The 55,098-nt window shown below is 61.2% G+C and overlaps 3 protein-coding genes and 1 long non-coding RNA gene across 22 annotated transcripts; 2 read left to right on the top strand and 2 right to left on the bottom strand.

Annotated features, from left to right (window-relative positions):
* The first annotated feature begins 14,804 nt into the window (after window positions 1-14,804).
* On the top strand, window positions 14,805-20,969 carry PSMG3 (proteasome assembly chaperone 3). Of its 6 annotated transcripts, none has more exons than XM_070230655.1 (3): window positions 14,805-15,090; window positions 19,618-19,855; window positions 20,437-20,969. In XM_070230655.1, the coding sequence occupies exons 2-3, from the start codon at window positions 19,640-19,642 to the stop codon at window positions 20,587-20,589; spliced, it is 369 nt and encodes a 122-aa protein (XP_070086756.1). In that variant the 5' UTR covers window positions 14,805-15,090; window positions 19,618-19,639; the 3' UTR covers window positions 20,590-20,969. The 6 variants fall into 6 exon arrangements, with proteins under 6 accessions (XP_070086756.1, XP_070086755.1, XP_070086754.1 ...); XM_070230654.1 differs by lacking the exon at window positions 14,805-15,090 and adding an exon at window positions 18,243-19,032; XM_070230653.1 differs by lacking the exon at window positions 14,805-15,090 and adding an exon at window positions 19,015-19,086.
* A 2,119-nt stretch (window positions 20,970-23,088) lies between these two features.
* LOC138916963 (uncharacterized) lies at window positions 23,089-29,882 on the bottom strand. Its single transcript, XR_011424233.1, has 2 exons — window positions 29,745-29,882; window positions 23,089-24,853 (listed from the first exon to the last, which is right to left on the bottom strand). It is a non-coding gene; the product is annotated as an uncharacterized lncRNA (long non-coding RNA).
* TMEM184A (transmembrane protein 184A) lies at window positions 24,848-38,445 on the top strand. Of its 10 annotated transcripts, none has more exons than XM_070230650.1 (10): window positions 25,718-26,247; window positions 29,499-29,610; window positions 30,996-31,223; window positions 33,756-33,921; window positions 34,456-34,546; window positions 34,647-34,722; window positions 34,853-34,944; window positions 35,760-35,929; window positions 36,550-36,747; window positions 37,532-38,445. In XM_070230650.1, exons 3-10 carry the CDS (start codon window positions 30,996-30,998, stop codon window positions 37,789-37,791), a joined length of 1,281 nt encoding a protein of 426 aa, XP_070086751.1. In that variant the 5' UTR covers window positions 25,718-26,247; window positions 29,499-29,610; the 3' UTR covers window positions 37,792-38,445. The 10 variants fall into 10 exon arrangements, with proteins under 10 accessions (XP_070086753.1, XP_014585308.2, XP_070086751.1 ...); XM_070230649.1 differs by lacking the exon at window positions 25,718-26,247 and adding an exon at window positions 29,806-29,981 and having other exon boundaries at window positions 29,420-29,610; XM_070230652.1 differs by lacking the exon at window positions 29,499-29,610 and having other exon boundaries at window positions 24,848-26,247; window positions 35,853-35,929.
* Window positions 38,446-41,312: 2,867 nt separating this feature from the next.
* MAFK (MAF bZIP transcription factor K) lies at window positions 41,313-53,599 on the bottom strand. Of its 5 annotated transcripts, none has more exons than XM_023655108.2 (4): window positions 53,437-53,599; window positions 45,377-45,521; window positions 45,037-45,111; window positions 41,313-44,123 (listed from the first exon to the last, which is right to left on the bottom strand). In XM_023655108.2, exons 3-4 carry the CDS (start codon window positions 45,070-45,072, stop codon window positions 43,692-43,694), a joined length of 468 nt encoding a protein of 155 aa, XP_023510876.1. In that variant the 5' UTR covers window positions 45,073-45,111; window positions 45,377-45,521; window positions 53,437-53,599; the 3' UTR covers window positions 41,313-43,691. The 5 variants fall into 5 exon arrangements, with proteins under 5 accessions (XP_023510876.1, XP_023510878.1, XP_023510875.1 ...); XM_023655110.2 differs by lacking the exon at window positions 53,437-53,599 and adding an exon at window positions 52,205-52,849; XM_023655107.2 differs by lacking the exon at window positions 53,437-53,599 and adding an exon at window positions 48,519-49,315.
* Window positions 53,600-55,098: the final 1,499 nt, after the last annotated feature.

Below are 55,098 nucleotides of genomic sequence, written 5' to 3'. Positions count from 1 at the left end.
TTCACTAACAGAATAATCATCTGTATAATGGGCTGAAAATACTCAGATAAAGCCCAGATAAAGCCTCGGGGTCGGCCCGGGAAACCAGAGCAATGCCCCTCTCGAGTAATGGGGTGAAGTTGTCCAGGTGACAAAAATCACCTGAGGAGAGGCTGGTCTCTGTCTTTCCATCCTCCTGTCCCCGACGTGATGAGCCCTCTGGGACCCAGGCTGTTCCCCGTCCTGGATGAGGAGCTGGGGGGAGGGCCAGTGGCTGCTGGGGTGCTGGGCAAGGGCCGACACAGTGAGGGGCCCTCCACCTGCCCCCTCCACCTGCTGGCCCAGGACATTGGAGAATGGGGGCACTATTTCAACAGCAGCTCAGTGAATGGCCTGCTCTCTGTCGCCGGCCCTGGGTCACCCCCCGCTCCAGCCCTGCCCCACGTCATCCGACCTCGACCTTGGCACAAGCTGATGTGGCACGTCCTCCATTGCCACGGCCTGCTTCACTCCCACGTCAGCTCCCAGCCCAAACGTCTCTTCATCAGAGACTTCCCGGCCCCCCAATCCGGATTAGCCCCCCGTGATTCTCTCCCACGAGGCTCAGCCTTGTGATCTCGTTCGCTGCTGCACCCCCCAGTGCCCACCACAGCTCCCTGGCTGTCCTGACGGGCAAGGACTGCGTGGAGGGATGGGAGGATGGACGGGTGGAAGGAAGGAAGGAAGGTGGAGGGAGAGGGAGGGAGGAGGGGACAGCATCCTTGGCCTGGGGCTCTGGCCCTCTCCTTGGTGGGGTGGGCCTTGGGAGAGACCCATCTAGGAGAGACAGGGAACCTGGGGGTACCGGCAGAAGGGCTTGGGGTCTGCAGCCTATCAGGCCGCCTCTCCTGTGGGGCTTCCTGCCAGCCCTGCCCGGTGACAGCTTCCCGAGGTCCCCGAGCGCCTGGTGTGGGCTGGGCTCTGGCTTCGCTCCCAGGCTCACGACGGCTCCCTACTTCTTCTAAACAGCAGGTGCTCTGGCAGAGAGCCCGCCAGCCTCGGGACAACGTCTCTACGTTGCTGCTACCAGGCCAGCCGAGCCACGGCCCCGAGGCCAGGCTGGGTCCAGACGGGCTGCGCCGAGGCCTGGGACCCAGCGCTGGCCTCGCACTGGGCTCCCCTTGGTGCAGCCGCCGAGCGACTCAGACCTCCCGAGCCACCCCACCTCCTGCCTTTCTCTGTGCAGTGCCCCCAGGGCGCCAGGCCGATGGCACAGTCCACTCCACGCCACGGCGGTCTGTCCGCACAACTTCTCTTCCAAACCAAAGTGCAATCCAGGGGCCTGGCTTCTAACCCACCTCTGCTCATCACCGTCCCCGGGACGAGGGGCCAGTCACACGCACCCCCAAGGCTTTATCTTCTGGGGACACATGGGGACCACAGGCAGATGCAAATCCTCAGTGCTCAGAGATGATGACACTGTGGCCCATAGGGAGTGCCTGGGACATAGAAGATGCTGGAAGATGTGGTTGCCTTCTCTCTCCTGGAAAAAAGGCTCTGAGTCTGACTAGTCTTTCTACTCCATAGTTCCTGGAAAGGATGGACACACAGACAGACAGATCGCAGATCATGCTGCCTTCTTTCTAGCTGAGAATGTGGCCTGCGTCCCACCTTGTCCAGGTAAACAGTCCTACAGATGCCACCGGAGAGCCGCCAGCCTCTGTCCACCACACCATCAGGTTGTAGGGGGGCGTTGTTGGTGGGCAGGCACGTCCCGGGCTGCCCTCTCTCCACTCCCACCGGCTTCCTCCTGCAGAACCAAAGAGGCAGGCGGGGGACGAGGCATTTGAGAAGTTTAGCGAGTTGCAAGACGGCGAGCGGATTTCTGAGAAGCCAGGTGCAGCTGAACCTACAAATGAGAAATCACGGTGATGAGACAGAAGGCAGCTCTGATGAGGCGGTCTGCGGGGAATGGGATTCAGCGGACGTGCCGGGCAGAGGCAGGCTGGGAGGGGAGGCCGTGAGAGGAAGGAGGCTCTGCCGGGAGAGGAAATGCAAGGGTGGGAGTGACACCCCTGGAAGGCGCCCCCAACAGCCTCACGGCCTCACAGGGGCCACGGAAGGGCACCCACTGCCCTCCGGCTGGCCCTGGAGCGACAGCGGCGAGCCGAGACGGGAGAGCACTGAGCCAGGAGTCAGGACCTGCCTGGGATCCAGCCTGGCTGGTTCGCTCACTCTTTACACTTCATGTAACGTGTAGACATTAAGCGCCTACTGAATGCTCCCAGTACTCCCCATGGAAGCCCAGCACGTCACTCCAGCTCTGGGAACTTGTTTTCTCAGGCCCGGTGTCTGGATTTCTGTGCCCGCCCACCTTCCGCAGAGTCAGCGGCTCCTGCTGCCCCCATGCACCCCCGCCCCAGGGTCGTGTGGCCTCGTGCCCAGTGCTGTCGCACACTGGCTGGACACTGGGCGGCAGATTGCCTTCAGAGATGACCACAGCACTTCTTCCCCACTGAGAGATGGAGGCTCTCTCTGCTCCCTTAGGGCTGGGCCAGGCTGGGGCGCACTCGGACTAGTAGAATGCAGCTGGGGTGACGTGCCAGCCTTCCCAAGTTGGACCTCAAGAAGCTCTGCGGCTCTGTGTGCGCCCCCTGGAAGGCTGCCCTGAGCCGGCCCAGCACCAGCATCCAGCCTCGGCAGGGCGGCCACCGGGACAACCACAGGTTGCTGCCCCGAGTGGTGGGCGCTGGCTACACTAGCGGGAGTCAACTCACCAGCCTATAACTGTCTATGGAGCCCAGAGCTCCTGACTGCGGGGTCCAGAAGCCGCCGGCCTCCCCGATGGCTGTCCCTTGGACCCGCCCAGCCGCCAGCCCTGGCTCCCCCTGGATCCTTCTCTGCCGGGTCTTCCGGGAAGCCCCTCCTGACTGATCCACGCGGGCACAGCCTCGCGCTGCCTTGAGACCAAGAAAGCGGGTCTACAGCGGGCCCCTCTCCTCACCCACAACCTCCCAGGTGACGGCGAGCCAGGCAAGAGGGACGTGTGGATTTTCCCACTGAATTCCCGCAGCGTCCTGCAAGGATGCATTCTCATTGTCCCATCTCACGAGGAAGGACATTTGAGAGTTTAGGTCTCATAGCTCCCTGGTGGCGGAGCCCAGACTCACATCCTGGCCCTCGGCCTCCATGCCCACCTTTCACCTTTGCCCAGTGAAGTTCCCCCTGAAGCCACACCCCTGCTCCTCCAGGCCTGAGGACGACAGGCTCAGCCCTCTCCCAAAGGTTCCGCCCCTGCTTCTATTTCTCAAGCTCACTCCTGTCGGCCGCCTGCCTCCCATCCATCCTCCCAGGCCCAGCCTGGTTTCTCCTGCATCCCCAGACGCCGGGGCCCCCGTCTCTCCTCTCCTCCACCATCTGGATGTCTCTGCTGCTGCCTCCTGATTTGCTATGGGGCCCGAAGTTTCCAAGCAACCTCTCTGCACAGCACGCTGCGGCGGATTGAAGACGGCTGCAGATTCTTGACCGTCTTCCCGTTGACGCGGAGCCCACGCCCCCTCCCCTGGAATCTGTGGGCTCAGTGACTGCTTCCCGAGAGCGGATGGGGACTCAGATTCTCGTTCACCCCCCGTCACGGCAGCAGCGTCGCCCACAGGAGCCGAGAGGTGAAAGCAGCCCAAGTGTCCGTCGGCGGGTGAACGGGTAAACACAGTGTGGTCCATGCACACAATGGAGCATCGTTCAGCCTTAAAAAGGAAAGAGATTCTGACACCAGCTGCAACACGGAGGAAACTTGAGGAGGTTATGCTCAGTGAAATAAGCCAGGAACAGAAGGACAAATACTGTGTGACCCCTCTTCTGTGTGGTCCCTGGAGCTGTCAGGTTCATGGAGACAGATGGTGGCATGGTGGGCGCCAGGGGCTGGGGGAGGGGGAGGGGAGAATGGGACAGGGTTTTTTTGCCAGACGATGAAAACGTTTCATGTACATTACTGGAGATGGTTGCATAACATTGCAAATGTAGTTTGTGCCTCTGAATTGTACACTCACAAATGGCTAAAATGCTAAATATTGTATTCTGTGTGTTTTACTACAATGAAGAGAGAGAGGGAGGAGGGGAGAGATGCTGTGGCCCGGCCCTAAGAGACTGGCAGCTTCCCCTCCTGCCCTGTGGGACGCCAGCTCTGCGAGCCCTGATCTGTCACGTGAGAAGTCCAGCTCCCTGCAGAGGCCACAGGTAGGAACCTTAGTGGACAGTCCCGGCTGAGCCTACCCTCCAGCCATCCCTGCCAAGGTGCCAGGCACGCGAGTGAAGCCATCTCGGACCCCACAGAGCAGCCCACCCTCCAGCCGAGTGGCATCTGGTCAGTGCCACGTGGAGCAGAACCGCCCAGCTGAGCCCAGCCCCAATTCTTGACCCACGACACCACGAGCTGTGATAAACAGGTCGTCGGATCGTCTGTTAGGCAGCACGGAGGGCTGGACACGTGGTAAGACAGACCGTCAGGAGCTGACCCAGGACATGTCTGACCCTCTCTCTGCACCCAGAGCATTCTGGGGGCTGGGGATGCTCCGCTGAGTCAGAAACATGCCCTGCGCTCTGGGCTCTCAGCCTGGGGGACAGGTCAAAGGCCACCATCACGTAATGTCATTGGTAAATGCTAGCAGAAGCTCAGGGCAGCACGGGAGCCTGGTGAGGGGCCCTGACACCACTGGAGAAAACCAGGGAAGGCTTCCTGGCACAGACGCTTTGGGATCTGACCCGATCAAGACTTTCTGAGCCTCAGTTTCCCCATTTGTGAAATGAGGACCATGCGACACCACAAGGATAGGAGGAGATGACCCAGGAGCACATGTTTTCCCCCATGCGTGACAGACGGAGTTGGCGTATAAAGACCCCCAGTGCCCGGAGCGTTGGGGATGGCTCCGAGGCGGGCTCCACCATGGCTCCCGGCGTCCTTGAGCAGGAGCCAGCGCAGCCGTCCGTGCACACAGTGACATGCATGAGGACACGCCCCCGATGGCCGTCGCCCCGCCCCACCTCACTCCCACACTGCCCACCTGAGTTCCCACATATCACCTTCCAGAGACAGCACCCCTAGATCTTTCTCTCGGGGTCTGCTTGTGGGGGAACACCCGAGTCTTTTCCAGAAGGTCTGGCGCCTGCCTTGCATGGGGAGCACAGGGCGGGGAGTGGGAGCAGACAGACGGGTCAGGAGCAAGGAGTCGGGTTCTGCAGTCAGTTCTACAGCAGAGTAGCTGTGTGGCCCTGGACAAGCCATTTAACCTCTCTGAGCCTCCACGTCCTCACCCGTGAGAAGGGGCAATTGCAACCACCCCCGCCCCCACAGGGCTGTTTCGAGGTGTTAAGTTGATTCTCTAGATGGAAGCGTCGGCTCCCGGGTCCTCACCAGTGTCTTCCTCATGTGGCCCTTGATACTGGCCCCTGAGCTGCCCCTGAAGTACTGTGTGACCTTGGTGGCATTGCTTCCCCTCTCTGGGCCTCAGATCCCACTACCCTTCAGCTAAGGGATTGACCTAAACTGCCGAAACCCCTGAGCTCCCAGAACAGAGGGTTAGGAAACACGGCCCAAAGGGAGTCCTGCACCCCGATCTGGTTTCTCTCCGGAAGGGGAGGGAAGGACAAGCCCACCAGTCGTGGGGTGCTCCTGGGGTAGAGAAAGGTGGGTGGGGAGCTTTGCCTCTAAACCCTCTCCCCACACTGCCCTGCTCTAGCTGCCACCTCAGAGATGGTGAATAAGTACCAGCCTTTCTTCTGTCCCAACTCTCGGCACTCCCAGCCCTGTAGGCCAGCTCTGGGGGGCCCAGGGTGCACTTGCCACCCCTCGCTCATCTCCCTTGACCTCGGGGCTACAGCCTTGGGCCTGGGCCCACAAGCCCCACCCAGAACTCTCCTCTCCTTCCTCGGGAGACGGCCTGCATGCAGAGAGCCCGCGGGCTGGGCTGGGCGGACGGGACAGCGGCCCTGAGGATGACCCATCACACATCACCGGACTGGGGCTTCCCTCATGCCCATCCACCGCCCCAGGCGCGGCCCTGGGGCGATGCCACGGTGCTGGGAAAAGGAACCTACGAGCTGCAGGACCCGCTCGTCGTGGGCAGCTCCACAGCGCCATCCATCCCTCACAGCTGCCCAGAGAGATCCCAGCTCTGGGCAGAGCACCCTGTGGCCGCCACCCGGGCCACCCTCGCCGTGAGTGACCACGGCATCCACGGGGCCTACCTCACCTACACAGCCCACCCCGGGAGGTGGCAAGGGGAGGATCGTTGTCCCCAGTTTGTGGATGAGGAAACTGAGGCTCTGGGAGGCGGACGCCTTTAGGGTCCTCCCGAGGGGCACCTGCAGGACAGCGGGTCACCCAGACCCGTGTAGGATCGATCCTTCAAGGAGCGGCGGCCAGCATCAGAGCAGGGACTGGAGCCCGGATCTCTGGACCCTGGGCGCAGGGCCCACCCCAGGTCGAGCTCCGCCCCTGGTGCCCTGGCACCCACGGCCGCCAGCCCCGCTCGGGCTCAGAGGAGGAGGAGGGCGCGGCGGGAGTGGCCATCACCCTGATGAAGCCATCCCGCTGCCATAATGAAGACCTCATGTACCTCCAGTGACACTTAGCAAATCCGGGCACAAATAAATAACCCAAGTCCAATTGAATTAACCTTCAACTGATCAGCACAGCTAAACAAATTACGCAGAGGCCGGGACGAGACTGCAGGCCCGGCGCAGACGGCCTCATCGGGCGGAGGGTTCAGCGGGTCAAATGAGTTTATGCCAGATCCTCATGCTCCCTCCTCAGCTTTGGGGCCACTCGGAGCCCAGGGAGCAGCCTGTAGGGACCAGGCCCTGGGGGGCTGCAGAGGGACACCAGACATGGCCGGGGAGCAGGGGACACCCCTCTTTGGGCAGGAGAAAAGATGTCAGAGGCTGTTGCCAGACTGTTTCCCGATGTCCGAGGAGACAGGCAGGTGCTGGCCGCAGACACCACTCTCCCTGCCCACCTGCCACGCCCAGGCCACCGCCAAATCTCCAGGTGTCACCGCGTGCGTCTTTAGAAAGTACCCAGCAGCGCTGAGGGAGTGGGGTGGGGGCCACCTCTGCCCTTCGTGTGGGGGACACAGACACACGAGTGTATGTGCACACACGTGCACGCAGACACACGCACAGGCACGCGTGCACACACACACCACTCACCCTCCTCAAAAGCCCGCACACCACGGCGTTCCCTTCAGATAACTTTCTGGAAAAGGCAAGACTACAGGGACAGAGAACAGATTGGGGTCATGGGGGCCGGGCCGAGGAGGGGCTGACGACAAAGAGGGGATGGGGGGGCTCCGGGGGGTGGCGGCACTGTTCTGTGTCCTGGTTCTGCTTGTGGTTATACGACCATAGCTGTGGGTCCAGATTCACAGGACTGCACACGGTGTGCAGTTTACTGTACGTAAATTGTGCGTCCATGCTTTTTAGGTCCTAAAATGACACCCCAGCCTGGCCCAGGGCCCCGCTATTTCTTCAGAGAGTGACTCAGGCCCTCGGAGCTGCTCAGTGCTCAGCCCTGGGTGAGGCAGGTCCTTGCTCGCCACGTCCCCCACAATCTCACAGTCTCATCTGAGCAAAACGTTGGGGCGACATCCCCGGCGAGAAGCAGTGACAGCCTGCGGCCCCACCTGCCAGAGAGGACGCCCTGACCCCTCAGCGTCCCTCCAGACGGGAACCAGCATCCCCCCGGTGAGTGTGGAAAGCTTGGGTCTTCTGACCGCAGAGAGTGAGGGAGGTACCTGGGTACCTGATCTTCTTTCCCTTTTCTCTGTGGCTACCAGGAAGATCAAAGCTAAACCTGAGGTCCAATAATAGTGACGGTGCGGGGACCCACTTTGTGTTTTCCTGGCAGCCTTGACTGTCTAGTCCAGCTCGTGTTCCCTGGTCCTGATTTTGAACGCTCATGCTCTGGTCTGATTTATAATCGTCCTACGCGTGTCGTGTGTACCCAACAGGCCCCTCAGAGGATTGCACTGGGCCTGCATCTTCTTGCTACCCCTGCATGCACAGCACAGGGTCTGGCCCTCGAGACGGGCTCAGCAGGTGACTGTGACATGAATTACAGACCTCGACGCCTTTGAAGGACACAGAGCTTTGTCAACAGATGACTGGATGAGAGAGGGGGACACTCAGGGCGAGACAGGGTGTGGGAGGGGCAGAGAGACAGAGACAGAGAGAGACAGAGACGGTGGGGGGCGTGGCAGGGGAGACAGAGGCAGACAGAGAAAGATGCAGAGGGAGAAGGGGAGAGAGACGCAGAGAGCCAGAGCAAGAGAGAACCGGCTCGGGGCCTCCAGGGAAGATGCACCGAGGGCCGGCCCTGCCCAAGGACGCAGTGGGCGTGGAAAGGGCCTGAGGAAAGGAGGACAACAGGACACCTCGTTCCTCCGCCCACACTGGGCCCAGCCCCTGCTCGGCAGCTGAGAGCATTCTGTGGCCTCTGCTGCCCCCCAGAGGTGTCCGCTGGTGACACATTCCCCCCCTCCCCAGCTCTCCCTCAGGCTGGGGACCACCTGCCGCTCAGCCTGCAGCCCTCCTGCCCGCCATTTCCCTGTGAAGACCCTCCTCAAATCTCCCTGCCCGATTCCCCTCGGGGGCTGCGGGGCTCAAGATACTCTGGCTACAATGGCCATAAATACGTTTCTTTCTTTTCCCTTTTTATTGCTTTTCTAGTGATAAAAATAAAGGATGCTAACTATAAAAAATACAAATAGAACATCAATGTGTAAAAACGGAAACATCAAGTCCCCCCAGTTCTATACCCACCACCACCCCAAAATGGCCTCTGTGACAGTGTCACAACCGGCCTTTTCACCGGGCAGTAGATCCTGTGTTTCTAGGGCCTCCTTACTTATGTGTCCATCTCATCCTTTTTCACAGCTATTTTCCTAGTGGAGGATTTTCTCCTTCCTTTCCACCCCCTTTGAAAGTATTGCCTGCTTCCTTTATTGGGGGTGGATTATTTCTGGTTTTATCTGACTCTGCCTTGACCTTCAGCTATTTGCTCATCATCTGTCATGTCAGCAGTGAGGTGGTAGGTATCTGGAGGGCCCCTCAAACCAGCTCCAAGTAGAAAATGCTCGTTGAGTGAATGACCAAGCAAATGTGTCACTCCTGAATGGATAGAGGGATGAAGGGATGGAGGGGTGGATGGATACTGGATAGATAGATGGATGGATGGGTGGATACATGGATAGATAGCTAGATGGATGGATGGATGGATGGATACATGGATGGATAGATGGATGGATGGATGGATGGATGGATGGGTGGATGGTTGGATGGATGGGTGGATGGATACATGGATAGACGGATGGATGGGTGGATGGGTGGATGGATGGGTGGATGGATACATGGATAGATAGATAGATGGATGGATGGATGGATGGATGGATGGGTGGATACATGGATAGATACATGGATAGATAGATGGATGGATGGATACATGGATAGATACCTGGATAGAAGAATGAAAGTCTGAATGAATGGATGGATGGATGAGTGAGTGACTTCAGTACTTTCAGAGAAAGCCCCCCCAGCAAAACAATGTAGGCACAGGCAGTGGAAACCAAACTTGTGTGCACTGACGTGTGAGGGTGACAATATCTGAGCAGGACCCCGGCAGCATCTGCTGTGGACAGAGGCTGACTTCACGTCGTATACCCCTTGGTGTTCTGGGGCATTGTAGGGCATGAACATATTAACTATTTTAACGACAAGAACAAATTTTAAAGAAAGAAGAGACTAAAGAATTCTCAGTCCACCTGGGCTCAGGTGCAAAAAGGTGAATCCGGAATCTCCTTAGCACCGGTCCTTGCCCACCTTTTCTATCACCCCGCTGCCTGGCTCCCCGGCAGACGTCACTTGCGACGTGACTAAGACACAGCTTCCTGCCGAGGGTTTGGCGGCGCCCCAGCCCCACGCTGCTCCCCCAGGTTGCTCACCACACCTGTAATTCCCTGTCCCCTGTCTACCTCCCCCATGGGCTACAGGACAGGGACCTGGGGGCCCTCAGCACCAACGCAGGGCCTGCCACATGGTCCGTGCTCAACAAAAGCCTGGGAAGAGAATGAACAGGGGCGCTTCTCGTGTGTGGTCTTTCCATTTCCTCGGAGAAGTGTCTTGTCCTTGCTCACCCTTTTCCCAAGGCCCCCACAGAAAAGGGGGGGGGCACGTATGCATTTTCTTCGAGGCCGTTGAGGAGCCCTGAGTGTGCAGGGCTCCTGGGCCCAGGCAGAAGGCCGAGAATCTGTGGCCGTGTGAAGGAGATGGCCGTGCAGCTGGGTTTTGGAGAAGAGGCAGCCCTTAATTTCTTTTTCTGTCTGTTACCGTCATTACTTATTTTGATTCTCAAATTGTCCCACCTTTGGTGGATGGGAGCCTCTTCAATCAGCTATTTTCGTTTTTACGTTTCCTTTTTTTTTTTTTTTTTTTTTTTTTTTACCTTTAGCTGTGGTAACATAACACGTAACAAAATTTACAATCTTAACCATTTTTATGTGTACCGTTCAGGGGCACCGAGCACATTCACATTGTCGTGCAACCATCACCACCATCATCTCCCGAACTTTCTCATCTTCCCGAACTGAAACTCTGTCCCCATTAAACTCACTCCCCATCCGCCTCCCCCAGCCCCTGGCGCCACCATCTACTTTCTGTCTCTAGGAACGTGATGACTCCAGGGGCCTCATAGAAGTGAGATCCTACAGGATTCGTCCTTTTGTGACTGGTTTGTTTCACTCAGCACAATGTCCTCCGGCTTCGTCCATGTTGGAGCAGGTGTCAGAACCTCCTTGCTTTTTAAGGCTGAATAATATTCCATTGTCTGGATGGGCCACATCTTGTTTATCCATTCACTCACCTGTCGATGGACACTTGGGTTGCTTCCACCTTTTGGCCGTTGTGAATAATGCTGCTGTGATCGTGGGTGTCCAGGTGTCTCTTCAAGACTCTCACCTCTTTCGGACGTGCACCCAGGAGGATAATTGTCGGGTCACAGAGCAATTCTAGGTTTAAATTTTTGACAAACTGCCGTACTGTTTCCCACAGTGGCTGCACCATACACAACAACGCATGTGGGTTCCAATTTCTCCACACCCTCACCAACGCTTCCTGTTTTCCGGGGTTTTTTATGTGCATATATAGTAGCCTCCTGACGGGTGGGACGGGCCTTAATTCAAAGCGAGAGCCCATTTTGGGTGGAGGTGGCGTTTTTCTATCAGTTCCATCAGTTCTTGTCGTTTGCGTGAATTATTTATTCACTCTTTTTTAACTTACACACCCCAAAGGTCACGGAGGAAGCAGAGTCCTACAAGTGTAGACAAACGCGCACGGTCGTGTAACCACAACAATGAAGATGCAGAAGTTCCATCGTCCCGAAAGCTTTGCGTGTGGCGCCTGTCTGCGGTCACCTCTGCCCTCGCCTCCAACTCTGTGACCACCGATCCGTCGTCTGTTCCTATAATCTTGCCTTTTCCAGGCGCCACACGAATGCACTTGCACAGGACGCAGCCCAGGACTCTCACTCAGCCCTCTGGTGGTGACGGCCATCGCGCCGTTTCAGGCCTCAGCAGCCTCTTCCTTTTAATCGCCGAGTCCTGTTCCATCTCGGGGACGTGCCAGGTGTGCTTAGCCATTCCCCTGTTGAAGACACGTGGCTTGTATCCAGTCCGGGGACCGCGGTAAAGAAAGCTCTAAACATTCACGTTCGGGTTTTTTGTGAGCATAAATTTTCATTTCTCCTGGGTAATACTTCAGAAGGGGATGGCTGGGGCGTGTGGCAGGTGGGCGTTCATCTTTCTGAGAAGCCGCTAGCTGCTTCCCAGAGCGCCGGGACACTGTGCATGCCCGCCAGCCACACCCGAGTGTCCCACTTCTGCCACATTCTTGTCAGCACTTGGCGTTGCCGGCTCCTGTTTAGTTTAGTTCTGTGTTTTGTTTTGAACATTCTAGTGAGATTTAGAATCTCATCGTGCCTGTCAGTTCTGCTGGTAAATTGACTTACAGAGCTATAGACATTCGGATTTGGAAAAACCTTCAAAACTCTGAGTCCGACCTCCTCTTACAAGTCCTTACCCTGGATGTCGGCTAGTCTCGATGCCTCCAGGGGGGAGGGCGCTCACCCCCACCCATGGGAGGCCCTGGCATTGCTGGAAAGTTCCGGAGGTCAGAAAGTCCCCGTGTTGGGCCCAGTCTGCTTTCTTAGAATCTGCTCATGGCCTCTGGCCCAGCCCACAGACCCAGAACAGGCCTTCAGACAGGTCAGGCCGTCTGCTACACCGCCCCCCCCAGCCCCCTCGACTCCCCCTCTGCCTGGACAAAGTCAGCCTCAGGTCCATCTCCAACTCGTCTGAGGCAGGAACACCAGCCATGTCTTCCGCTGTGGCCCCATCCCCGTCCCAGAACAGGGGCTCGGAAGAGCGGATCAGAGGCACCTGGAGGCCACCTGGCCGATGTGCCCATTTTACAGATGAGGAAATGGAGGCTCAGAGACGGCAAGGAATTGTCTTAGGTCATCAGCAAGTTAATACCAGAGCCCCAGGACCTCCCCGCCCAACCCCCAGCCCACCGCCCTGACCCACTGCTTGGCGCACCAATGTGAACTCGATCCAATTCAACAGATGGTGGCCGAGGCACCGTGACAGGCAGCACGTGGCTTTCTGTCGTCTCCTTGTGAGAGAAAACAGTGCAAGCCATCGCGAGCCTCCCTGAGGACTGGCTGGCTTTGCCGTTCGGCTCAACGTGGGGCATCGAGGCGGCCTCTTTGCCGGGGGGATAACTTCTTAAAATACTGAAAGGAAGCCTTTCAGAAATTGCACGTGGATTAAGGTTTCATTTATTAAGGAACGAAACATGGGGCCGGGCCCGTGGCCGAGCGGTTAAGGTCGTGCACTCCGCTGCAGTGGCCCAGGATTTCGCTGGTTCGGATCCTGGGGGCCGACATGGCACCAGTCATCAGGCCATGCTGAGGTGGCATCCCACATGCCACAACCAGAGGCACCTACAACTATGTACTGGGGGGCTTTGGGGAGAAGAAGAAGAAAAGAGAGAAAAAAAAGAAGATTGGCAACAGATGTTAGTACTCATGTGCAAATCTTAAAAAAAAAAAAAAATGTGGGGGGGAAGGCCGGCCTGGTGGCGCAGTGGTTAAGTGCGCACGTTCTGCTTCAGCAGCCTGGGGTTCGCTGGTTTGGATCCCGGGTGAGGACATGGCACCTCTTGGCAAGCCATGCTGTGGCAGGCGTCCCACATATAAAGTAGAGCAAGATGGGCATGGATGTGAGCTCAGGGCCAGTCTTCCTCCAAAAAAAAACAAAACAAAACAAAACTCCCATTGACATGAAAGCCCAAAGCTTAGGCCATCCCTGGGCCATCCAGCCCTTGCTGGCCCTTGCCAAGGCGAGACTACACCCACCAGGGAACACCACTGGCCTGGGTAGGAAAACGATGCGTTGACTTCTGACCCTGTGCTGCAGGCAGCTCGGAAATGGTCCTTCACTCTCCCTAGAAGAGGATTTATTCCCTTTCCGGATGAAACTCCCCCTGGATCCTCATGAACTGGACTCAGCTTTAATGGTATTCATTAATTTCCCTTGGGGAAAATTTGAATTTCACACAGACCCAGGGTTTTGTTTTTGTAATAAAATATATGTAATTTTCAATTAGCTGCCTTTAATCTTTTTCTTCTCTGCCGCTTTTTTCCAGCGGCAAATATGTTTCTTATATCCTGCCCCCTCCCTCAACTTGGGTAATCCTAGTTTGGAAAAAATTAATTGTTCATTTTCTTTTCCTAGATAACCGGGTGCTGCCGAAGGTAATTTCTGTCTTGTGGAGCACCCTAATTAGAATTGTTTATATTTCTGTGCAGCTATTTCTTCAAGAGCCAGCCCTGGTGGTCTGGTGGTTAAGATCCGGCAATCTCACCGATGTGGCCCGGGTTCGTGTCCCGGTCAGGGAACCACACTCTCGTCTGTCCGCTGTCATACTGTGGCAGCTGCGTGTGGCTGTGATGCTGAAAGCTGTGCCACCATTGTTTCAAATACCAGAAGGGTCACCCGTGGTGGACAGGTTTCAGCAGAGCTTCCAGAGTCAGACAGACTAGGAAGAAGGACGTGGCCACCCACTTCTGAAAAAATTGGCCATGAAAGCCCTGTGCATAGCAGTAGAGCATCGTCTGACGCAGCGCCGGAAGATGAGAGGATGGTGCCGAAGGACCGGGCAGGGTTCCACTCTGCTGTGCACAGGGGCTCTGGGGGTTGGACTAAGAATTGGAATCCACTTGATGCCACCATTGTGTGCGGGGACACGGTAACCCACAAGCGACTTCACAGGCTCGCAGCCAGGCCAGCAGATTCAGTCACACCGAGCTGGGGCGAAGGAAAGGCAGCGGTGAGGCTGGGGGTAAAACCGGATCGAGAGAGCATGGAGTCTCTCTCTGTCCTTAGCTGCAGGGTCGCCGAGCAGAGAAAGAGCCACAGACAGCGGTTAGAAGGCCAAGGTCGCTGTGCTGGCCTTGCCGCCTCTGCAGCTTCTGTGCCTGTTTCTAAATGTATGCCCTGATACGGCTGGCGCGGTCCAGCGTCTACACCGTCACAGCCTTTCTCCAGAGAGGGGTCTGTGCATCTCATAGCCTTACCAGCCATTGGTGCCTGCTTTCCTGGTCCCATCGAGGTGACTTAGGGGACCAGGCAGATGGGTTAGCACTCCACTCCTCGTCTTCCTGCCCCTTGAAAAGCCTGGAGTGCAGAGGGCGTGGAGCCCTTGGTCATGTGAGGGCCCGGGAATGCGGTATCGCCAGTGGATTCCAGTGACTCACGATGGGAAGGAAGCTTTACTAAACAACCTCCGTGTGTCAGGCCCTAAACAAGGCCCTTTGTCAGATGTGACATCATCGAGCCCTCCCAGTTACTCAGCAAGAATTACTTTCTCCAAAAAGAATAAAACACTGAGACGGGCCACAGTGTGGGTGAACCTCCGGAACCGGCTGCCGAATGACAGGGGGCAGACACAAACGCCACATGGTGCAGGGGTCCATTTAAAGGAAGTGTCCAAAACAGGCAAACCCGCAGAAACAGAAAGCAGGTGGGTAGTTCCCAGGGCCTGGGGGAGGGAGAGTGGGGAGTTCCAACTATTCTGTAATTTCTACTTATGATGTCTCCTTCCGCATCCATTACTTAGAAGTAGTTTTTAGCTCCCAAATGCACGGGAAGTGGCTTCAACATTGACTTTTTTTTTTTTTTTTTTTTTTGAGGAAGATTAGCCCTGAGCTAACTACTGCCAATCCTCCTCTTTTTGCTGAGGAAGACTGGCCCTGAGCTAACATCCATGCCCATCTTCCTCCACTTTATATGTGGGACGCCTGCCACAGCATGGCTTGCCAATTGGTGCCATGTCCGCACCCGGAATCCGAACCAGCGAACCCTGGGCCGCTGAAGCGGCACGTCCGCATTTAACCACTGCACCACCAGGCTGGCCCCTACGTTCACTTATTTTTTTAGTGTTTGCTTCAGGGGTGGGCATGAGACTCAGGTTGGTCTAAGGAGATTCAATCCTGGAACGTTTACTGGGAACACTGGGAAAGAAAAGCTACTGGGGAGCAGAGGCTGGCGATTGTACCAGAACACAGGACAGCCCATCTGAGCATGAAGCCAGCACAACTGCAGAGTGAAGAGACGGAGAGAGAAACTGGGTCTCTGGGTCTTTTCAGTTGTATGAGCTCATTTGTTCCCCTTTGGGGGCGTAAGATGGGGTCACATGGGTGTCTGTCACCTACGCTTCAAAGAATCCTAATGGATTTTAAGCTGGGAAACTGAGGCTGACAGGGCAGGTGGCCACAAAGCACCAAGCGGCCAAAGAGGTTGATTCTGAAGCCCGAAGACTTACCCACCCCGAGACCATCACACCCAGGAGGTCCTGAGGGGTGACGTTGGGTTCCCCGAGTGCCTGCGCTCATGAGGCTGCAGAGGGAAACAGAAATCGTCCTAACAGAGTTTCACTAATGAACTGACCACTTACACAATTGGGCTCCACTCAAACATCCCTCTGGTGGAATCTCTCACACACACTGGACGTTGAAACGCCTGGAAATCATGTTGCAAAGCTGTGGGAGTACATGCAGATCAAGTGGAAAGCCTGATCGTAAATCTTAGGAGAGATGCAAGATTTCAGAATGCCCCTGAGAGCAATACTGAGGGATATTCAGATAAAGCCCAAAGCCACCGGCAAGGGTGGGAGGGCCTGGTGGCGGGACACCGCACTTCAACAGGAAGTGATTTGAATATCAAAGGATTCAGAGAGGCTCTTGGGAAAATTGATGGCGCCCTCATCCCTTTTAGCAAAGCCAAACCTCTTTATAACGGAGCTGGGAAAATCACACACCACGCACAGGGTGATCTATTAAGCTATCATGCAATTTGCCGGAAAAATTATGATCCTGCCAGATCAACACTTGATTAATTCCTTCTTGGTTCTACAAATTAATGCATAATTGCATTCGCAACCTAAAATTCCTTGACTCTAAGACAAATTCAAGGTATTCACCCCCCTCTTTTTTCCCCGCTTTTCATGATAAATTCTCACTCTTGTGCCCACTCTTGACACTATTACTATTTCGTTCCCATTTTAAGTGAATCCACTAAAGGGATCTTTCTCTCTGGTCCAACGACAGCCTCACAAAGGAGAACAGTCAACAGCAGGCACCGGGTTCCTCCTCCATCATTCTAAGCGTGCAAGTTCTAACCACTTAGGTCACCGGGAAGCCCCCTCCATGGACTGCCACCACCCAGCCTGGGGCAAACCTCCCACCTCCCGTTTCCCCCCCACTCAGAGATCTAGACCCAAAAATAGCCAAATGACAAGTGTTTACATATTTGCTTAAGTGTCATCAAAACATCATCCACTTTGTTCTTCAACATCTCTTTTACAAAGGTGCCAAGTTTATTTCAGAGGTTTTTTGGAGGGCTGGGGCGGGGGGGTGGTCAGACTTCTCGTGTCTATTTGCCCACAGAGAGAATGCATGAGCAGGTGCATAAAAGTGAACCAACTTTGTTTAGGTTTCACAGGGCAAAGCAGTACATTGTCCATTTGCTTTTGGGGGGTGTGTGGGTGGATGTGTGTTCAAATTTAGAACCAACCAAAAGTTAGACTCTCCTGAGAAACGGAGAGGCCTTTGCTTCCTGAGGATTGGAACAGTGAAACCCACAATCTTTCCCTCTGGTACTGGCCACCAGAAAGCTCAAAAACGAGTTTCCTCTTGATTGCTGTGTCTATCTTGATGTTTTGTATACACGCCTTTTATTTCAGGTCACCAGAAATCATCTTGGAAGGAGCGTGCCTCATTTGACCTGACCTGGATTGTACAGGGAGTCATTAAACCGTGGGGAAGGAGTTACAGGCATTAGGGATGCTGAGGGGTGAAGCAGCGTGGACAGACCAGGCTCTGGGAAACCGCCTGGACAGGGCTGTCAGCAAACTGGACAGAAAGGCTTCCGGGGGTGGGGTGTGGAAGGGGTGTTTATCCCCCCAGGAACGGTCTCCAGGCTCAAATTACGGCAGTATCAGCACAAGACTCCCCCACCCTGCTAATAAAGCCCTCAGCTGGGAGAAAAGGCGGATAAGCAGCGGGGAGCTCTTAGGGTCCCTGGAGAGGAACCAGAAATCCTGTTGCGGGGGCAGCACCAGTTCCTCCTCTTGCCCTTTACCTGGGCACCATGTCACCAGACCAGCAATTAAGGGGGTTTGCAGGCCTGACCCAGCCCTCTCAGCTTTCTGACCCTGGGCAAGTTCTCCGAACCTGAACATCCCGTCTGTATGAACGGAGATGTTTCTAATCAACGGGGTTTTTAAGTTCAAAGAGTTACTGTAAATAAAGCACGAGAACAATGTCCAGCACAGACGAAGTGCCACACACACGTGAGCCATTCCTATTACTTCCCTGGACACAGGAGGATATCCCAGATGGGCTGCGCACTCCTTCGCGGCAGAGGGCTCTGCAAAGGTCCTCTCCTGGAACTCTGCCCAGGCTCCCAAGCTCCTCCGGCTGGGCCCTGACTTCTGGACTCCTGGGCTGTCTCTGCATTTTCCAGTTTTAGCCAGAATCCCCTTCTCTGCACTGATCGCTCTGTTTCCCCTGGCGATCCTCACCCTCCACCATCCCTGGGGGATGGGGCACCCGCCTGCCTTCGGCAAGTCCCCTCCCCCCACACACCCCCCCCACGCACCCGGCTGGTAGAGCCGGAATCCCCTGGCCCCGAGGTCCCCTCCGGGTCATACCCCGGCCCCGGGGTCCCCTCCGGGCCATCCTCCCGCCCCCTGGGTCCCCTCTAAGTCATCCCCGACTCCGGGGTTCCCTCAGGGTCATCCCCTGGCCCCCAGGTCCCCTCCGGGTCATCCTCCCATCCCCCAGGTCCCCTCCGGGTCATCCTCAGGCCCCGAGGTCCCCTCTGGGTCATCCTCCCACCCCCCAGGTCCCCTCAGGGTCATCCTCCCACCCCCCAGGTCCCCTCCGGGTCATCCTCCCACCCCCCAAACCCCCTCCGGGTCATCCTCCCACCCCCCGGGTCCCCTCTAGGTCATCCCCCGGCCCCGGGGTCCCCTCCGGGTCATCTCCCGCTCGCCCCCCCGCTCCTCGGCCTCAGGCCCGCGGGCCGCACTGCGCTGGGCCCTGACCGAGGTCCGCGTCGGGCTCCGACCCCGCGCGCCGGTCCCCTCGACAGCTCCCTGCTGGGAGGGGCCTGGAGCCCGAGTCCAGGGCCGGAGCCCACCTCCGAGCTTCCCTGGACCGCACGGTCCCTATCAGGAGGGCCCGACGACCGCCTCCTGCAGAGGGCAGAGGCCCTTCTGCTGAAGGCGGGGTCCCACAGCGCCCCGCCGGGAGCTTCCCGCAAGCTCGGAACCCTAGAGCTCCGGGACCTGGAGGCGCCGGCCTGAGAACCGGAAGCCCCGCAGGGGGGCACTTCCGGCGGCGCGGCGGCGCGAGTGGGCGGCCCCGCGTCGCCCATGTGCGTCACTTCCTGGCGCGGCGCGGTGAGCGCGGGCAGCATGGCGGGCTGGCGCGGGGCCGGGGAGGGCCCGCGGAAGGTGGGCGGCCCAGGGGGCCCCTAGTGCCCCCGCCGCCCCCTGTCTGCCGCCCCCTGAGTGCCGCTGCGGCTCCCGCGGGCCCAGTGGTTTCCCCTAAACACGGAGAGAAGCCTCCGGGGGCGGCGGGGGCGGGGCCCCTGCTCAGGCCCGGGCGGTGCACTTGCGACCCCTGACTCCCCCGGCGGGACGGCCGACTCCCGGGCCCGGGCCCCATGGGCGCCGCGGGACTCGGTGGGGTCGTCCAGGAACGCGGACCGCCGGGCCGGCGCGGGTACCGACTTCCTCCCGCCTGCGTGCAGAGACAAGTGTGTTCGCACAGCCCGCCTGTGTGCGCACGTGTGTCCCAGTCCGCGAATCCGGAAGGCCCCGGGTGAAGCCTGATGAGCGGGTGGACACTCGCTCTGAACCGGCCTCCATGTGTTTCTGTTGTAATATAATAAAACCCGGGGGCTCTTGATTTGAAGCCCCACGGCGGATCTGACCTCGTGTGATTGACTTGGTCCTTTGCTTTCTTTTTCCCATAAACTGAAGGTGCCTTTGAAGAGGCCCAGCCATGGAAGGCAAACCGTTGGTGATATCGAAACAGAAGACCGAGGTGGTGTGTGGGGTCCCCACCCAGGTGGTCTGCACAGCCTTCAGCAGTCACATCCTGGTGGTGGTGACCCAGTTCGGGAAGATGGGTACCCTGGTCTCCCTGGAGCCCAGCAATGTGGCCAGTGACTTCAGCAAGCCCATGCTCACCACTAAAGTCCTCCTGGGGCAGGACGAGGTAAAGCGGGTGGGAAGGGATCCCCACGGTCGCTTTCGTGACTATAATTTGTCAATAGGGGCGCAGTGTCTTGTAGGCAGGGTCCCACCCCGGGGCTGACAGCTTTTTCCGAGGCCTTTGTGGGTCCAAGGGCATCCGCCTGCCTGTGGGGATGCTTTTCCCAGCCCATCAGCATCTTATCTGGCAGGCAAGCAGAGGTATTGATTTTGTCATGTGAGGCTCCCTCTGGGTTTGACCCTGCCGTGATATGTACGGTAATGAGCGGCTGTCCCTGCTCCGTTCTGAAAAGATCGCCTGTGAGGTTTTGACAGATTCCCCTCTGCAGACTTGTCTTTCATTAGTCCTTCCAGATGAGAGACGAAGTCGGAAGGCACTGAGGAAATGAATGTAATGATGCCTCTTCAGCAGTGTGTTTATGATGGGCTGTGCCGAGAGTCTCAGTGACCTCGGAATCGAGCTTATGGGGGGATTTGACGGTGGTGAGGAAGCCAGCGTGGCTTCCTAGGGGATATTTAACAAAGGCATTAAGGGAGAAACACATTTCTTGCAATTAAAGTGGTTTCCTTCCCTTCCCTCCCCAGCCTCTCATCCACGTCTTTGCAAAGAACCTGGTGACGTTTGTGTCCCAAGAAGCTGGAAACAGAGCAGTCCTCCTGGCCATGGCCATGAAGGACAGGAGCATGGAGGGGCTGAAGGCCTTGAAGGAGGTGATCCAGACGTGCCAGGTGTGGTGACCCCGGCGTGAGCAGCCGCACCTGCTGCCCAGCAGGGCCGAGTGGAAACTCAGACACCTCCTCGATGATTTGAAGACTCTTCATTCAGCTTGTCGCAAGGAGGAACTTTCTCTGCCTTTAGCCCTTAAAGCCAGAGTAACTGCACGTCTCGGGCAGCTCTTACTTTGTTTGGTCACCAAGATCATCGATGGATGGAGGGCAGACGTGGACTGTGTCTGGGGGAGTTGTGAATGGTTCTCACCAGGGTCCAAATAGTTGCATCTATTTGAGAATTGAAAGAATGAGTCACCGGGCATGAATCATGCCCTCGATGTGCTGTGTCAATTGTTGGAGGAAATTTTTTTTTTTATTAAAAATAAATGCATCTCTGATATACTTCATCCTTCTTCTTAACAATGCTGAGAAATTTCAGTCACACGGCGCAGGTTCAGTTAGCGTGCCTTAGGTGGGAGGGAAACTTGTGGCAAGAGTGCAGTCTGTGGTCCACACGGATGAGCTGGGTCCCAGGAGCGGGTTCTGTGCACACTGTTTGTCTACCTCCTCTTCCTGCGACTCCTCTGAGCGAGTTTGGGGAGCTGGGTGGCTGTCAACTTCCATTCCACAGACGTCTCTGTCTGTCCTGCCATGTGCTGGTTACCGTGCTAGGGCGGGGGTGGAGACCCAGCCTCCGGAGCCACGTCCTCAAAAGCTAGGGAGCAGATACGTGTCAGCCCACGGACATGGGGCCAACTAGGGGAGGGCCGGGTGGGACAGACGAGGCAGCCAGTGACTGCCCCGGAAGGCTATGTAGGGAGGGAATCCTCAGTGGTGAGAGAAGCACAGTGATCGAAGGATACTGCTGAGATCAGACCACAGGATGCTCGGGCTGGCCCAACATGGATATCCAAGGCCATGGATAGCCGGCAGAGCGCCTGCTGTGCTGCGCTGAGGCCTTGGGACTCAATCCTGAGCTCAGCAAGGAACCAGTAAAAGGCTTTCAGATCAGGTCGGTTTGCCTTTTGAAAATAATCCCAAGGGTTGGCGGAAGCACGGGGTGAGGTGTTGGCTTCAGGATGGCATTTACGCCACGGAAGTCGGCTTGTGGCTACCCAGGCCTCCAGCAGAGAGCCTGCTGGGATCCCCAGAATAGAGGGAGCACCCGGGACGCCCTCCTGGGAATTTAGGAGTCACCGCTCAGGGTTCACGTGAGGAAACAGCGTGCAGCCTCTGTGCGTTCCGGAGATCAGAAGAGGGATCTTTATTTGCTTTCTCTCAGCACCAACAGCTTCTGAAATCCTGAGTCTCTTGGTTTTAGAAATCCCTCTGGAACAGGCCATGGGAGACTGGTGCAAACAGTGGGGCCAATTTACAAGTGACGTGGAGCGTGAGTTTGCTGAAGATGAGAGAGAGGGAAACAGTCAAGGGCTGCTGCCTCACAAAACCGAGCGGCTGTGTGTGCCCCGTTCTGTGCCCCCCATGGGGCCACCGTCAGCCACAGCCCCTGTCTTTGCAGACCTCACAGTCTCGTCCAGGGCACAGTTGGCTAAACCCGCAGGGACAGGCCAGCGTCTGGGTGACGGGGCAGCCTCAGAGCGTGAGGAGGGCCAGGAGTCACACGTGGAAATCTGCCGGACTTCCTGGAGGAGGTGCCGGTTGGGCGGGAAAGGCACCTCGCAGGCTTCTGCTGCAGGGAGCCTGAGTGACTGAGGTCCCCCAGGCCGCCCCCTACTAGTGCCTGCATGCTTTGGGGACACCAGGGGAAACTGAGGCAGGCCCAGCCCAGGGAGACGCAGGCCTCCTTTGCGGCCAACTTTGGCTCAAGGCTCCCAACAGCTTTGCCCCATCTTCCCCAGACAGCATGGCTCCTGCCCACCGTCCTCTTTCTACCCCTCGGGTAGACTCGACCCGCGGCCTCCTGGTTCCCACAACCTTCCAGCTCCCTCTCTGCCTGCTCTCACACCCGCACGTGCCCTTATAAGATCCCACATGTTGGGCCCCACGTGGCATCGGCCTCTTGGAGGACCTGGACCAATGCGAATTTCAAGGGCATAAAGAGCCGACCAAGGAAGACAGGAAAGGACTGTCCACACACAAGTGAGGCCTCAAAGGTGACTGTGTGTTGTGACAGGTCTGAAGCTCAAGTCACTGCAGGATAAAGGGACCGGGGGACGGGGCACAGTCCAGGAGCCCAGGCATGGCCTCGTCAGATTAATCCCTTGGAGCAGCATCGGGCAGACGTCTCTTAGCTCAACGTCAGCCTGTAATTATTCAACTTGTCATCTAAACATCAGGTGTTCTGTCCGTGGAACCGTGGCCTCTCTCATTTACCAAGTGGGGAGTTGGGGCATGGATGGGGCTCCCGTCTGAGCCTAAACCCGGCTGTGTAGCTTGTGGTGCTCTGATCTGGTCCCTAAATGCATAACAACAGGCCTAGCTCACGCTGCCTGTGGCCGGGACCAGGCACTGCAGGCCAACCCTCTCGCTCGCGTGGTGACAGATTTAGTCCACACAACACCCGGGTGAGGTCATTAGGCTCATCATCTCCATGTTACGGATGAGGAAATGAGGCACGGAGAGTCACAGCAGACCCCAAGTGGCAGAGCTGGGGTTTGAACCGGGGCAGAGGGTCCTGGAGTCCACGCTGTTCACCCACCCCCCAGGCCCCTCACTGACGTTCATACATTGGCTCCTTCTCTGGTTCTGACTCAGCGCTCTTGTTGATTTTTTTTTTGGAGGAAGACTAGCCCTGAGCTAACTGCTGCCAATCCTCTTCTTTTTGCTGAGGAAGACTGGCCCTGAGCTAACATCCGTGCCCATCTTCCTCTACTTTATATGTGGGACATCTGCCACAGCATGGCTTGCCAAGTGGTGCCATGTCCGCACGCGGGATCCGAACCTGCGAACCCCAGGCCACCGAAGCAGAACGTGCACACTTAACCGCTGTGCCACCGGGCCGGCCCCAGACTCAGCGCTTTTTGTGGGGCTTCCTACAAACCAGGCGGCAACTGTACCATCTGATCCAGTCCTTGTGATGGCCCTTAACAGGCAGGTGGGCAGAGGAGAAAATTGAGGCTCAGAAAGACGAAGTGAGTCACTCGGAGATGCCCCAGTGGTCAGAGGTGGCCCCAGGATGTCAACACAGAGCTGTGGCCCCTGGACTTGCAACTGTCCCTTGTCTGCCCCGCCCCGAAGGTGGTGGTGGAACCGACGTATAATTGAAACCAGGATCCCCAGCACCTTCTCCAAGTGCTACTTATTTACAGCTGCCCGAAGCTGTCTGGGAACTCTTAAAAAAGGCAGACTGAGGTTAAACACTTCCATCGCTGAAGCCAGCGCCTTGCTGCTCTGCTCTGCCTTATAAATCACGACCCGGGATTCGTGCGGAAAGGCGCTGGGTCCTTCGCTCTCCGCGGTGCTCTGCTCCCAGCTGCCATAATTCAGAAGGACAGATCCATGTTCCAATAAACAGCCCTGTAAAGCCGGCATCTCCGCAGGCAGGGCTGTCTGCTCTGTGGAAATTGTTATTCCTTTGGATGGAAAGGCTGCATATGGCGCTTACCCAGCGATCAAACTGTAATTAGAACTTCCAGCAATTTACAGCCGAGTGTAAATAACGAACATCGGGCTCATTCGCCAGCCCCTGCCGCACGGATGGGTGGGTGAATTTCCCTCTTTCAAGGCCGTGTCCCTGGACCCACGCGGTGTGATTCATCCAACATGATTTTCTGCTGAGCTGCAAGCTGAGGCCCCCTAAGATCCCCTCCCTCCTGCTCTCTCCATTTCCTAAGTGGACAGGGGCAGGCGGCTCCAGCTCAGAGCCAAGGGCGAGTGGGTGCCCTTGGAGGTAAGAAGCCAGAGAGGGCGGCCGCTCTTGGTTAGCATCCTGAGCAGCTTATGCGGGGGTTTGACACAGCCCTGGTCCCACCTGAACCGAATCATGACAAATAACGCATGGAATCAGACAGCGGCACACGGGGACCAGCCGAGGAAGCTGGCATCGGCTGTTGAGTTTAGCGCCTTGGAGCGAAATTGGAAATCAGGAGAGGGGCGCCCGGGGAAGCGACTAGAATGATGGCCCCGTCGATGAGGATGAAATCAGAGGAACCGGACTGACATGCAGGACGACTGCAGGGAGGCGCTCTGTCATCCTGGGTTTATCGTCTGGCGTCGCAGCCAGAGAACAGAGGACAAGCCGTGTCTCGTGTGGGGATGAGGGCAGCTCGGGGGTGAAAGGAGGACTCGTAAATTCCACGAAGACTGTGAGGAGATGGAAGGCCCTGGAGTCCTGGGGAGGTGAGAGAAGTTTTTAGAAATAAGCCGAAGTTTGGGGACATTCTGAGGAGGACGGTCTCGCCAGCGGGTCCCCAGAGAGCCCAGGGCAGAGGCGAGAGCAGCCGGGTGCTGTGTGTGTGTGAGGACAGTGGCCGACAGTCTCCTTGCGCGGGCTCTGTGTCTCAAGCAAGGCGGGCTGAGGGAGCCATGCGCCCCATCGCGCAGTGGAGGAGAGAAGGCCTGGAGAGCTGAGAACTGCTTTCTGGGGGGATGGCTAGAACCAGGCCGCCCGCCACCCATGCCTGGGCCTTGAGAAGGGCCGTGGCCGAGTGCTCCTGGCTGGACAGAAGGTAGGATGGGGAGGCCCTGGGAGAAACATGGCAGCTGGAAGGAAGGAGGGGCAGGAGGTGGAAGGAGAGAGATTGAGAGAAAGACGGGGGATCTCCAAGCAAGAGAAACCCAGAAACACAGGCCTCAAGCGGGATGTCGCAGGCCCATGGCCAGCAAACAGGACATGCACCCTCTGCCCTCAGCCATCAACCCCTACCCCAGCCAGGAGCGTGAGGATCCTTGAGCCCACTTCACAGATGGGACAACCGAGGCTGGGACCACACAGGGGGAACAAGCCAAGAGTCGAGTCGCAGCACCTCTCTGCTGGCTGGGGGCCTGCACCCCGCAGTCTCCTTTGTGGACGGAGCTCATCCCTGCCCCGCCGCCCGAGGACTGTGGTTCTTGGCCCAGGAAAGGCCCACCGCACGTGGTCACCCCATAACGAGTGGGTTGAGGCCCCCAAGACTCCGTCTGGCACCCTGATTCGGGGCAGTCGAGGGATAAAGGGACTGGAGACAGGAAAAGAAGACGCGTGAGCAGAGAGGAGGATGCACAGCTGCATCCGGGTGTGGAGGACTGTGTGTCACCCCATTTTTTGTGTGTGTGTGTGTCACCCCATTTAAGCCCCACTGCACCTTATGAAGAGGGCATCGGACCCCGCCACACAGACGGCCAGAGAGATGAAAGACCCACAGCCGCACCTGGTCAGTGGTCCGGACAAGACCTGTACCCAGATGTCAGAGGCTCTGCGGCCAGCTGTGTGGTGGATGGGGGGGCTGGCTAGTCGCTGAATCGGGGCAGGGCCTGGCTGAGGGCGTGCCCTGGGCTGCACCCGGCAGGTAGGGCCGGCCTGGCAGGGCGGGCAGGCTGGGTGGCAGGGAGTTTTCTGAGTCTAGGGAAGACCAGCACTTCCCAGGAACAATAGCTCTGGGACTGAGCAGCCTGCTGTGAGGACGGACAACCGAAGCTGGAGACCCCACTGAGGGTGGACACCCCCGGCCCCCTTCTCAGGCCCGAAGGCCTGCGACAGACCTGGTCAAGGGCCGTGGCTGGACGGCCGAGGGAGCCACCAGGGAGGTGAGCTGTGTGCGTGCATGTGTACATGTACATGTATGCACATGTGCATGTGTGTGTGCATGTGTGTGTGCATGTGTCTATGTGAACACACCTACGAGAGGTGTGTGGTGTCCAGGCTGGGGCTCCATGCACCCCACTAGGGTGGGGGCTCCTGGAGGAAAAAACCCACAACTTGGAATTCTGAGAGTCACAGCCCCTCTGCCCCCATCCCCTCCATACCCAGAGGCCGTGCCCCCTGCCAGGCCCCAAATGCCAGCTGTAACCAAAAAGGGTCTCAGGCCAGGCCCAGGTCAGCGCCCCGCCCAGCCCCACGTGGCAGGGTCTCCCCTAGGGCTGGCGGCTCACTCTGGGGTGAAGGGCAGGTACAGACAGGCCCTGGGCACACACGTGTTCTCTGAGGACTGAGGCCACAGGTCGGCGGGGGGACATGGGCCAGGCATGGGCAGGACAGAGAGGATGGCGGCGTGTGGGAAGAAGGGAGTAAAGTCCCTCTGGGCTGACCGCGCAGGCCGGGTGGTCTGCTCTGTGGCCTAGAAGTTGAGAGAAGTCCACTTGCGGGACACCTGCCTGGCGGGACGCTAGGCCAGCCAAGATAGCTGGGGCCCGAGCTCTCTCGGGCTGCAGCAGCCTGCAGCCACCTTTAAGAGGAACAGGTGACAGGGAGGCCAGTGCCTCCCAAGCCCCGACTCTGACTGGAGCTCTGCATGGGGGTTCCAATCACCGGTAGAAATTGAGGCTCAGAGAGGCCCAGCATTTGCCGAAGGTCACAGACACTGTGAGTGGCCAGGCTAGGTCCCAACCCACATGTCTAACCCAGGGCCCGGCTCCTCCCCAGCTCTGGGACCCCGTGTCCCATCCCAGGGGAGCAGCGGGCGTCCTGGCCACCAGGAGGCAATGCTGCCCTGCTCGTCCACCACAAGAGGAACCCCAGAACTAGGGCTGGAAGGACCCTCGGGCCCCTGCCCCTCTTGGACCCAGAGAAAGGGAAGGAATGGCTTCGGAGTCCCCAGGATGGTGGGTGGCCAGGCTGGAACTTGTCATCCAGGCGGGCAGGTTAGTGCTGGGGGAATGGGGGCCCCTGTGGCCCAGCCTCTGCCTCTCCCCTCTCTGCTCCCCTCTCCCACGTGTCTGACTTAGAGGCCTGAGCACCAGGCCCCTTGGCCAATGGTGAGCCCCTGTCCAGTCACCTCCAGGCCCAGGGCCATGGTGGGTATTAGTTGAGTCAGTGGCCATCGTGTGGGCCAGGACGGAAGCTCAGTGGCAAGGCCTCTCTTCCGCTCCCTGAGGCCCAGCAGGGAGGCCCCGGGGCAGAGTGACAGGACCTGGTATGGCTGGCCTGGGGCAGCGGGGAGCCGGGATGGTCCTCGACCCCATCTCTGCGGGCCCAGAGGGGACAGCCCTCAGCTGCTGGGAGGGCCGGGGCAGGAAAGGAGGGAGGGGAGAGACCGTCCCCTGTGGGAGAGCGGCCAGGCCCATCAGAGACGTCCCCAGGAGGCCGGCCGGCTGAGAAGGGGCTGGCCAGGTGGGAGGTTGGATGTCAGCAGCGAGGCCGAGGAACCATGGGCGTGAGGCCACGGGGTGAAAGGCAGGCGGTGGCCCGAGAGCATTGAGGTCGGGCACAGGCCACGGCTTCTCAGTCACCCCAGAGCCCAGCCCAGGGCTGGCAGGAGTCCAGTCACCTGGTCACTGTAAACAGTGGTCAGACGTGCCAGCTGCCCAGATCTGGGCGGGCAGGTCTGTCCTGCACTAGGCTCGGTCAGCGTCCAGCCCCCCGGGGCAGGAATCAGGCTTGGCCGGCCTGGCCACCTCTCCCGAGTGGGCGCGGGCCATGACTCCTTGTCCTGCCATCTCAGATGTCACCTCCTCTCTCTGTCACCTGGCACTCCCCATCCGCCTGGCGGCCACCGGGGCTGGGGTCTCCTTCAGCCAGAGAGGCCCACAGACAGCCAAACAGTCAGTCTCTCCCGGCCCTCCCAGGCACCTGCTGTCCAGCGTGCCCAGACAAGCACAGCCCGGCTCCTGCTCTCTCCCAGCTGAGCGTCTCCCCCGATGGCCTCCTGCTGGCTCAGCCCCGCCTGGCGGAGGTCCTGCTCCCGGGTGTGGGTCCTAGGAGGGGGCCTTCCTTCCCCCGAGCTCAGGCAACTCAGGGGGCTGTCCAGGCCCCCAGGGATTTCAAGGACTTGCCTGCTGTGCCCCGGGAAGGGGGCCAGAGAACCCCAAACTCACCCGTACAGACAAGAAAGCAGAGGCCCAGAGAGGGGAGGGGCCTGCCACAGTGGCTGAGACCCCGGGTGGAGGGACAAGGCTGAGGGCTGAGGCTCCTCTGGAGGGACCCAGCCAGGAAGCCAGAGGAGAGGGTGGTAGGGACAGCGGAGGCCTCCCTTGGTCGCGGAGCCCGGGTTTATTAAATGCACGCGGGGCCAGGCTGGCGGGAGGGGCGGGGCCAAAGCCCCCAGCAGCCCTTTCCCGCAGCAGGTGAGGGTTTCTCGAGTAGGTCGGCTTCAGAGCCAGGGCTCTCTGGAGGCCTTCCTGGAGGCAGCGGCTGGACAGAAACACACAGGGTAGGACAGTATGGAGTGCCCCAGTAGGGAGGTGGCCTGTCCTCCACCGTCAGAGCAGGGGGTAGCCTTGAGCAGAAAGAGCTTCCCAGGGCTCAGGGACTCTCAGGTGCCAGAAACAAGCTCAGTCTGGTGCCAAAGCCCCGTCGCCACTGACAGAGCCGTGGGACAGGGAGACTACCAGGCCTCCCCCCTGGCCTGCAACCGGCTGCATCAGAACATGTCGTCTTTTCCCACGGTCCATCTGGCCCCGGTCACCCCAGCTAGGGAAGTCCTTCTGACATCCAACCACAGTGTGTCCTGCAGTACGCCCAGTCATCCACAGCGTCCGCCTCGGAAGGACCTGGGCCTCAGTTTCCCCTCCTGAAGCACGAGTGGGTCCCTGCCAGCCCCGTCCGTGTCCTGATATCTGAGTCTTCACCCTTCCAGGCCTCTGAGCTGCTGTCCCTGTGGGCAACCATGTGGGTGGAGGGGTGGGGAAGCTGAGTGGTGTGTCCCAGGGGTTGACAGCCCCACCCTGCACCGTCCTGTACCCCAGGGCGACCCTGGACACGGGGAGGAGCTTCCGAGCTCCCCATTCCCGCCCCGAAAAGGGGCCTTGACCCAGATGTCCCAGGGCTGCAGGGAGGGCCAGCTGGCAGGAAGGACCGGGACGTGTGGTCCCGTGTCAGGCACAAACCCATTTGTAACCAGAGCAGGGCCAAGAGACCGGCTGAGGCCCCACCCTGCCGCCACGTCCAGGAGACCGAGGGGGCGAGCCGCTGTCCGCAGGGGCCTCTGGCACAGGCCTGACCGAGTGGGGCAGGTGAGTGAGGGCCCCGAGCAGGGCTCAGGGCCCTGTCTGTCACTCCCTCCCCACAAAAAGCCAGAAATGTTTCCCGTGTCCCTCCTGGGGACCAGGCTTTTTAAATTGAGGTGAAATTCTTGTAGCAAACTTACCCATTTCTAAGTAAACAACTCAGCAGCGTTTAATACGGCCACAACCTCCATCTCCTTCCAGAACTTTCCATCACCCCAAAGGGAAACCCAGACCGACTGTGCAGTCCCAGCCCAGCCTGCTCCGCCGCAGACCCCTCCCACCTGTCTCGGGCCCAGGCGGCAGCTGCCGGGCCGTCTGGCACGGGCAGGCGAGGGCACCTGGCGGCCAGCAGGTTCCTGGGAGCCAGCTGCTGCTGAGTAAGCTGCCCAGGAGGGATAGAGTGTCCACAGGCGGGAGGGGACAGCCCTCGGCTCCTCCCCTCCTCCTCAGCCCCTCCCCACAGCCGGGAGCTCAGGTGGGCCACCCCAGAGTGAGGCAGTGGCTGCCCCTCCCTGGGCCTGGTACGGCCTCCAGATAGTGGCCTTGCTCCACCCCCGCCGGGGCTGCCAGTGGCGACCACGTGGCCACACGAATGATCAGCAAGGCTTCCCTGGAGGCCGGGCCTCCCAGGGCTGGGCTGGGAGCTTCCTGCCAGAGAGGTAGGTGCTGGGCCAGTGACCAAGGCTGGAGAGAGTTGGGGAGGCCGGGCCAGGGCCTCAAGCGCGGGAGGAGAGGGTCCTGGCGCCCCAGCAGGTTGGCCAGCGGCTGAAGCACAGGTACTCAAGGCTAGCGAGTGGGCTCTGGGCAGCCAAGGGCCCCGTAGCAAAGCTGGGCACCCAGGCGGCCGGGCAGGTCCCAGGGAGCCAGTTGTGGTGGGGGGGGGCAGGCTGCACTCCCCCGACGCCATCTGCTGCCACCGGCAGTGCCAGTCTGGCCAGGTGCCGGGACGCCACCTCGAGCAGGCAGAGCAAAGGGGCTCCCCCACTTCCTCGGATATCTTTGGCCCCTAAAATGTGGGTTCCCAGAAAGCCCGGGGCCCAGAGGTGGGGACCGCCCCGGGTCAGGCAGGTGGCTCATGTCTGTGCCCAGGTGGCTGAGCCTCGGGGAAGGAGGGAGCCCCAGGCTGGGGCCTTGGCGCTGGGTCCTTGCACATGGAGGGCGCCCAGGGGAAGTGGGCGAGGTGGTCGTGGAGGGGACGGTAACCGATGCCCAGGGCAGCCCTGGGCACGTCCACGGCCTGGAGGAGGAGCCCCTTCCGTGCTCCGCTCAGCCTGGGCGCCTCCCTGCCCCACTCCCTCCTCCCCGTCACTGACACTGGGGCTGCTTCCAGCCATCCGGGAGCACCTTTGCCCTCACTCCTCCCCGGCCGTGTCCTCCCCTCGCCTCTGCAGATGGCTAACACCTCAGGGCTCCTGGGAACGGCCGGCGCCCCCCTGGTGTGGACAACCTGGCCACAGCCCAGCTCCCCGCCGGCCATGTCAACCGTGCCCACCGGGCCACAGATGGACCGCGTGGCGAACGGCTCCCAGGCTGCCTCCCGGCTCTTCCTCACCACCGCCCTGGCCCGCGGCGTCTCGGGCATCTTCGTGTGGACTGCCCTGGTGCTCACCTGCCACCAGGTAAGCCTTTCCCTCTGCACCTCCCTCAGGACCCTGCTCCCCACGGGACGTGGCCCTGGCCGGCCTTGCTGGGATGATGGGAACTCCAGCGACGACCTCGGGGCAGGTGTCAGAGGTCCGGCTGGACAGAGCAGCAGTGTCCGGGCTCTCGGAGGCGGCATCAGCCCAGGGCACAGGTCAGGCAGGGGAGGGGCCATCTCCAGAGCGTGGCGTGTGGGAACTAGGCCCGAAGACGGGAGGTCCCTGCCAGGCAGAGGGCAGAGCACTGAGCGCCACCGGGCGCCAGGCCCTTCCCCCGGAGCATTTGGTCAGCCTCTTACCCCATTCACGGAGGTCATCAGTGTTGTCCCATTTCACAGATGAGAACACTGAGGCCACGAGAGGCCGGCGGTCTTTCCCAGGCCCACGTGGCCGGGAGGGGAAAGGTCCGTTCCCTTCCTGAGACGCGGTGTCCCCATGCAGGCGGGTGAGGGCTGAGGGTTCGTTCTGGAGGGAGCCAAGAGCCCGGAGCCAGGTCAGAGCGTGGCTGCGGGGACAGGCCTCCAGGAGGGGCTGCCCGCCCCCCACCCCGTGAGGAAGATACCTGCCCAAGCCCGGAGACTAGGCAGCCCCCCAGACCGACCACCAGGCCCAGCAGCCAGGGGGAGTCAGGGAGCAGGAGCAGGAGGGAGTGCCCGGGCACAGGGGGTGGGCAGCTGAGGTCCTGAGGCTTCTCGGTTACACCAGAAGCACAGGGAGGATTGCCCACCCGGAGAGGCGAGAGCGGGGGCCTGGGGCAGGAGCTCATGTGCAGGCCCGGGAGAGGACACGGAAGAGGGGTTTGGACACCCGTGCAGGAGCTTGGCCTTCAGCCCTGGGGGTGCTGGGGAGCCAAGGAAGGCTGTTGAGGCAGGAGCTGTGAGCAGAGCCAGGCACCAACCTAGGGAATGTGGCGGCTGGGTGAGCCCGGGGCAGGGGGCAGTCAGGAGACTGGCAGGCACGGGTGTATGAGTAGAGGCCCCTCTCAAGGCCGCCTGCCAAGTGCTTCGAAGAACCAGAACAGAAGGTGGACAGGTGTGTAAGGATGGGCCAGGTGGAGTACGGGGCAGCTGAGAGCCGCAGGAGGAGGCGGGCACTTCCAGTGGGGGCTGTCAGGGAGGACTGCCTGGAGGAGGCAGTGTTTGCGCTGAGTCTTGCCAAGCTGCCCTCGGGGATCAACACGTAGGCTGGACAGGTGGGTGGTTTGCATTGGCCTGGAAGCCATGCCCTACTCTCTGGTGGTGGGACGGTTTTAGGTCTGCCGTAGGCTGCGATTTATAGGACAAGGGGCAGCAAGGGGGCAGGCACCCAGAGTCCTGGGTGGGGGCCATCCCAGTCCTGGGTATAGTCGTGGCCCCAGGGTCCCCCTCTGTCTAGTCCCGACCTTCTGTAATTCTGGGGACCAGCTATGCATGTGTGTCTGTGCTTCCTGGGGCCCCATGGCCTGCACGGGCTGCAACTCCCGGGCCCCACCCTGGTCCCAGACTCTGCACCCATTCAGAGCCCAAGGGGACAGAAAGGAACCCAACCCCTTGCTTTAAGGACAGGAAACCAAGACCAGAGAGGACAGCGGCTTCCCAAAGCCACCCAGCCAGGCAGAGCCAGCACGAGGAGCGGAATTCAGGCCTCCTGGTGTCTGGTCACGCTGTGCCCTTCCCACTGCACCTGCTGGGGAGTGAGCAGTTGATAAGGAGCCCGTCCCTGGCGCCAGCCGCCCCCGCCACTCCCTGTGCTGTGTCCTGGAAGCTGGGTGCCGGCTGGCCTCGCTCAGCCTGCCCTTCGCCCACTCTCTCTCCACCTCTGCTCAGCCGCCTCCTCCAGGAAGCCTTTCAGAGGTGCTGTGGGACCACAGCCAACCACCTGGGCACCCGGCTCCCTGGTGCCTCTTCCTCCTAAAGACCTTGTCACTGTTTTTCGTGTCCTCATAGAAAACGTGGAAAATCTAGAGAGGTTTACAGACGACCTGTAATCGCCCATATTTTCCTATCATTCAGGGGCGAGAGGGTGACATCTTTCCTTTCGTTTTTACCATGATTTTCAACACACTTGGGGTCCGACTTGGTTTGTCTTCTCGATGTTTACCTGTCGTGCTCCGTCAGAGCACTTCCCCGCTCCGGGGCACCCTTTTTACTGGCTGCATGATACCCCTCCGCGAGGTGGCACCAGTGGGATCAGCCCTGCCCGCCGCCACGCCCGGGGTCCCACTGCGTCTCGCACGATGGACATCCTCGTACACAAACTCCATGGGATCAATCCTTAGAAGGGGTCAGAGGGAATCGGCCCTTTGAACGTCCCCAGTTGAAATGCCAGACTGCCTTCTGGAATGTACATACCCACTCGGGAGAGTTTCCTTGAATGAATGAATACATGAATGAATGAGCAAGTGCAGGAGTGAATGAGCGTTCCACTGCGGAGGGCTCCTCTTCTCAGTGGCCCTCCTTCTCACGGGCTGGCCCACCCAGCGGGGTGGCAGGTGGCCCGTCCCCATAGGCCGCCCTTGCTCCCTTCGCCCAGATCTACCTGCACCTGCGCTCCTACACAGTCCCCAACGAGCAGCGCTACATCATCCGCCTCCTCTTCATTGTGCCTATCTATGCCTTCGACTCCTGGCTCAGCCTCCTCCTCCTGGGGGCCCACCAGCGCTATATCTACTTCGACTCCGTGCGGGATTGCTATGAGGGTGAGCGCCCGGGCCCCAGGCTCCAGGGGGTCCCGAGACTGGGCAGCATGCTGCAGCTGAGTAAGGGGTTCCTGGGGGCGCTCCCACTGTCCGCCCCGGCACCCACCCTCCAGGCCTGAGTCCGCTTAGCGAGGCCCCTGGGGGGAGGACACCAACAACCAGGGTTAGGGACGCTAAGGGTGAGCCAGGCCCCCAAGGTGAGGGGGCTGCAGCTGGGCCTGCCCGGAGCCTGGATGGGGGAAATGGGGGGTCCTAGATGGGGTGGGGGGCCTCAGAGTAGCAGAGACTCCTGCAGGCCCCCCGCCCCACTGGGGACACCCAGGATGCATATGGTCCCAGAGCCGGGGGGGCTGGGAGTCCCCGAGAGGCAGGTCTTGCTGTGTGACTGAGCTTCAGCTTGGCCTCCGGGAAATGGGCACCATATGTCCTGTGTGGGTCAAATGCGGGGGGTCAGGGAACCTTCGTGCAGGCGGTGGGGGGGAGCCCCTGCAGACACCCCAGGCTCACAGCTGCTCACCCCGCCCCTGCTGGCAGCCTTTGTCATTTACAGCTTCCTGAGCCTCTGTTTCCAGTACCTCGGGGGCGAGAGTGCCATCATGGCTGAGATCCGGGGAAAGCCCATTCGGTAAGCTCTCACCCTGGAGCCCAGAGGGCCCTCCCCGCCCAGGGCAGCCGCCGGTCTGGGCAGGTCCCTCTGAGCCCCCCTCAGGACTGCTGCCCCCTAGGTCCAGCTGCTTCTACGGCACCTGCTGCCTGCGCGGCAGGTCCTACTCCATCGGGTTCCTGCGCTTCTGCAAGCAGGTGAGCTGGGGTGGGCGTCACCCGGCCCTGCCCTTCCAAGCCCTTGCTGCCCAGTGTGCCCAGCTGCCGCCGTCCCCCACTCCCGGGCCCGTGGGCGTGTGGATCCCCCTCACGCCCTCCCCCGTCCCAGGCCACGCTGCAGTTCTGCGTCGTGAAACCCATCATGGCCTTGGTCACCATCATCCTGCAGGCGTTTGGCAAATACCACGATGGGGACTTCAAGTAAGGCCGGGGTGATGCCGGTGGGGCGGAGGGGGGAGGCAGGGAGGGGGTGGGGAGGAGGGCTCAGCACATCCCAAGTCCTCCAGATGTGGGGACAGGCCTCCCCTCCTCTCGGGGAAACTACCTGGGCAAGCCCCAGGCAAACAGATCCAGAGGAGTGGCCCTTGTCTCGCGTGTGCCCTGGGGGCCCCCCAACTCTCCCCCTAAGGAAAACAAAACGGGATTTAAGGGCACTCACCAAGCAAGCCCAGCTCCGCCCGGGCACATAGCGTCAGGGGAGCTGGCACCATCTGGAAGGAGCTAGGGCCACCGGCACACACCACACATGCATGCACACCCATGCTCACATGTGTGCGGACACTCACACACACGTGCACACATGCTCACACACACGGACTCCCCCACGCACTCACAGGCTCATGCACATAAAACATGCACACGTGCACGCACACACATGATCACACGCACACGCACACGTATGCTGACGCACGGGCACAAGCACACCTGTGTGTCACAGCATAGAGGCCAATTCCTTCAGGCTGTGCCCGGGAGGGTGCGGGGGCAAGAGGGCCACATCCTTCCCGCTGTGTTGAGACTCCCTGCAAGGCCCCCCTGCCGGCGTCCCCCCAGCTCCTCGGCCGCTCCCCTCAGGTGCCGTCCGCCCGCCCTGGAGGGACGGTCTGCATCTGGGTCGCAGCTGGTGCCCAGGCTCCGGGTGGGGCGGGGGAGAGAGGCCAATAGCACAGCTGACACAGGTGGGGAGGGCACAGGGGGGCACGGGACCCGTCTGACCCCCTCACCTGCTCTTGTCCCAGTATCCACAGCGGCTACCTCTATGTCACCCTCATCTACAACGTCTCCGTCAGCCTGGCCCTCTACGCACTGTTCCTTTTCTACTTCGCCACCAGGGAGCTCCTGCGGCCCTTTGAGCCTGTCCTCAAGTTCCTCACCATCAAGGCCGTCATCTTCCTCTCTTTCTGGCAGGGTGTGTGGGGCTGTGAGGCAGGGGCTGGAGCCCGGAGAGCCTGGTTCAAACCCCACCCCCACCCCCAAATCCTTGGGCACCCTCAGGCCCTGCCTCAGTTTCCCCAGCTGTAGCATGAGTCAATTCTCTCAGCTGGAAGCCATAAAGCTCCTGGGTGCAGGGGAAATGGCGAGCTCCCCGCGACGTGGGTCCAGCCCGTTGTGGGTGGAGCCGACACGCAGAGGGGCCGTGGGACCCTGTCCTCCTCTCCAGGCCCTGAGCTAGGCTGTGGGCACTCCCAGCCCCCACTTTGCAGAGGAGGATGCAAAGTGTGGGCCCCAGGTCCACTCTAGGGGTGGAGAGGTCAGGGCGGGCACTTGGGGAGATTCTGTACCAAGACCCCAGCTTTGGAGGCACGTGGCCACTCTGAACCTTAGCCTCCCCCTCCCCGAAATGGGACCGTGTGGACAGGCTGTCCCACGGCTGGCCGGAGGAGCATCTGCCGGGGCCTGAAGCTCCTCCTCCCCTGCAGACCCCCGCCAAGCCCGTGAGGCCAGCCTCGGAGGGATTTTTGGCTGGGCTCATTCCAGTCCAGCCCCCTGTCTGGGGTGGGTGCCTGAGTGGCGGTCACCATCCCCCAGGGATGCTGCTGGCCATCCTGGAGAGGTGTGGGGCCATCCCTGAGGTCCAGGTCATCGACGGGAGCAAGGTGGGAGCCGGCACGGTGGCCACTGGCTACCAGAATTTCATCATCTGCATCGAGATGCTCTTTGCCTCCATTGCCCTGCGCTATGCCTTCACCTGCCAGGTGTACTCGGAGAAGAAAGAGAACTTGCCAGGTACGCCCGGCCCTGCCAGCTGGGAGGTGGGGGGTGCCGTACCTGGGGCATCGCAGCCAAGGGCCTGCGCTGGGGCATGGCCAGCCCTGCCTCCTCTGGGCGCCCTCAGCACTGCATCTCTGTCCCCGTCCTGCACATGGGCCTGGGGATTGTCACCTCGATGGACAGGGAGACATCCCCACAGGAGGCCCGAGCCGCAGACAGGTACCTTGTCTGCATCTGGTCTCAGGGAAGAGACCAGGCAGGCTGGCAGCAGGAGCTGGCGGGCAGGCAGCTCTGAGCACTCAGTGAGCTGGGCTGGACCGGACCTTTGGGCCCCAAGGACCTTGCCGGGATAGGGGGTCGGTGCCAGCCAAGCCCGGGGTGTGCCACCCACCACCCAGGTGTCTGGACCAGCCTGATGAGAGGAGCTAGGGGCTGGCTGGTACTGGTGTCCATTTGGGCAGAGATGGCCTGTGGCTGCTCTGGTGAGCCTGGAGTGGCCATGGGCGTGAAGGGCTCACCCCAGGCTGGAGAGAAGATGGGAACCAGCCAAGGGATCTCCCTCTATGGCCCCTGGCAGGGGCTCTGGGCTGGGATAGCCAAGGGTGGATGAGCTGGGCTGGGATTCAGGGGTCCCAGGAGTCACCCTCTGCTGGCCGAGGCCAGGACCTAGAGACGCAAGAGCCTAGCCCTGGGCAGCCCCGAGGCTGGCAGGGAGCAGGGCTGTGTCTCCAGGGCTGGGTGTATGAGCGGGAGAGGAGGGGTCCAGGGAGGCCCCCGCCCACGTGCTGCTCGCCCCCAGCCCCCACAGCTCCCATGCAGAGCATCTCCAGTGGCCTCAAGGAGACCATAAGCCCTCAGGACATCGTGCAGGACGCGATCCACAACTTCTCCCCTGCCTACCAGCACTACACGCAGCAGGCCACGCACGAGGCCCTGGGGCCCGGCAAGGGCAGGCACCCCTCGCCCGACACCCACCCCAGTGTGGCCGGTGGCCCTGGTGGGGGCAAGAAGAGCCGTAACCTGGAGAAGAGGATGCTGATCCCCGAGGAGGAGCTGTAGGAGGGATGGCCTCGGGGTCACTGGACGCCTGGCTGGGGACGGACGGCCCAGGCCTCTGGGAAAGGACAGGGCCCCTCACCCACCAACCCTATTGCCAAAGGTCAAGCCTCTCCGGGGAAACCTCCTGCCAGGCCCTTCGAGCCCACTTCCCATCCTCCCTCCCGCCGGCGGGCCCACAGTCCCAGGGGAGAGCACTCGAGCTGACCTGACGAGCACCGGACTGGCTGGGCTCCCCTGACCACCAGCTTAGGTGGCCACCAGGGGACAGGGAGCCAGCATGGCCTCCCTGGATGGACAGGTCCCATCTGCGGGGAACGATGGCCAGGACAGAGCTGGGCAGCCTGGCTCTGAGAGGCCTGGAGCCTCAGGCACTACTGGCGGGTGGGGTCCACACAGGCTGGTGGGGGCAGGTGACTCAGCTGGGCCTTGCATGGCCCCCTTGGGCCCGAGAGAGAAGGGACACTGCAGCTCCACACACCCTCCAGCCATGGGGAGCCCTGGAAAGCCCCCACCCACCCGGGGGTGTGCCCCACATGGGTCCGGGGGCTGCGCAGGCCAGCTGCACAGAACCTTTGCCCAGGGCCGCCAGTGGAGCGCGGGCTTCCCCCCATGAATCACATGCATTTGTACATAAACAGCTGCGTTTTCTAGTGACTCTAGTGGCCTCTATCCTGCAGGGTCAGCGCCCTCATGAATGGACCAGGTGAGGTGGTCAAACAAGGTCCATAGTGCTAAGTCTGGGCATTGGGGGCAGGGTCCAGTCCACACTGGGGCCGCCGGCCCCGGGCACTGCTCAAAGCACCCCGCTCTGCCTTGAGACCCAGAGCCTCAGTTTCCTCCGTGAAAGGGGCCTCCTGCCAGCCCCGCCCACAGCGGGTGGATGAGGCCACGTATGCAAAGCCCAGAGAGGGCAGGGCGTGGACGGGGCTGGTACCCGGAGCCTGCCATGCCCCACCCCCGCCCTGCCTGGCCTCTCCCTCCCTCCGTGTGCCAGGCCGCTGCCTGGACAGCTGGGAGAGTGGAGCCTGGGACACAGGCCCTGCCTCCCCGGAAGCTGCGAAGGGCCCCAAGCAGCCTCAGAAACACAGGGGAGGAAGCAGCAGCAGCTGGGGAGTGATGGAGCCTCCTGGAGGGCCTGTGGCCAGGAGAGGAGAGGGCAGAGGGGCCTGGGCGCCCGGGAGCCCGCAGGCGTGGGGAGCCAGGGCAGGCTGGCCAGGCCAGCACAGAAGGCAGGAAGGCCTGGCGGGAGCCACCCAGCCACGACCCTCCCTCATGCCCCTCCTGGCCGCCCACTCCCAGGTCACCAGGCAAAGAAGGAAAGGTGCCGAGTGTCTCAGAGGGACTTGGCAGGGCGGGAACTAGCCTACAGTGTCCAGGCCAGGTGTCACCCCCTGTCCCCTGGGCCTGGGGACCTGGGACTCAAGGCCAGCAGCCTCTCCCAGGCCCAGCTGGGCTGCCTGATAAGATACGCCAGGGCTCCCTCCGGCCTGCCGCCCGGCCAGAACGTCCCCCACCTGCCTTATCGTGCCTTCTGCGGCTGCCTGAGCCCCAGGCGACCCACGACCAGGCCCCCACACAACTCAGCCAACAGGTTTGGGAGAGGGCCCGGTGCTCCCCGGAGACCAGCCGACCCAGGAGGGAGGTTTCCTGGAGGCCGAAGGACAGAGGCAAGATGCCAGGCCCCGCTGGGAGTGCACACGGGGAGGCGGGGCTGCCCGCAGGCCCTTGTCCCCGAGAGGGCCACCCCTTTGGGGTCTGAGTTGCCCAAAGCTGTGTGCACAGAGGGAAAGCGGGCCAGGACCCCGTCCTGGAGACTCAGACCCAGTGTGGGCTCCTGGTTGCAGGGAGCCCCTGGGCCGGGACTGTGTGCTCGGGGACAGCCTTCTCGGTGCCTTTAGAAGGGAGGCAGTCAGCATTGACTGAGCGCCTGCTGTGTGTCCAGGACTGGACCACACGTCTCACATACACTTAATCCTCACGACCATCCCGGGGAAGGTGGCTGAGGCCCACAGGGGTTGAGGCACTTACCTGAGGTCACAGAGCCGGCAAGAAGTGAGGCCTGCTCACAAAGGCCAGCTCTCTGCACTGACCCCAGCCCCACAGACATCTCGACCTGTGGACAAAGTTTTTCTTTCTGACAAAACAAAGTAAATTGTCAGGACAAAACACGGTACCCGGTGCTCCTGCAGCCTGCAGGAGGAGCAGAGGCACGGAGCAGGTGAATGGTGCTGCCCCGGCCTCGCCAGCCTCACCTCCCGAAGGAGAAGTGTGGGTGTTGACGAGGAGGAGGGGAGGGAGGGAGGGAGGGAGGGACATCTCCCCATCTCTGATGAAAAAGTGGGCTTTCCAGTGCCGGGCTCAGCTGTGTGCAGCCAGGAATGGCCAAGGCAGGCAGGTCCCAGTGCTCTGGCCAGGTTCTCCAACGTGGCCCTGGGGTTCTCATCTGTGAAATGGCCCCGGTGATCCACACCAGAGGGCAGCAGCCAGAGAGCAGCTGGGCAGCCTGGGGGCAGGGTGCCCTTCAGCAACTTCCCCAGAGCCCAGCGCTGGCCGGGGTCTGCGCCTCCCCACCTCACACCCACAGGCTTGCTGCCAGCTCTGGTTACAGCGCCGCCGCCTGGGGCTCCCCAAGGAGGAGTGGGCGGGGGCTGGGGGTGCTCCCAGGGTTGGCTGGGGGAAAACATCTATGGTTGCCATTGACAAGCTCGGGGCTAGGGACCCCACTGTGCTGAGCACTTTCATCCCCACCCTGACTTCACAGAAGCGGGGCATGAGGTTTGGAGGGGGCCGGGAACTGGCCCAGGACACTCAGAAGCTAGGGCACCGATGCACATCCCCTCCGTGACGACACGACGCAGTCCTGGCCAGCTCGGGCACAGGAGGAGCAGGAGGCCGGCAGCTTTCAGAAGCCCTGAGATCTCCCTGGGAGCTTGGCCTTCCGTCCGAGGCCGAGGCCAAGTGCTGACCCCCTGCCCTCGCAGGGACAGTAGGCCGGGGCTGCCCACCACGGAAGGCCCGGAAAGGAGGGGTCAGCATCCCGAGGGGACAGGACCCTCCATTGGCTCTGGCTTTTCGGGGGGGTGTGCTGACCCTAGGCCACCGTCCAGGGTGCTCTGCCCCCTGCCCCAGGCAGACCGTCTCTCTCTCAGCGTCCCGCAAGCTCATCTCCGGGCCCCAGCCCAGCAAACCCAGGTGAGGGGCCTGCCTGGTGACCGGGGCACATCGCCCAGGGGAGGGGCTGTTCCCAGTGGGAAAGGAGTGGCCGTGGCCACGGACTGGGGGTCCTAGTCAGGACAGACGGGATTCCGGGAACTCCACTCACTGTCCAGAAAGTGACCCGATAGCCACCCCAGAGTTGTCCTGACAGGACCTTAAAGCCTGGGAAGCCGACCTGCGCTGAGAGGCCTATGGTGATTGGGGAGGACGTGGGGGCCTCCAGCGGCCCAGGACACCAAGCGGACAGGACGGGCCCTGTACTGGGGGTCTTGGCCCAAAGCCCCCACTACACAGTGAGACAGACCTGAAACCAGAAAAGTCTTTATTGCAAAGGTACAAAAGCGTCACAGCAGAGATGTACAGCAATAAATTAGGTGGTGGCCGTGAGGGGACAGGGCAGGTGTGGGCCACGACATAAGGTCTCTTCTCAATAATTTATATCATGATAAAAGCAGCACAAAAATAAATATTGAAATGAAACTGCTGGGCAGGCAGAGGCGGGGAAAACCGGTGGGTGCCGAGCTTACGAAGGGGAGGCCCCGTCCCCCGGGGGGCCAGGCCCTGCGGGTGTCAGGGACTCGTGAGTCAGAAGCACAGGAGGACAAACCCACGCCACAAAGACGTCCCTGCCTTTTGTCTTAAATAAAAAACCCATATATTAAAATTGTGACAATGACATCTCAATGATCCAAAAAGAAAAGCAGGAGGGAGCGAGCCAGTCTTCCTTCCCTGGCCCCTGATCCCGGGAGGGCAATGGGCAGCTGTGGGGACAGCTCCTCCGAGGCCCCAGCCAGCACTCGCCCACCTGCACCCCACGGGACGGGGCGCTCTGTGAACCCGGGGCGGCCACTGGGCAGGACAGCCGGCCAGGGTGGGCAGGGGGTGCGCCCAGGTGCCCAGGCCATCTGCGGGACCCAAGTCAGATGGGCAGGAGGGGAGACCAAGGGCAGCGGGAGGCGACCGGGCCTCCCACCTCGGGCTGCGAGCTGGTGCCTGAGGAGCCAGGCGGGGTGGCGACAGGTTCCCACTGCCCTGCCCTCGACGGCTGCTCTGCTCTAAGAGGCTGACAGTACCCAACAGGAAAAGAGTTACGAAAAGTCTGTACGATAAAATGTGTATATAATTTTATATATATATATATACTTTTCTCTCTTTTTTAAATATTTCCCCATGGTCCTTATTGACATCCAATGTGGATTACCTACCATGGCTATGCGATCAACAGCTTTTGCTTACACACCGGGCCTTTCTGTTACACACCAGGTTGTGTAAGGATCCAGCGCCCCAGACCCTCCGCCTTCTCCCAGGACAGGGACAAGGCCATGTGGCAATGCTGCTGGAGAGGCCCAGGTGCCCTGTCTGCTCCTGCCAGCAGACACAGAAGCTGGACGCAGCCCTTGGGGCTGTCAGTCCTCCCCCAACCCTGGCATGGCTGACACCTGCTTGCTGGGGGTCTCCCTGGGTGGCAGGGCACAAGAGGAAACCGGGAGCTGGAGCCCAGCGGCTTCTGGCTAGTGATGGGGCTCAGCAGCTCACTCAGACCCAGGGCCGTGGCCCCAGCATCCTCCCAGGAGGGGTAGAAGTGGCCGTCCATGCCCAGCCCACACAGGGAGCCCCCGCGGTGGCTCTCAAGGAAGGGAAGCCCCAGCAAAGGTCACCTGCCCCAGAAAGGGCAGGTGAAGGTTCCAGGGAACTCAGCACCAGGCTCGCAGAGTCCCCTCGTCTCCTCTGTGCTGACACACCATCCAGGTGCTTCCGGGAGGCCCGTCCGGTCCGTGTGGACTTCCTGGCCCAGAGCCTGCCACCTCGCCCACCATCACCTCCTCTGCCCCATTCAAGCCCGCCTCGTCTTCTGATCCCACCCAGCCCCCTGCTCTCTCACCTCCTCCAGCAGTGGGAGCCACAGGCAGCCGGGCGCCCCCCAGCTCCATGGCCGCTCCGGAGGCCTCGCTGACAGCCCGCCGTTCCGCACAGAACCTGCTCCCCACCCACCTCCCAGCCCCCAAGGCCCATCGCCCCCTTCCCATGCTGGGCACCACCTTCCCGGGCTCTGCGAGGCGGCCGCAGTGGGGGCTGGGTCCCCAGGCCAGGCTGCCACTGCTCCTCAATAGGGACCTCCTTCCGGCCACCCCGACACAGAGAGAAAACTCACAACACTCATGCACCTGCACCCACAGGCCCCCCCAGGACCACTTGCAACCAGCCACTCCTCCCAGGCCCCTGGTGCTGCAGGTGCTCTTCTGAGGTGGCAGGGGGACAGGCACGCTGACGTGTGTTGACAGGCTGCTGGTGGGAGGGGTGGAAGACGGAGCCCTTGCCACCCAGGCCACAGGGCCAGGGACCTGCTGAGGGCCCTCCCTGCAGACATCCCAACTCCCCCGGCACAGGACACAGGCTCCGGAAGAGAGACAGTCCGCAGAGAGCTGGCAGGGCCCAGAGGAAGGCGAGGTGCGTGTGTGTGCATGTGCGTGTGTGTGGGCGTGTGGGCAGGCGTGCGGCACACGGGCTCACAGGCCCCTAACTCTTCATCAGGCCCCTGTGACCTCGCCCCGCCAGGAGCCCCACAGGAGCCTGTGCTTGGACTCGGGGTTTCAGGGGTCTGCTCCCCATGGGACCCTCCAACAAGCACGAAGGACAGCCCCTCTGGCCCCACCGCCGGCCCCCTCGCCCAACCGGGGCCGGCACTAGGAGGCGGCCGAGAAGGGCACGGAGCTGGAGATCTCAGCGGACTTGACGATGGTGATGACGCTGGTGGTGGCCACCTTGGTGGGCGTGATGGGCCCGCGCGCCACGGTGCGGGCAAAGGTCTGCAGGGCCTCGTACTTGGAGCGCAGGGCGTCCAGCTCCAGCTTCATGCTGCTGTTCTCACGCGCCAGCTTCTCCACCTCCTGCTGCAGCTCCACGCGCTGCCGCTCCAGCTCCTCCTTCTGCGTCACCCGCTTGATGCGGCAGCTGGCGGCGTAGCCGCGGTTCTTGAGCGTGCGCCGGCGCTGCTTCAGACGGACCACCTCCTCCTTGGTGAGGCCCCGCAGGTGCTGGTTCAGCTCCCGCACCGACATGGACACCAGCTCATCGTCGCTGAGCACTGGGGCGTTCTCGCCCGCCTCCTTCTTGACCTGCGGGGCCACAGCACGGGGTCAGGACCGGGGCGAGGGAGGCCTCGCTGCAGGGACCCCAGAGGACCACTTGGAACGTTGCCGTGGACGAGCCCGGCTCCTGGCAGGGCCCCCCTGCATCGCAGGCTGGCCTTCACTCCATCAGGGAATGGGGACGGTCACTGTGGGGTCACTCAACATTGTGCACAGGATGTAAGGCAGGACGGTCCCCGATGGGGGCCGTTGGCCCCACCTGCCATTACCCAGTTACTGTCTGCCACCCAAACTCTGCGAGGCCGCAGCCTGCACGTGTGCTGCCCTCTGTGGGTCTCCAGCACCTGGTGCACGACTGACACGGGCAGGGGAGCGAGGGGAAGGCGAGGCAGCCTACTGTTCCGCACCCTCGGACCCAGGAGGCCCAGCCAGGGCCTGGCGGGACACGGCCACATCCACCTGCAGGGCCTCAGGAGGGGCTTGGAGAGGCACAGCCCACAAATACCGAGAGTCCCCGCTCCAGCGGGACCCAGCTCTGCTCCCGAGCCAGGAGACGGCCGGCCCAAGGGCACACGCTGGCCTCCAAAGCTGAGAGCCCCAGGAGGCGGGCAGCCGGAGCCAGGCCCGGGGAGCTGGAGCAGCACCGTTCACACGTGCCCTGCCCGGGGCCTGGCGGGACCAGAGGCCGCACTGCCCACGCCAGGGTGCCGGGGCGATGAGCACATCCTGGCCAGGAGGCACCATCCCTCCCGCCCCCTCCACCCAGGAGTTATGTCCTTGGACGTAAGCCTGCGTCTCCGAAGGCTGCAACCCTCGATTCTGTCGACATCTCTCGGGGACACCTCCTCCCGCCCTCTTCCAGGTGACAGGCCTTCCTCCCTCACGGTCCAGGCAGTCCTGGGACAGGGGGCTGCGCGGTGGAGACGGGGTGGCCCCTTACCTTTAACGCCTTGTTCGGTTTGGGGTTAGTCGTCATAACCTGGGACAGGCACCCGGACAGAACTGCGGAAAATCACTGCAGGATCACAGAACAGAAACGCACGTGGTTAGGTCCTGGCTGCGCTGCCGTGACAAGTGACCTGAAGCAGGGATGTCCCACTGCAGAGACGCTCCGAGGAGGCTCAGCTCCTCGCACTGTGCCATCCAGTCAGCCCCACAAAAGCAAGGAGGAGCCCAGCCTGGCCTGAGAGCTCCCCAGGGGGGCACCCTGGCCGGGCCTGAGCCTCTGCTCGGCCGCGCCCCCCACTCCAGCATCAGCCCAGGGAGCCGCCCAGACCCACCTTGTCCCAGTGCCCGGTAGCCACACGGCCGTCCCGCGCTGCCCGCCGGGCCTGTGCTGTGAGCACCAGCGCCTTGGGGTGAGGCCAGGTGTGAGCAGCTGTTGCTTCCTGTTCTGACTCCCACTCTGAGCTCCGACGTTCGCACCTGCGGGGCACAGGAGGCCACAGTGAAGGGCCGAGGCACGCAGCGGCCAGGCCCCCTCCCGAGAACAGCCGTGCCCAGCACTTGAGCAGTGCGCCGGCCAGGGGCAGCACCCTGCCCCGCCAAAAGCCTGTCACCCCCGACCCAGCCTGGCTCCCCGAGAAGCAGGGCCCCTTCGGGGAGCCCCTGCCCTTGCAGAGCTCACCCCAACGAGGGACGGGTGGAGCCCTGTGTCGGCCCCAGCCCGGCCCCGCCCTCCCGGCAGACCCACCTCTGCGAAGGGCACTGCAGCTGTGACATCACCGCCGCCACCTAGACTGCCCCACAGCCATGACCTGAGGCCCAGACGGTGGCCAGAGGCTCCCCACGCCAGCCAGCCCGGACCCGGGAGGTGGGAGCCACCACCTCACACGCTCATGGACTGTCTGGCGGGAGTCGTCCCCGCCGCCCGCCAGCCCCCCTACGCCCGCCCTTCTCATTTTCGCGTCTGCATTGTGTCACACATTCTAATCATTCATGAAAAAGCCAGCCAAAGCATCCCAAGCATGATTCCCCTCTGATAGTTGCCATGGTGACCTTGGGAAGTAGCCAACCCCTGATGGTCGCCATGGAAACAGAGAAGCCCACAGCAACAATGGCTTCGGGCTGGCGGTGCAGACACGGCAGGTTGCGGGACAGTAAACAAACCCTTGGTGCCCTGGCAGCCAGGGGGGCAGGAGGGGAACAGGCACCTGGCACACTGACGCCAGCTTACGGGATCAGGGTCCGCTCCCCAGGTTCCAAACGCCACGTGAAGTGAACTGAGCAGAGAGACCGTCAGAGAAACGCGCCCAAGGAGGGGAAATGGGGCCCCAGAGACGGAGCCGCATCAAAGCCTCCATCTGGGGGGAGCGAGACTCAGGGGGATGGGCTCCACAACGCCCACAGTCCTGGGACCCTCACTGCAGCATGGCCTGGGCCTCCACCCATTGGCCCTGCCGCCAAGGGCCCGCCCGCCCCTCACCCCAGAGGCTGCCAACACGACAGAGGGGCCGGCACCCAGGCCTGCAGACGCCGACTGCCCCTTGCATCGTGGCTGCTCTCCCAGGTACTAATGATGGCGGTGGAGAGCAGGACGGCAGCGGGGCCGAGCCGGGTATGGCCTCCGGGGGCCCGCACTCCTCGGCACCCCTCGCAAGGTTTCACACGGGTGCCCGAGCCAGACACGCAGCAGGCTGAGGCAACCCTAGCAGGGAGCTAAGAGCCGCTTCCTGACAGTGGCTTGATGCCCTGGCATCTGGGGGCACCAACGAGCACCCCACAGGCCCGCCCCTCCCTGCAGGTGCGGGGGTCAAAGCCAGGCTGAAGGAGTCTCCAGGAGCCTGGCGGGAGCCCGGCGGCTGGGAGAGCCTGAGAAACTTCTCCATGGCGGGCGGGTGGCCGGCGGGGACCGTTCCAGCTCACACTCCCAAGCACGTCAGCACACAAGGGCCCAGAGCCGCCAGGGCATAGCTGTGCGGTGAGTCACCAGCTGTTTACAGAGCTGGGAGCTCACATTCCCACAGCCCCGAGGCCCCTCCCACCCTGCCAGGACCCGATGGGAAAAGGAAGGCCCCAGCCAAGGAGGGGCCTGCTCAGACCCCCCACCACACCCCACAGGCGTTCTGTGGCCCCCCCCCCCCCCGGGGATGGTGACATGCCAGCTCAGCCAGGTCATGGGCCGTGTTCAGGGCAGGGATGCCCCCCGGGGACCTGACCACCAGGAATCACGTGGCGGGACACCTAGGTGACCAGGACGCGCACAGGCCTGGGTCGCAGCGCTCGGCGAGCTTGGCCTCCTCCCCTGCACATAAGGGTCTATCGCCCACATCAGCGAGGTGAAGGTTGCCCGGGCATAGCCCCGTGTTCATGGGCTCTGAGCCCATCTCGCCTGCGCCCCTGGACTAATGGGGGCCCACCACCATGGGCAAGGAGCCTCAGCAGAGACGGGAGAGCAGCCCTGGGGTCCCGCCTGGGGTCTGAGCGAGGAGGACGCCTCTCTCTAAGAGAGGGCACCATGGTGGGGTCCGACCTCAGGGAACTGTCCCTAGTTCTCAGACCTTCTCTCCAAAGAGAGTGACAGGAGGACTAGAGGAGCGAACGTGCCGAGGTGACGGCTGCCCTGGTCTCGAGACAAAGTTGGGGAGTAATTCAGTAAACCCTCTTCTCTCTGTGGGTCTTAATCTCCTCTCCTGAAAAATGAGGGGATCAGAAATGGGGCCCCAGGGTCTTGTCCAGCTCCCAAAGGTTCTCGGCTGGGTCCAATGGGTGACGCTAGGAGAGAGACCCTGGCTGGGGGCTCCATTCTCAACCCCCAGACTTCAGGGTCTGTACCAGAGGCCCCCTGAGGAACCAGAGACGGGGGGAGGCTGGGAAACCCCAGGCAGGACACCATTGCACAGCTCTGTGCTCATAAGCAGGACCCCCACTGCCTCGGCCCCTTCAGGGACCCGCTTTCCTGGGAAGTTTTCACCAACTGCTGGAGAGACGCGCTGCCCACCCGCCCCGTCTGTGCCCCAGCGGCCTGCCCCGCGAGAACCTCATCGCACAGCCACAGGCTCCAGGTCCAGGGGCAGAGAGCCCTTCTCTTGGGAACTCAGTACACAGAGAAGAGCTGCACTGTCCCTTACCTCTACCCAAAATACACAAAACACATGTGCTATCGACCTAAAGACACTCCAAACATTAGAAAAAGGACAACCTGCTTTTGGTTCAGAGGAGCGAGGTTCAGAGGAGAGTTTCGGATGAGTGAAAAAGAGTCAGTGAAACAAGTGATTTTAAAACAACTGTCCTAAAATGGGTATTTGTAAGCCACGGAACCTCAGGCAACCTCCATGGGCACCAGAGCACACACAGGAAGAACTGTCTTCTGAGCCGGCCGGAACCCAGCCGGGGTTACACACTGCAGCCTGGCGCGGTGGGGCCAGGCGCGCGCCCCAGAAGCTGGCCTCCCCTCCTGTCAAGGGTCTAACGCCACATTACCGCATCAGCAACCGTCAGTGCCAAAAACGCCTCTCCAACAGCTGCCCACGAGGATGCTCCAGCTGGGCTGTCCCACGTCCACGGACCGACAAGTCTTAGCGATGCCGTGTGCAGAGAGCCCGCGCTCCCAGGGGCTTTCTGATGCCACTCCAGTCACCCGAGCAGCTCAGCGGCCCGTGCCAGGCTGCGTCTGGAACGGTGTGTCTGCACGTCCGCTGCGTGCACCCACTTGCCCATCCAAGTGGGAGTGACCACGCGCGTCCCCTTCAGCCCAGAGGGGGCCGCTGGTCAGGAGCGGGCGCAGTCAGCACTTAGAACGTGGAACACCTTTCGGGCGACTATTTTTCTAACTGAAGAGGCTGGTTTTCAACCCAAAGCCAGAAACTTCATTCTGACGTACATCTAAACAAGGTGAACAAGGAAGGATAATTTCCTTTAAAAGCAGAGGAAACACCCGAGCAGCTCAGATGGAGTCAGCTCCAGTGACCGCACAGTTTGGAATAAATTAGGGAGCCCGGGGCGCCCCGCCCCTTCCGGCCCGTAAAGAACAGGGCAGGGCGACTCTGCCCAGGGGAGCTGGGCATCGAGGCCCTGCGCTCCGGGAGGGCGGGGCAGGTGGCCCAGGTTCCACCATCCACCACTGCCTTCCAGAAGCAGGTGCGTCCAAGGCCAGGATCTCGGGTGCCTTCGGGTTCCTTTTTACTTTCCAACTCCCAGCAAACGCCTACTGCTTGGCACTAGCTCGTGTGGGAAACTCACAGCCCTGGCCGTCCCCAGCACACTCCGGCCCTCTCTGGGCTGGGCCCGGGTTGGGGGTTTCTCCACCAATAACACCAGGCCCAGGCAGCTGATGGGAGCCAGGGCCCCACCCAAGGATAATCTCCTAGGTTGCCATCATGTAGGAGAAAAGATTTTGAGTTTCAAAGGGCTCCAATGCTGACTTAACGACTGGCCCACCCACTCATCTGGCCTGTGAGCTGCATGCGGGCAGGAAGCTGAACCTCTGGCACCTGTTCCAGCGGGCAGAGAGCGGAGGCGGCCGCTCCGGAGCCTCCCAGCAACTGCTAGGCGTGGGGTACCCCTCCCACTGCCATCCTCCCAGGTCCCCAAGGCTGTCAGGGTGGGGAAGAGGGAGGAGGGGAGCCGAGGGGTTCCGTCTTGGAGGAGCAGTTTCCCACTCCAGGCCGCAGAGCAGCAACCGCTTCACCTGACAGGTGCAAACCCTGAAGCCAGAAGCCACCCAGATGTGGCCGACTCTGCTCTGCAGGGCTGCGGGCCTCTCACAGGTGACCAAAGCTGAGCGCCCCTCCGGCTGGCTGCACGGCGGGGTTGACCCACACAGCGGGCTCCTGACAAACAAGCAAACGCTGACTCGTCCACAGTGACCTGTTGCCTCACCGGCTGAACACAGGCCCCAGGACCAGGAGGGCTTGGGACCACCTCCAGACCACCCTGCCCGCCTCCGGACACAGGGTTCTGCTGATGTCACACCCCAGCTCCCCTCAACGTGGGGGGTGTCCCGCAGCACCTCGCTGTGCACCCCACCAGCCCGGCCCACACCCAGCCTGCAGGCTGGCCCTGGCTGGCTGCCCTCCGGCAAGACAAGACTGTCTGCCCGGCTTGGGGGACGTCTGGTCACCTTGTGTTTGCGGTTCGAGGAAGCTGTGTCATCCTGGCTCCATCCGGAGGTGACTCAGGCGGCTGCCGGGCTGACAGCAGGCTGAATGCCACACCCCCCACCGTGCGCTGGCCCCTCGCTCCCGCTGGCCCCTCGCTCCCACTGGCCCTTCGCTCCTACAGCCCCAGCTTCAGGCCAGTCCCTGCTCCCCTTGCACCCCTCCGGGTGGTCCCTCCGCCTCCAGGCTCCCCTTCAGAGTTCTGTTCTCTCCCCAGCCATCTCATGCTGCCCAGGGCTCCAGTCAGCCTCAACCTCCACGTGTAGCCAGGATGCTCCCTGGAAAAACCGACAGGCCCGAGACACACGCGTCTCCCGCAGCTGCCCTCCCGTGTCTCCAGCTCAGACGACCCACCATGGCATTCACGCAGACATCACCCCCCAGGCCTCACCTCTCCCTCCACGGCCGCTCGCTGACCCCAGCCTGCTGGCCTCAACCGAGTCTTCCTGCAGATGCTCTGGCCCCCCGCTTCTCATCAGGACTCCTGCCTCAGTCCCTCAAATGCAGCCCCCCAGGCAGGCGGAGGGACCCACTGGCTCAGAGTCCCTCCCAAGCTGCCCATTCCCTTGGCCACCTGTCGCCATTCCAGGCCTCCACCTCTGGCTTCTGACAGCAGCCCCCCCCCCCCCCCCCCGCAATCTGCACTGGCTTCGCACCCTTCTCCCGTCACCCCTGCCCTCCCCTCTCCAGCCCTCGCTTCACCAGAAAGCCCCATTCCTGCCCTCCTTGTAATGGGTGGGCGCCTGGTCTTTCTGTTGGAGCCCTGCCTCCCTCACTGGGCGGAGAGCAGGGGGCACTCTGACCTACACCCGCTCCCCCAACTCCTGGCAGGTGACAGGGGCCGCACAAACAGGTGTGTCAGCACTGCACTGAAGGGAGGGAGCCTAGGGGACACCTTCTACCCCACACCTCTGTGCCACCCCTTGCCCAGGACGCCCAGACATCAGGCAGGGTGCCCCACTGGACCCTGGACCCGGGGCTCTGCCACCGCAGGCCAGGCGAGAACCCTCGGGACTTGGTTTCCTCATCTAAGATGGGGGCGGGGGTGTGTGTGTGTGTGGACTGTGTGCCAACCTAGGTTCACTTCTACCTGCTCCGAAACCCTATGACTTTAAGGTGACACTTTCAGTTTCCTGAAACTGTAAGAAAGAGGAAACACGACGAGCCCGTGACTTATAAAAAGCAAAAGTAAATAGCGGAGCGATGCATCTCCCATTGCAGAGAACGTGGGGGGGTTGGGGGGGAGGGAGGGTGAGTCACTGTTTACTGCTCAGGGGGAGCAGCTTCACAGTGGACGCTCCCAGCCCATTTCCCGTGTGGACTGGACCCTGAATCCAGAAAGTCCACACCAGAAACCTTTAGACCCAGGCAGGACTTCTTCTAGGTCGCCTGTGACTGTAAACAAACTCCGCAGAGTGAAAGCGTGCACGGCGGACAAAGAACAGACCGGAACCCGACCTCACGCAGTGGCAGCCTGGGCGCTGGAGAAAGGGCTGGAACGCAGCAAGCCCCGCACTCAGGAAGAGCGACTCCCCCAGTAGCCTCGACTCAACTCCCATTTTTAGCAACCACCTTGAAAGTAAGCGACGCTGAACTTGGACCCGGGCCCTTAAAGTCCAGCGACCTTCAAGCACAAAAGGAAATGCGCTCCGGGGAGAAGCCTCGCTTTGTGTTTTTGAGTTAATAAACATTTTATTTTGGAATAAAGAGAGGTCTAGTTGTAAGTTATGAAAGCAGACGCCCTCTCCCGAGCTCAAACTCGGACATTCCTACTGGGTCACCACTGAGGAAGGGCCATGCTCAGGAAGCCTGTCAGCTACCCACAATGCAACAGGTTGCAGGTGTGCCCCACCCACCTGCACAGCCCACCTGCAACTTCCCAGACCTCTCCCACCTGCTTAGACTAACATTTTTTTTAAACAGCGCCATTCCCCCACCAAAGACACCAGGCTCAGAGCCCAGGCCCCAGAGCTGGCACACAGGACACACAGCTGCACTTTCTCAAGATACCTGCTCCGTGATCGCCGTGACAGCAAACCTCACCAACGCCAGTAAACGGGTCAGGGGAGAGCGGGTGGGCACCCAAGCCACACTCGTGGGAGCCCAGTGATTCTGTGTCGGGTTCCCGAGGCCAGGCACCCGGCAAGAGGAGGTGGCTGAGGGTTGGTCAACTGTTGAATGAACTGTTAGGTGGGACATCCCATTTCTGCCTCAGCTACAACAGCTGTGTGAAAGGTCAAAGGAACGTAATCATTAACACAAGACACAGCAGGGAACTTCCAGCAAGCCCGAACACGGGCCCCTCCAGCATGTGTTCTGCGTTGCCCAGAAGACCCCACAAACTACCACGATAGACAGATGGCAAGGCGGTCTGCCTTTCCTGGGGCAGACCTAGGCACCCAGCCAAATAGCCGCGTCCCCTCCGAGGTCCCGGGGAAGGCGCGTGGAAGAGGCAGAGACATTATCTGTTTCCCAAAGTCAGCAGAATCACAGAAAAAAAGCCGCATTTAGAGTTAGAAGACACGGAGACCCCCCCCCGTTCGCAGATGTGGAAAATGAGGCCACGGGGGAAGCGACACGTTCGCCCTGTCCCCCTCCCCACCCCACGCCTCCAGAGCAGGGCTCTCTCCGGGAAACGGCTGGCAGGTCAGCTGCTCAGAACGTGACCTCGGGCCGCGAAGTCCCCTGCGGGGTCCTTCCCCTCCCCACCCCAGAGAGGCGTGGCCCCCGCCGCGAACACGGGTGGGAAGTGGCCGCAGGGCCGGGCAGGACAGCACGCCGGGCCGGCGGAAGCGCCCAGGTGACCGAGGCCGGGTCTGCCCAGCGAGACCACGCGCTGCCCGCGCTCCCCGGCACGTGGCGTTTATTTTCGCCCCCGCCTTCCCGCCTCAAGCGGATCCCCGGGTGGGGGGGAAAGGCAGAGCAAGGTGGGGTGGGGGGGTGCCGGGCTCCCCGCCCGCCCTGTGCTGGGGCGCCCACCGCCTCCGAGCTCGGGCCCCGGGGGAGGCAGGGATCGGGGATCTGGGATCGGGGGGCTCTCCCCGGCCCCAGGGGAAGGCGATCTGCCCAAGGGCGGGACCAGACCCCCCCAGCCCGCGGCCGCCCGGGGCGGACACCTGACGGCAGGTGCGCGGGCCGGCGCGCGGGATCCCGGTCCAGCCCCACTCCGCGCGGGTCCGCGGGGCCGTGACTCAGCGGCGGGCGGGCCCCGCGCCCCCGGCCCCACCCCGCCCGCTCCTCACCTGGCGTCGCGCGGGGGCGCGGGCGCGCGGCGGCTCCTCGCGGGCACGCGCTCTCCTCGCGCTCCCTCCCGCGCTCCCCCGGGGCCGCCGCCTCCGCCGCGCGCTCGGGCTCCGACTTCGCGAAGAACAACAAGTCCCCCCACCGCCCGCCGCCAGCCTGCCCGCCCGCCCGCCGGCTCCCAGCATCTGACACCGCTTCCGGGATCGGCGTCGGCGCGCGTCACGCCGCCCCGCCCACCGCGCGCCGCCGCCCCGCCCACCTGAGGCCCCGCCCACGCGGGGCCCCGCCGCGGGCCATCGCCCCCTAGGGCCCCGCCCCTCTGGCGCAGGCGCACGGAGCCGGCCCTCGTCCGCGCCTCCCGCGCCCACCTGGGTAGGGCTGGCGGGCTGCACCTGTGCTCACAGGTGTTGCGCGCCCCGCGTGGTGGCAGTCCCGGCGCGCACGTGGAGGCAGTCGTCCCCGTTCATCGTACCGAGCCGGAGCCCCCCCTCCTACCCCATTTCCCTCTCGGGGCTTGGGGCGGGCCGGCTCTTGTCTGCACCCCATATCCCCCGGCGGGCCCTCGGGCATCCCCTCAGACTCACCGGAGCCCTCGGGCGACCCCACCGTCCCCAGCGGTAGTCGCAGACGAAGCCCGCATTGAGGAGGGCTTCCCGGGGAGGGGTCTTTGCGGGAGGAGCGGGCCCTGAGGAAGGAGTGGGGCTTGGGGCTTGCTTTCTGGAGACGGTGCTCCGGCTGTTGCATCCAAGTTGCAGGGTGGTGTGGTTTTATCACAGGAGGAGACCACCTGGCTGCACGCGTCCAGGACACACCACCCTGTCTACAGGGCAGGCAGGCTCACACAGGAGGAAAAGGCACTTGACGTCCCCCCACGACGGACACCCCCATCTGTCTTTGGATTTCCCTTTTTTTTTTTTAAAGTTTGGCACCTGAGCTAACAACTGTTGTCAATCTTCTTTTTTTTTTTCTGCTTTTTTTTGGTCCCCAAATCCCCCAAGTATGTAGTTGTATATTTTAGTTGTGGGTCCTTCTAGTTGTGGCATGTGGGACACCGCCTCAATGTGGACTAATGAGCGGGGCCACGTTCATGCTCAGGATCCGAACCAGCAAAACCCTGGGCTGCCAAAGCGGAGCACACGAACTTAACCACTCGGCCACGGGGCCGGCCCCAGGATTTCCCATTTTGGACCAAGAAATGGGTAAAGAGACCGATTTCTCTTCCATAGCACAGCCAACAACATAAAATGGTGATAAATGGCATTAACCCACAGCCTCAGCGCCCAGGGCCTGGGGAACAGTGTCCACCCAAAGTCCCAGCTGACGGTTGCCCTGGGGAAACAGGACCTGCGAAGGTGAGCCCAGAATGGGGGGAAGATGCCCTGACCTCAGTTCAGGGCCCATCCCTTGGCATGGGGGCAGCCGCCTCCTGCAGCAGAAGGAGGCTGAAGCTGGAGAGGTGACGGGTCCAAAGTCACACCCGGGGCCTGCAGGCCCACCCTGCACCTGGCTCCCGCTCTGCCAGCACTTGGGTGGGAGGCTGAGCCCCTTGACGGTTTCTGCATCCCTCTCTCAGAAAGAATGAGCTGCCTGCATGGGGCCACACAGCTCAGTTCCGAATAAAGAGAGAGGGAAACTCGCCAAGGCCCCTGGAATGACGGCAG

This window comes from Equus caballus, chromosome 13 (assembly GCF_041296265.1).
Source record: "Equus caballus isolate H_3958 breed thoroughbred chromosome 13, TB-T2T, whole genome shotgun sequence".
In the NCBI taxonomy this organism is placed as follows: domain Eukaryota; kingdom Metazoa; phylum Chordata; class Mammalia; order Perissodactyla; family Equidae; genus Equus; species Equus caballus.
This window is presented reverse-complemented; position numbering and strand designations above follow the sequence as displayed.

Bases quoted from the DNA above. Each gene is read 5' to 3' on its own strand.
- TMEM184A (XM_005598552.4), top strand. From the start codon at position 29,413: ATGTCCCAGGGCTGCAGGGAGGGCCAGCTGGCAGGAAGGACCGGGACG. The intron at 29,611-30,995 runs GTGAGTGAGGGC...TCGCCTCTGCAG, and splicing joins GGCCTGACCGAGTGGGGCAG to ATGGCTAACACCTCAGGGCT. The intron at 35,930-36,549 runs GTGTGTGGGGCT...ACCATCCCCCAG, and splicing joins CTTCCTCTCTTTCTGGCAGG to GGATGCTGCTGGCCATCCTG.
- MAFK (XM_023655108.2), bottom strand. From the start codon at position 45,072: ATGACGACTAACCCCAAACCGAACAAGGCGTTAAAG. The intron at 44,124-45,036 runs GTAAGGGGCCAC...GTGGCCCCGCAG, and splicing joins AACCGAACAAGGCGTTAAAG to GTCAAGAAGGAGGCGGGCGA.
- PSMG3 (XM_070230655.1), top strand. From the start codon at position 19,640: ATGGAAGGCAAACCGTTGGTGATATCGAAACAGAAGACCGAGGTGGTG. The intron at 19,856-20,436 runs GTAAAGCGGGTG...TTCCCTCCCCAG, and splicing joins TCCTCCTGGGGCAGGACGAG to CCTCTCATCCACGTCTTTGC.